A 72,089-nucleotide genomic window follows, 5' to 3' on the forward strand; every position below is an offset into this window, starting at 1 on the left:
AACATTAGCCGTTTTCCAATCTTCCGGCACCTCCCCGGAATCCAGCGACGTCTGGAAAATAACCACCAAGGCATCCACTATAACCTCCGCCGTTTCTTTCAGAACCCTCGGATGCATTCCATCCGGTCCTGGGGACTTGTCCACAATCAGCCCCCTCCAGTCTGTCGAGCACCACCTCTCTAGTAACAGTAATGTCATTAAGACCCTCCAGTCCTACCACCTTTCCATCGCTAACACCCGGCAAATTATTCACGTCCTCCTCCGTGAAGACAGACACAAAAAAGTTATTCAAGACCTCAGCCATATCCCCATCCCCTACCACTAGGTCCCCTTTCTCATCCTCTAAAGGACCAACGTTCACCCTAGCCAGCCTCTTCCTTTTTATATATTTATAAAAACTCTTGCTATCCTTTTTTATATTAAGTGCTAGCCCAGCTTCATAGCTTCTCCTACCCTCCTTTATCAACTTCTTTGTCAATCTTTGTTGACATTTAAACCTTTCCCAATCCTCTTCTCGCCCACTGCTCTTAGCTACTCTAAATTCCTCCGCTTTTATTTTAACACTTTCCTTCACCTCCTTCGTTATCCACGGCTTATTACCTCTCCTCCTACGGTCCTTTTTGACCATCGGAATAAATTTCTGCTGAGCACCAAGAAAGATCTCCTTAAAGATCCTCCACTGCTCCTCAGCAGACCTACCTTCCAACGCGCTCCCCCAGTCCACATTCGCCAATTCTTCTCTCATCCTACCATACTCCCCTCTATTCAAACAAAGGACGCGTGTCTGGGAACCCACTTTCTCCTCCTCCATCTGCACCAGAAACTCCACCATACAATGATCACTCTCTCCAAGAGGATCCTTCACCGCAAGGTCCCTAATTCTACCCGCCTCATTACATAGCACCAGATCCAAGATAGCTGGCTCCCTCGTCGGCTCCAACACACACTGTTCAAGGAAATTATCCCGGCAGCATTCCAAGAACTCCTCCTCGAGCCCACCTCGTCCAACATGGGTCGACCAATCAATATGCAGATTGAAATCCCCCATAACTACTGCCTTCCCATTCCTGCACGCCGCACTTATTTGCGCGTTAACAGCCCGCCCCACCTCCAGATCATTATTCGGGGGCCTATAGACGACACCCACCAGCGTCTTCCTCCCTTTGCTGTTCCTAATCTCCACCCACAACGATTCCACTTTCTGCTCTTTGGCTCCGATATCATCCCTTGCTACCACCTTGATACTATCCTTAATCAGCAGAGCTACGCCACCCCCTCTTTCCTCCTGCCTATCCTTCCTAAACACTTGATAGCCCTGTACATTCATCTCCCAGTCCCTGTCACCTTGCAGCCACGTCTCTGTAATGGCCACCAGATCGTATCCATTTGTGTCGATCTGCGCCACCAGCTCATCCACTTTATTCCGAATGCTTCGTGCATTCAGATAAAGCGCTTTCATCCCAGCCTTCACCTGGACCCTATTTGCCGTAACGCCACCAATTGGGACATCCTCGGCCTCTTCCCTTACCTGTACCCTATCCTTAACTTTAGACCTTGTAACATCACCTACCCTCACACCCTCCCCCCCCCCTAATTAGTTTAAAGCCCTGTCTACAGTCCTCTTTACTCGATTCGCCAGCACTCTGGTCCCAGCACGGTTCAGACCAACCCCATCCTGCCCGAACAAGTCCCACCTACCCCAATACTGGTGCCAATGCCCCATAAATTCGAACCCATTCCTCCCACACCAATCCCTGAGCCACCCATTCACTTCCTTTATCCTGTCAACCCTACGCCCGTCTGCACTCGGTTCAGGCAGTAGCCCAGAGACGACCACCTTGTCGGTTCTACTTTTTAATTCCATTCCCAGCTTCTCATACTCTCTCCCCAGATCCTCAGTCCGCACTTTGCCTACGTCGCCGGCACCCACATGTACTACAACGATCGGGTTCTCACCCTCCCACTCCAGGTTCCTCTGCAGCCCAGCTGCGACATCCTGTACCCGAGCACCAGGCAGACAACACACCCTTCTGTGCACTTTGTCATTGTGACAAAGGACAGTGTCAATACCCTTCACCCCACTATCCCCAATCACTACTACATTCCCTTTCCCCTTCTCTTTGCCTATGTCCTGCTGCATCACTGTACCGTGTGCAGTTTGCTCACCAACCTCACCCGCCTCGTCCTCTTCCAGAGTGGAAGCAAGAACATCAAACCTGTTATGCAGATTAAGAGGCTGAGGCCTCCGCTCCTCACGCCCCTTTCTCCTCCCAGCAGCCCCCTTTTGTCCCTGACCCTTAGATTTAGCCAGTCTAGGGGGGTTGGATGTCACTTGCACCCCATTGACAATGGCACCCTCTCTCCCCCTGATGAGCCTCAGTGTCTGTAGCTCAGATGCCAGCTCATCCACCTTGAGCTGGAGCTCCTCCAGCAACCTGCACTTACTGCAGACATGGTCACTGGTTAGGACCCTGGGGTCCACCAGTTCCCACATCATACAGAAACCACACATCACATGCCCCTCCATTATTCACTGTAATTTTTTATGGGGAAAAATTTTTTTCCTTGTTTCTTGCTGTTTTTTTTCCTTCTAGGAGGACGAGGGCACAATCACTTGGAAATTCCCCTCCAAGTCATTCACCATCGTGACTTGGAAACATGTCTCTATTCCTTCACTGTTGCTGGATCAAAACCCTGGAACTCTGTCCCTCACAGCATTATAGGTGTACCTACAGCTCTGGGACTGCTGAAGTTCAAGAAGGCAGCTCACTACCACTGTCTGAAGGGCAAATATAACTGCTTTCCCAACCAAATGAATCAGAAATAATATTATGTTTAATCTTGCTTATATTAATGCATATGGCATTAATGTATTGATTATCAAGGTGTCCTGAAGATTCATGCCACAACCAAACCGTCCTGGTGTAGTCAGAACCAAGCTTCCATTGTGCAGTCAGTGACAATGTTGCAAGCGCTAATCCAGCTGATAAACAGTAAAAGGTAATAAATGTAATTTCATTCATTCAATGTGATGCAACCATTTGAAAGCTTTACCAAAAACATGCACAAAAATTGGGAGATATGAATTTTGACTTTTCTTATTTTGAAAGGCAGTAAGCAACAATAAAATTGATGGCATGAGGTATTCTTTGTCATTTCCTGCAAAGAAATTAGACCATTTAGACTCTTTTACCAAATCTGATCGTATAGTAATCTTTAAATAGTTTCCAGGCTTGTGGTAAGTCCAGACTACATTCCACCCCACTTCCTGCTGATACTCTTTGCTCATTCGGCCTTTTGCCAATTCCTTCAATTTGTTTTCAGTCTTCCCGCCATTTCTCATCAACCTTGCCCCCCTCACCTTGAACCTCTGACTCCTTGTGTTCGTCACCTCTGACCTGGGGAAAAAGTTTCCCACTGTTCACCCTATCAATGCCCTTCACAATGTTATACACTTCTATTAGGTCTCCCCTCATCCTCTGTCTTTCCAGGGAGAACAACCCCAATTTACCCAATGTCTCCTCATAGCTAAGACCCTCCATATCAGGCAACATCCTGGTAAACCTTTTCTGTACTCTCTCCAAAGCCTCCATGTCCTTCTGATAGTGTGGTGACCAGAACTGGGCACCGTATTCCAAATGTGGCCTAACCAACATTCTACATAGCTGCAACATCATACGCCGACTTTTATACTCTATGCTCCGTCCTATTAAGGCAAGCATGCCATATGCCTTCTTCATCACCTTCTCCACCTGCATTGCCACCTTTAAGGATCTGTGGACCTGCACACCCAGGTCTCTCTGTGCGTCTATACTCCTGATGGTTCTGCCATTTATTGTATAGCTCCCCGCTACATTAGTTCTACCAAAATGCATCACTTTCCATTTATCTGGATTAAATTCCATCTGCCATTTCTCTGCCCAATTTTCCAGCCTATCTATATCCTGCTGTATTCTCTGACAATGTTCATTGCTTTCTGCAAGTCCAGCCATCTTTGTCATCTGCAAACTTACTGATCACACCAGTTACACCTTCTTCCAAATCATTCATATTTATCACAAATCGCAGTGGTCCCAGTACAGAGCCCTGCGGAACACCACTAGTCACAGACCTCTTGCCGGAAAAAGACTCTTCCACTGCTACCCTCTGTCTTCTATGGCCAAGCCAGTTCTCCACCCATCTAGCTAGCTCTCCTTTTATCCCATGAGATTTAACCTTTTGCACCAACCTGCCATGAGGAACTTTGTCAAACACTTCACTAAAATCCATATAGACGACATCCACGGCCCTTCCCTCGTCAATTGTTTTTGTCACCTCCTCAAAAAACTCAACCAAGTTTACAAAACCATGCTGTCTATTGCTAATGAGATTATTCCGTTCTAAATGTGCATACATCCTATCTCTAAGAATCCTCTCCAACAATTTCCTTAACACGGACGTCAAGCTCACCAGCCTATAATTACCCGAGTTATTCTTGCTACCCTTCTTAAATAACGGGACCACATTTGCAGTCCTCCAATCCTCTGGGACCTCACCTGTGTCCAGTGAAGAGACAAAGATTTCTATTAGAGGCCCAGGAATATCATCTCTTGTCTCCCTGAGCAGTCTAGGCTAGATGCCATCAGGCCCTGGGGATTTGTCTGTCTTAATATTCCCTAGAAAACCTAACACTTCCTCCCTTGTAATTGAGGTTTTCTCTAATGGGTCAACACATCCCTCTGAGACACTCCCAGTCAACATGTCCCTCTCCTTTGTGAATACTGATGCAAAGTATTCATTTAGGATCTCACCTACTTCCTTGGGCTCTAAGCATAATCCCCCTCCTTTTGTCCCTGAGAGGTCCGTTTTTTATCCCTGACAACTCTCTTGTTCTTAACGTATGAATAAAATGCCTTAGGATTCTCCTTAATCCTGTCTGCCAAGGACATTTCATGACTCCTTTTTGTCCTTCTAAGTCCCTGTTTGAGTTCTTTCCTACTTTCTCTGTAGAAATAATGAAATAAAAACAGAAAATGCTGGAAGTACTCAGCAGGTGAGGCAGCATCTGTGATGAGAGAAACTTTCAGAATAATCACCTTTCATCAAAACTTGGAAAAGTTAGAGGTGTAATAGGTTTTATAGAGTCACAGAGGTTTACAGCGTTGAGATAGGCCCTTTGGCCCAACTTGTCCATGCCGCCCAGTTTTTATCATGAAGCTCGTCCCAGTTGCCCACATTTGCCTCATATCCGTGTGTGGAACAAGGACAAAGGAAGGTCTGTTTGACATGAAATAGAAATGTAAATCATGACTACAATCTGTCATTGTAAATCCAGTGAGGGCCTACAGAATGCCATGTACTGTGTTGAAAGAAATTGAACTATTTTGTAAAACTTCACATTTGAACTATGTGATGTCACTTTACAAATTTTATGAATAAAGTATATTTTTTGAGAAAGAGTCTGGAGGCCCAGACCTGCAAAAGCCCTGAACTGTTGTCAGCTGATTTGCTGGCATCATGGTTAGTATTATTTGAGGTTGGCGAGGAATATCTGGAATGTTATGAACACACCTTTGGATTCTCTGCAAAATACAGTTTGTGATCCATTTATTTTGCTTGTCAATGATTATCTACAGAATAGAATCTACACTGAGTGTTGTGTTAAATCTGGCTCATACATCTGTCAAATTAGGCATTGTAAAAATTGGTGCCAAAATGATAAGCAAAAGGATAACACTGAACAATTCATGAGACAAATTCTGGCTTAGCCAATGATACGCCCATCACACGAAAGAATAAAAAAAACTTTTCTTGAGTTTGCTGCCTGAGCAGAACTGACCCACAGCACTGCAAGCTCCACCACAGATAGGGCAAGAGGCACATCCTGAGTCCACCTCAGCCGGAACATCAAACCCCATGCTGCTGGCACCAGTCTACGCCAGCCCTCCAGGCAATTAGTCCTCCCAAAGAATTAGAGTTGCCATAGTCAACATACACTTAAACATGCATGTTGTAGCTTAGAGCTAGGGATAACGATAGTAGAAGCTCCAATTTCTTTCCATCACGTAGCTCACCAGGAATCCCTCTTGCTTTTGCCACAAGCTTACAAGTTGGTACTCAACAAGTTTGACCACATTACGGACACACTTTCCAAGGTCCTGGAGTGGGACTTGAACCAGGAGATTCTGGACTAGACATAGAGATGTTACCCAATGCATGACAAGACCACACTGAGCAATCATAGAGGTTTAAACCCTTTAGCTAATTCAGAATTTAAGCAGAATAACAATTTCCAAAAAATCTATCACAGTCTTTTAAAATATCCGAGTAGCCAAGTTTTCGACAAATCTGAAGTTCAGTGGAGATCTGTTTTAGACCAGTTTGACAACTGTCTTGGCATTCAGTCAACATTAAATGGTTCTTTTTCAATGTTTGCCTGATACTACGAGCAGAGGTGCCATCACGAGCAGCCTGAACACAGTGGAGAGATTAGGATAAAGAGTTTTCTCTAAATATGGCCAAGTGATGTTGAAGATGATTTACTGGAAACGTGTCTGCATGGGTTTCCAGTGCCGTACTGGATGGATCAGTATCACCCATTGTAAACAGTAGCGCTGTGACATGTTGGTTAGAACTGCTGCCTCACACACACACAGGGATCTGGGTTCGATTCCTAGCTTGGGTCACTATATGGAATCTGTACATTTCCCCATGTCTGCATGGTTTTCCTCTGGTTTTCTCCCGCAGTCTGGAAGACATGCTGGTCAGATGCATTGGTTATGCTAAATTCTCCCTCGGTCTACCCAAGCAGGTGCCGGAGTGTGGCAACGAGGGGATTTTCATAGTAACTTTATTGCAGTGTTAATGTAAACCTATTTGTGACACTAATAAATAAACTTCAAACTTAAACGCGAGTTTATTGAAACACTTTTCTAGCGTTCCTATTTTGATAGATTTCTTCTTTGCTTCAGTGGTATCAATCAAACCAAAGAGAGAAACAAATTGACAAAATTAAACTGTTTGGTGCGTCTGGGCAAGGGCATGCCAACTATAAGAAGAAAGAAATCTCATCAGAAGCTGCCTCTGAATGTTTTTGCATGGTTATCTTACACTTCATGGTTAACACGCATCGTTATGGAAAATTTATCACTCCTGAGGGACCATAATGCTGTTGATTCTGCTATTTTACAAACATCATTATTACAGAAGGAAAATACTTTTTCCCACCTACTCTTGTGCTGAGATTTTTTTGAGCATCTCGATGACCACTTGAGAGATACACAAATTTGATTTTCATATCAAAATAAGCTTCGCATACCTCAGCAAGATCCATTTGCTAAGTTTATGTTTGGCAGCACCTAATTCACTGGGTCTTAAGATTGATCATTTTAACAATGCCCTGACAATCAGGAAGTACATGGCTGAAGTGGTATGAAAAGAGTAATCATCTCCATTAAGGTAACGTGTCAGTTTGGACTCAACAGGTAAATGGAGAGTGGTTCAGAGATTTCGAACACATTTTCCCTAGTTTCACCAAATCATATGAGTGGGTGAATTTTGTGAAGTATTTCATTGTTTCAAAAGACTGTTGCTGTGACATTACTGAAACATTCTGTTTGATCTGCTTTAGGCGCAGCAAGATAAGGAGGGCGGCAGATGCAGCAAAGGAAGGCAGTTAGATGAGAGTGAAAGAGGATGGAGAAAAGGTTTCACACCATGAGAATATTCAGGAATTGGATTTTCAACACAATCCTTCCCAAGGGGCTGTGTGTTGGGCAGCTGCTAAACCAGCTCGGGTGACAGTCCAAAGTGAAGCTGTGTCAGTTCTGCCCACAGATGTGGATTGTAGACATCCCCATATCAGCACAAACACTTATGTCTGCCTGGCATCCGTCCTTCTGCTCGCCTCTTATTTCAATATGCCAGATAGGAGGATTCATATTGGAAAACCAATTGATATTGGTAGTTGTGCTGGGAAGAATATAATTCACACAAATTGGTACAAAGGGAGGGGATTCCCTGCCCTTGTCAGACAGCTGGTGGGAATCCCGATGTCATACTGATTGGGATATCGGCCAAAAAGCGGGATTCCGTTCATTGCGGACGGCAACCTGATTATTATGCAAACATGCTCCTCTCTGTTAGAGGACTTCAAAGAGGTCACCTTAATTTCACTGTTGGAGAGGACACTCCTCCAAAGGTCGGCACTGAGCCCCAATGTATTAATACAGCTTTTACTTGAAGTTTCTTAGCCTTCCTAGCAAGCTGAAACCTTCAAAACCTTCTCTGTTCCAATGGAAACATTGATCTGCACCAATTTCATGCTGCAGTGCTTTGAAACAGGTTTCTATTGAGAGCTTATTGAATTTCTACTCAGCCTCCAGTCAGCTGTGTTCAGTTATATTTCCCTTCATGCTTAAATGTGTTTCAATTACCCTCATTGTTCCTAACTGGAATGCTTACAAAGACTTTAAGCTCGATTGACAGTTGTGTTTACTTCAAAGGGAGTAAGTAGCCCACAGAGAGGAAGTGAAACCATTTAATGCCTTTTAAGGGACCCCCAATGAAATTGACATCTGAGGGCTGGCTGAGGGAGCCTGTGGAGTCAGGGAGGGGGTCTGAGGGCAGGAGGGGGTCTAAGTGGCAGTATGTGGGGGGATGGTGGGTTGAGTAGTGGATCTGATGGGGAGAGGGGCTATTGGGTCTAGGGGAAGGGGGCTGAGTGGGGGTTCTGAATTAGGAGGGGCTGAGAGGGGTCAGGTCACTCTCATACCGGTGTGGGTGTGGGTTGAGGGGTGTGATGACTTGCTACTTGAGTAGTGGGGACGTGGATACCCCTCTTTGCTGAGGTGTTAGTGGTCCTCCCCTGGAATCTGGGTCCAGCATGCCACTCTCAAAATTTTCCATTTTCATTGGCAGCTGGGTCAGGACATGCCAGACTGGAGAATCCCAGCCAGTATAATGATTATTACCAAAGCCCACCTTGCTGCCTCCTGTGCCCTCTGGCCTGTGATGCCAGAGCAGGCATCCTCTGGAGAGCCTGGACCTGGAGGGGCCTCGCTGACCTACAGGTGTCACAGGAGAGGGCTGATGTCAGGAGGAGTGAGGGGGATGTTTGGAAGGGCTGGAGACTGCCAAAGTGTTCCTTGTCAGAGGCTCCGAGGTGGGCACCAGCACTTCCTCCTTCCTTGGAGTGTTCGATGGCCCCTGGTCACCCCATGGGATGGAGGGACAGTTGCAGTGGGTTCCAGAAGCTGCATTACCATCTGGTGATGCCAGTCCTGAAGGCCCGCCAGTGCCTGAGTTTTGCTGGCAATACCATCAGCCATGGTCTGGTGTGACTGGGCTAAGCTCTGGTACATCGTTGCAATGGGCCCTGCTGTCCTGTGTCTCAGCCATGGATACCTTAAGCTTTAAAGTTCATTGGTGTCTCAAGTAGATTACATTGATACTGCGATGAAGTTACTGTGAAAAGTGAAGTGTGAGCCAAGCCTTGGACATCATGATAACCAAGCCCTTCTCCCCAAAGGGGATAAGGACTTGTAGCTTGTGCATGCCCCCACCCATCTTCCCACACTCCCCCTTACTGTCTGCTAATATGTCGTATGGGGCAAGAAACTTCAATGAATACTTAAATCTGCCAATCTGGCTCCCACCTCACTGGGCAGAAACCAGATTACGTTCAGGTGTGGGAGATGGGAGAATCCCAAAGGGGGATCCCACTAGTGCTAGAAGCACTATTTACCTCCCCCACAATTCTCTGACCCCTCGTGGCCGCAGTGTAATCTGCACCAGGGAAAACACAGCTGGAAAATTGCCCCGTTATGAGTTTAGCCATTTTTGACTACTGCTGTCAACACAGGAGTTAATCCATCTAGTTTATATCAAGGTTACACAAGAGATAAGAACCTAAGAAATAGGATCAGGAGAAGACCATATAGTCTGCTGAGCCTGCTCTGCCTTTCAATATGGTCATGGTGATCGTCATCTTCAACTCTACTTTCTCACTTCCTCCCTGAGACACCAAAGATCTGCCTGTTAGTTTTGGATATATTCAATGTTGCTGCATCCACAACCCTCTGGAAGAATTCCAAAGGTTGTCCATATATACTGAGACTGCTGCCAACACAGCGGGCTGGGTTCTCACCTGTAGAATTTGCCATTTCTGCTGTTCAAAACTCACTGTTCTCATTGGCAGCTGGGGCAGGACATGCCAGACTGGAGAATCCCAGCCAGTATAATGATGGCCGGAATTCCCCCGGTCCCACTCATAAGAAATAGGAAATAGGAGCAGGAGTAGGCCATCTAGCCCTTCGAGCCTGCCCCGCCATTCAATAAGATCATGGCTGATCTGTCGTGGCTCAGTTCCACTTTCCCGCCCTCTCCCCATAACCCTTAATCCCCTCTCTTATCAAAAACCCATCAACCCGCTTCTTAAAAATATTTAGCGAGGCAGCCTCCACCACTTCAACGGGCAGAGAATTCCAGAGATTTACCACCCTTTGAGTGAAGAAGTTCCTCCTCAACTCCGTTCTAAACCGCCTCCCCTTTATCTTGAGGCTGTGCCCCCTAGTCCTACAGTCTTTTTTGAGCGGGAAGAGTCTCTCCACCTCTATCCTATCCATCCCATTCATCATCTTATACGTCTCAATGAGATCTCCCCTCAATCTTCTAAACTCTAACGAGTACAAGCCTAGTTTATTCAGCCTCTCCTCATAGCTCAACCCCCTCAACTCCGGTATGAGCCTAGTAAACCTCCTCTGCACTCCCTCCATGGCCAAAATATCTTTGCGCAGGTGCGGCGCCCAAAACTGCACACAGTACTCAAGCTGCGGCCTCACGAATGCCCTATACAGCTGCAGCAAGACCTCATCCTGCCACTGTAGTCAGTGAGGACAGAGAAGAAGGTGCACAGCCAAATCTTCAGTCATAGCAGGGAGACTGGAGAATCCGATGGGAATTCCAGCCCATATTTCCAATGTTACTGAATACTATTGAACTTTCAAAATGAGTAGAAAATGAAACTTTGAAAAACGCTTTGACATGAAGACTTATCAGTAGCAAACAAATCTAAAATTGCACAAATACTTCGTATAAGCTAATTTTTAACCAGATTAAATGACTATATTACAGGAGAAAGTCCGTTTGGAAATTTGAATAAATCAGGTTATGGAGAATCAGCCAATATCTATTAAAAAAGCATAATAAAAACATATTTATCTGGCGTTTGAATGACAACATTCAATGCTGCATTTACTCGACCATCGCTTGACTGTTCTGTCTGTAACAGCAATAGTTTTGGAAACACTTCTTTAGGAAGACCACCTTATGCTGTAAAATACAATGGCGACATATCCTAAACATTTCTGTGTGCTTACCTTGCAATTCCTGGTAAGATTGCTCATTTTTGTTCAGTTGAAATACTTAACTGTTTTTGCTTTCATTAATGCTTTAAATACTAAACATTGTACAAGTTTATATTAATTTTTCTTTCATATGCTTTGCAAGTGGGCTTAAAGTTAAGCTCCCTTGAAATACTTTCAATAGTTTATTGTTGGTTCTTTCACTTCTTAAATTCTTTCAGGGAATATTCTTGTTGGTGGCAATGCCTACCCTTATACCCATTACTAATTGTCTTTCAGAAGGTGGAGATGGGCTACCTTTTAGATCCAGTGCAATCCAAGTGGTATAGGCCCAATCAGAGTGCTATTTGGAAGCACGTTTCAGGATTTAGATCCAGAAACACTGAAGGAGTGGTGATGTAGTTCCAAGTTAGGATGATTCGTGGCTTGAGGCAACTTACTGCCCCCAAGCCTGCCCTTGCCCTTCTAGGTGATAGAGATCATGGAGGGGGGATTTTCCACGTACCTGTCGCACGTTTCTGGTCCACAGGGGGCACTTGCTGTTGGCCGGTGGGGGATCCTCTGGTCCTGCTGCTGTCAATGGGGTTTTTCCATTGATTCTGCTCCACATCTTTGGGAAATCCGTGGTGGGAGTGGGCCTTCAGTGGGACTGGAAGATCCTGCTGGCATGAACAGCCAGAAGATTTTGCCACATGCGATTGGAAGGAGCTATCGGAGGAGTGTTGAGGGTTCCTGTATTATTTCTTGTACTGCAGTGCCATTGTGTGCTGATAGCAAAGGGAGTAAATATTTAAGATATTGGATAGGCTGTCAATGAGGTGGGCGCATCGTCTTGGATGGTGTTAATTTCCTTGAGTATGTTTGGAGTTGTATTTATCTAGGCAAATGGAGAGTATTCCATCACATTCCTGCCTTGTGTCTTGTTAACGTGAACAGGCTTTGGGGATTCTGACAGTGAGTTACTGGCTGCATGATTCCTCAACTCTGACCTGTTCTTGTAGCCACAATATTTACATGCCTGATCCAGTTATGTTTCTGGCCAGTGGCAACCCCCAGAATGTTGATGGTAAAGGATGGTAATGGCCAGAATTCTCTGACCTCACCTGCGGCTGGGATTCTTTCCACTGCAGTGATGGAGATTTGGCTGAGTGCCTAATTCTCAGTTCTTGCTGGCAGTGCTGGCGGGGTGTCTGACATTGGAGAATTCTGGCCGGTGTCATTTAAGGTTAGAGGGAGATGATTAGATTCCCTATGTTGGTGATTGGCATGGCCTGGCACTCATGTGATATTAATGTTATTTGCCAGTTATAAGCCCAAGTCTGAATGTTGTCTGGGTCTTACTGCTGGAGGCACAGACTACTCCAGCATCTGAGGAGTCATGAATGGTATTGAACACTGTGCAACTGTCTGCAAACATCCCCATTCCTGACCACATGATAGAGGGAACATCATTCATAAAGCTGATGAAAATTGTTGGGCTGAAGACATCCGAGTCATCTGAATCCTTGGAATAATTCAAATGTTTGAATTAGTGTTTCAGCACTTGTGGGGGTGATTCTCCAGTCCCGTGCACTCATGCTTAGATTGTGCTGGGGCCGCATGGGGCTGGAGAATTACATGGGAGGGACCATGGCATATTCAGTGCTGGGGAGAACACCCTTTGGGGTCTGTTTGTGGAAGGACAGGGTTGCGTCCTCTTGGTGATGGTCTAGCTGCTGTATTAGTAATGCACTTGCCTTTGATCTAGAAACCTCCAGTTTCAAATGCCACCCCAGCACCTGATGATAACCAGGGAAGGAAACTATTAGGTTCTTAGTCAGCTTACAAATCAATTTAAATCAATTAATAATGAATCAATTCAATTCCATTTCTCCAATGGAAAGAGCGTGAAGATATGAATATAAACAAACAAGAATTGTTGATATGGGAGTAATGTAAAAGAAGCCACTGGAGAGCATTTAAACTAGTTTGGCAGAAGGGTAGGACCCAAAGCAGTAGAGGGAAGTTTGAAGACAGCACTGAAGTTAAAGAGAGCACATTAAGCAGTAAAGGCAGTGTCAGTAATCCTAGTACCAGACAGATCAGGCAAAAGCAAGACGGAGAGCAAAGGAAGTCCAGATTAAACTGCATTTATTTCAATGCAAGAGGTCTCACGGGCAAGGCAGATGAACTCAGGGCATGGATAGGTATGTGGGACTGGGATATTATAGCAATGACAGAACATGGCTAAGGGAGGGATAGGACTGGCAGCTCAATGTTCCAGGGGACGGATGCTATCGGAAAGATGGAACAGCAGATAAGAGAGGAGGGGGAGTTGCACTTTTGATTAGGGAAATCATCACGGCCGTATTGAGAGGGGATATATCTGAGGATTTGGCCACTGAGTCTATATGGGTAGAACTGAGAAATAAGAAGGGGGAAATCCATTTGATAAGGTTGTACTATTGGCCCCCAGATAGTCAGTGGGAAATTGAGGAGCATATATGTAAGAAGATTACAGATGACTCCAAGAAAAATAGGGTGGTAATAGTTGGAGATTTTAAATTTCCCTACATTGACTGGGACAGCCATAGTATTAGAGAATGGAATGGAGAGAAATTTGTTGCGTGTATTCTTGAGCAGTTTCTCATTCAGTATATGGATGGCCTGACTAGAGAGGGGGCAAAACTTGACCTCCTCTTGGGAAATAAGGAAGAGAAAGTGACAGAAGTGTTAGTGAGGGATCACTTTGGGACCAGTGACCATGATTCTATTAGTTTTAAGATAACTATGGAGAATGATAGAACAAAGAACAAAGAACAAAAACAGCCCGGGAAACAGGCCCTTCGGCCCAACGAGCCCGCGCAGCCATCTCAACACCACCAGTCCCCCTCTCCACCCACGACCCCTGTCAAATGTTTTATGGCCATCCAGATTGAGGGAAACTGATTTAGGGACAATTTATTACTGCCAATCAGCCTAACAGCACATCTTTGGGGTGTGGGAGGAAACCGGAGCGCCCGGAGAAAACCCATGCAAGCACGGGGAGAATGTGCAAACTCCCACAGACACTGGCCCAAATCCATGTGTCTGCACAGCAATCAGTGATAGTCACTGAGCTGTCGTCTTGCCCAGTATCTGGTCCAGTTTAGGCACACACTAACGACATGAAGCACTAGGCCAATCTCAAACAACCAAGAGCAGCCCCAGTACGACCCATCGCGTGTATGCCCCACGTTGGACACAAGGCGGACTGACTTAAAACCAGCCACCAGTAAAATTCTAAATTGGGGCGAGGCCAATTTTGATGGTATCTGGCACAAACTTTCAAAAGCTAATTGAGGGAGTCTGTGGGAAGGCAAAGGGACATCTGTGGGAAGGGAAAGGGAAAGCGAAGGTAAGTGGCAGGCTTTCAAAAGTCAGTTAACCAGGGATCAGGGTAAGCACATTCGTCTTAGAGTGAAGGGCAAGGCTGGTAGAAGTTGGGAACCCTGGATGACTCGAGATATGGAGGCCCTGGTCAAGAAGAAGAAAGAGGCACATGACATGGGATCAAGTGAATCCTTTGAAGAGTATAGGAGCTGTAGGAGAGAGAAATCAGGAGGTCAAAAATGGGACACAAGATTGTTTTGGCTGATAAGGCAAAGGAGAATTCAAAGAGCTTCTACAAATACATAAAGGACAAAAGAGTAAAAAGGGAGAGAGGAGAGCCTCTTAAGGATCAACAAGTCATCTATATCTAAATGGAAACAAAATTGGCTTCTTGTGGTGGTTGTAGAGAGTTGTTTTTCAAACTGGAGGCCTGTGACCAGAGGTGTGCCACAGGGATCAGTGCTGGGTCCACTGTTATTTGTCATTCATATTAATGATTTGGATGAGAATACAGGTGGCATGGGTAGTAAGTGTGCAGATGATACCAAGATTGGTGGCATAGTGGATAGTGAAGAAAATTATCTCCGATTGCAACAGGATCTTGATCAATTGGACCGGTGGGCTGATGAATGGCAGATGGAGTTTAATTTAGATAAATGCAAGGTGATGTATTTTGGTAGATTGAACCAGGACAGGACTTCATTAATGGTAGGGCACTGGGGAGAGTTACAGAACAAAGAGATCTAAGGGTGTATGTTCATAGCTCCTTGAAAGTGGAGTCACAGGTGGAGAGAGTGATGAAGAAGGCATTCAGCATACTTGGATTCATTGGTCAGAACATTGAATACAGGAGTTGGGATATCTTGTTGAAGTTGTACAAGACATTGGTAAGGTCACACTTGGAATACTGTGTACAGTTCAAGTCACCCTATTATTGATAGAATATTATTAAACTAGAAAGAGTGCAGAAAAGATTTACTAGGATGCTACCCGGACTTGATGGTTTGAGTTATAAGAAGAGTCTGGATGGATTGGGACTTCTTTCTCTGGAGCATAGGATGCTGAGGAGTGACCTTATAGAGATCTACAAAATCATGAGGGGCACAGATCAGCTTGATGGCCAATATCTTTTCCCAAAGGTAGGGGAGCTTAAAACGAGAGAGCATAGGTTTAAGCTGAGAGGAGAGATACAAAAGAGTCCAGAGGGGTAGTGTTTTCACTCAGAGGGTGGAATGTCTGGGACAAGTGCCAGAGGTAGTAGTAGAGGTGGGTACAATTTGTCTTCTAAAAACCAATTTCCCTGAACTATTTCTGTGCCAGGGAGTAAACACCTAATTTACATAATTTTTCATTATAACTTAACCTCTGGAGCCCTATTAACATTGCATCGAGTCCTTTCTTCCCTCCCTCCATTGACTTGTTTATCCTTTCAAGTTTCTGATTTCAGAACTAGCCTAGTCCAGCTATACAATCATGGCTTAATATAGCCCCTTTATATATCACTGACTTCTATTGAATAATTGACATCAAATTCGGACTTAATTGGAAGGTCTGTTAACTCACTGTGTTCAGACAGGCCACCTAAGATGACAATTTACAAAAGCATGCTGGGATAATTGGCCAAGTACAGAAACCAACAGGCTGCAGCTTAAAGGATCGAGAGAAAACAGGCTGCAGATCAGACAACCTAATACACAGGAGATAGGCCATCTCTAAAACAGGGAATACTCTTTGGTCAAACATACTTGTTTACCAGACAAAAGGAAGCCTTAACCCCTTATTTAGGAGGGAGGTATGTGACCTACGTGCCTCCACTATATTAAGCTTTCCTACCTTTGTATTTTAGCCCTGTAGTTATAGAGGTTAATATTTGATTAATCTTTTTTGATTATCCTTTGTACTTGACCACTACATGTTTGTGATCTGTGTCCTTAAATCTCTTTGGAACACCAATATTTCTGGCTTCTTTACCATTTAAAAATTTATTTATTCTTTTGTGGTCCAAAATGATGGTCTTGTACAAACCTCATTCAATCTAATTTGCCACTGTTTTAAATACTCAATATCACTTTATATTTTTACACTCTTGTCTACACTACTGATCATACCAACGTAAACTGGCTTTCTATCATACAGAAAATGCTGGAGAAACTCAGCATGTCTGAAAGCACCTGTGGAGAGAGAATAGAGCCAGTGTTTCAAGCCTAGATGACCCTTCGTCAGAGCTGAAGAAGCATTATCCAGACTTGAAACGTTGGCTCTATTCTCCCTCCACAGATGCTGCCAGACCTGCTGAGGTTTCTCCAGCATTTTCTGTTTTTGTTTCAGATTCCAGTTTCTGCAATATTTTGCCTTTGGCTTTCTATAATGTTAGTTAAGTCATTAATAAATACGCTGAGTAGTTGAGGCCTCGTGACACACTGCAGGTTACTCCCTTTCCATGCAAGAATTTGCAGCATTTCAGAGTCATTGTCTGTGTGTGAATTAACATCTACTGGTTTCCTTTTACAGATCTGGGTTACAGCAGCAACAGTTCAGACTGAGCCTGTCACCACTAATGCATCTGTTTACATGAACATGACTATAGAACATGTTGATATATTTAATACTGAGATATCTTCATCAACCCATCTATCAACATTTTCACAAAAGCCAGGGTACACAGCAATAAAGCAAAGATTAAAAGCAGAGAGGACTGATATCCATTCATTACCAGGTCATTCAAAGCAAACTGAATTTCAAACAAGAAGGGGTAAAGAGAATAAAGCTTTCCTCATAACTACAGCACCATCAGCACTGCAAGAAAACCAGAAAACAGCGATTAAACCTTTTGCACCAAACCTCCGAACAAATACGCAGGGAGAAAACCAGACATCAGTGAATACAATTTTCCCATCAATCAATGAAACAACTGGACAGAACAGAAACCAAACCTCACCTTCACTTAATGCTACAACATCAGCTCCTGCTACCAAAATGCAGAACAAGACCTCACCCAATACAGCAAAGCCTGTAACTTCCGGAGGCCTGACAGGTACAGAAAGAAATATAAGCAAGGAGTGAAATATGTATTCTAGGATATGCACTTACTTATTTCATCTGTTCTTTCTTCCTTTCCAACAGAGTGCCAGTTCTTGTGTTTTGCTGAATGTCTATTTGTAGAACAATCCGTACTTATGTTCTCTGATGTTTGGCCAAGTTTTAACTTAGTAAATGTGCACCTTTTTATTTCCTCTGCTGTTCATTTTAGTCCTTTTGAATCACTTAACATCCATTTCTTGTCAACTTTGTAGAACGTTTCAACCTTTAGTCAGTTAGTGCCAACTTAACCAACATTAACCCATCCTCTGAGAGCAGCACCCTCGAGAACTTTAACTGTGTATTCAGCAGTGTGTCTATTTCATTTCTAAAGGATGGGCTGATTCACATTGATTATTTTATTGTTATATTTGCTCTTGGAAAACACATCAGTAAGATTATCCACCCCACAATGATCCTGGTATTTCAGTGGATTCCAGATTGTTCTTTCACAAGCTGCACGTTATTCTCATCACCTCAAACCATACCAAATAATTGAATGGGAATTGCAGAATCTTTGGAGACCTGAAGAAGGCATTCAGCCCATCAAATGGAACTGGCTCCCTTATAGTCATAGAGGTATACAGCACAGAAAAAGGCTGTGCTAGTTCAAAACTAAACCACCTAACTGTTCTAATCCCATTTTCCAGCACTTGGCTCATAGCCTTTTGTGCCTTGGCATCACAAGTGCACATCTAAATAATTCCCTGAAAGAGCATTCTGCTTAGCCCCATTCCCGTGCCTTAACCTTGCACAATCTTTCTTTTCAGATAGCGCCCAGTTCCCTTTAGAATACTTCCATTGAAGCTTCCCTCCACCACCCTCTGAGTGAAAACAATGTTTTCTCAGATTACTTCTACTCCTTTTGCCAATTATTTTGAATCTGTGCCCTGTGTCCTCTTATTCTTGAAGCTGTCTTGAAAGGGAACAGTTTCTCACTGTTTGTCCATACCCCTCAGGATCTTGAATACCTCTAACAAGTCTGTTCCCAGCATTCTTTTCCCTAAGGAAAACAGACCCAACTCCTCCAATCTATCCTCATAGTTATAGTCCTTTATCCCTGGAATCATTCTTTTCCTGAGCCGACAGATAAGTGGAGCTGAGTCCACAAAAAGATCAACCATGAACTTATTGAATGGCAGAGCAGGCTCGAGGGGCCAGATGGCCTACTCCTGCTCCTTGTTCTTATGTTCATATAATCTTCTCTTTTCTGTCTCCAATGCCTTCACATCCATCCTCAAGTTGGGAACAAAGCAAGCAGCACAAGCCATTAATTTTGCCAGATTTTCCACTCAGATAACAAGGTAACACTCAACTGTTAAGCTGGTGGCTACCTGGAAGTGTTGGTTTACTTATAATTTTCTTTGCTCTTTAGTGACTTTTAAGGGACATCTGGAAAAATCCATGAATAGGATGGAAATAGAGGGATATGGTCCCTGGAAGGGTAGGGGGTTTTAGTTCAGTCGGGCAGCATGGTCGGTGCAGGTTTGGAAGGCTGAGGGGCCTGTTATTGTGCTGTAATTTTCTTTGTTTTTTGTATGCTTCCCAAAACTGGATGCAGTATTCCAGATGAGGCCTAACTAGTGTCTCATACAAGTTCAACATGACCTTCTTACTCTTGTACTCAGGGTCCCTATTAATAAAGCCTAAAATAAGATATGATATATTAACTGTTCTCTCAACATGCTCTACCATGTTTGAAAGAAGCCATTCCATTTGAAGCTTTGGTGAAGTCAAATGAGGATACCACTTTAAACTGACGAAAATTAAAGCTGCAACTATACAAGCAGGAACAGCAGAACTAAATCAGTGAGATTCTTATGTAGATTTCCACACAGCATGAAGCCACATACAGGCCATTCAGTGAAACCAATTCTGAACTGTTTATGCTCCACATACGCTTCCTCCCACTCAACATCATCTTCCTTTATCAGCATATCCTTCTCTTCCTTTCTCCCTCATGTACTCATCTAGTTTCTCTTAAATGCATCAATGTTATTCAACTGATCTACCCTATGTGGTAATCAATTCTATATTCCCATTGCTGTCTGGGTAAAGAAGTATTTCCTGAATAATTTACTGGATTTTTAGTGTCCATCTTATATTTAAGTCTTCAAGTTTTATACTCCTTACGTAAAACTATACTACTTTATCAAACCCCTTTATAATTTTAAAGGCCTCTGTTAGGTATTCCCTCAGCCTTCTCTTTTCTGGAGAAAATGCACTAGCCTGTTCAGTCTTTCCTTTCTGTTCAGACATCATCCAGTTCTCTGGTTTAATACCAAAAGAAGTCTCACTGCACAAGGTTAAAGTCCAACAGTTTATTTAGAATCACAAGCTTTCAGAGAACTGCTTCAGTCTCAGGTGAGTCTCAACTGATGAAGGAGCAGTGCTCTGAAAGCTCGTGATTCTGAATAAATTGTTGAACTTTAACCAGGGTCTTCTTACTGTGTCCATCCCAGTCCAAAGCTGGCATCCCCACTTCATAAGTTTAACACAACTAGCCACTTTCCAGTTCTATTCCTCTAGAAATTAAAACCAGTGCTTTGTTTGTGTTTTCACTCTGTAAGCTTGCTTTACCACTTTAAGTGATTGAAGGGTCTAAAGATTCAGAGACACCAATCAAATTTAGGCTGTTATTTGCCAAAGAGAATATTGCTTCTATGTTCATCATACCAAAATGTACGATTTTGTACTCACTGAAATTGAAATTAAATTGTCATTCTATAATGACAAACCCATTCTACAATGTGGGTACTTAATTAGTGATCTTTTGAAATCCACTTCATCTGCTCCAGTAAACCGATCTACTCTATCTGTTCTCTCTTAAAAGCATTCGATTGGTCAAGTATAATCTTCATTTTTGGAATCCATGCTGACTACTCTTTATTCATTTTTTTCTATAACTGCTTTGAAAGTTGCATGTGTTATAATGATATAAGTGCACCAATTGCTCATGAAGGATTATGCAATAAGTTTGTGGGTTCATTTATTAATTCGAGGCACATGTGAACAGATGGACAGAAGCAGATGGACAGAAAGCTTGAGGACATCAGAGCTGTGTGCATGTGCTCTGCTCCAGGCCAAAGTGAAACTGAAGCTGAATTACACAAAAGTGATTTCATGCTACTATCCCTTAATGGCATATTTATAACTTTGATTAAATCTATAATTATATTTTCTACCACTACTATTAATCTACCTAGGTTAAAGTTCCCTGGACTTGTTTTATTTCTCTTTTTAAATATAGGAATAAGATTAGCTGCCCTTCTGACTATATTTCTTTTTCTAATGAACTAACACCTCTGTTATCCTTTCTTTGGCATATTTGAAAGAATTGACCTGTTCACCATTGTTCAACATTTAGTTCCATTCTTATATGTACAAGAGGTTATTGCAGAAGGTCGGGGGACATGGAGTTGGGGGTAGGGTGTGAGCGTGGATAGAGGATTGGCTGTCAAACAGGAGGCAGAGAGTGGGGGTCAACGGGTGCTATTCGGATTGGCGGATGGTGACTAGTGGAGTGCCCCAGGGGTCGGTGCTGGGGCTTCAGCTATTTACCATTTATATAGATGATCTGGAGGAGGGAACCGAGTGTATGGTGTCGAAATTTGCTGATGACACCAAGATTGGGGGAACAGCAAATTGTGCGGAGGGTGTGGAGAGTCTGCAGAAGGATCTAGATAGGCTGGGCGAATGGGCCAGGAAATGGCAAATGGAAATTAATGTTGGCAAGTGTGAGGTGGTCCACTTTGGCAGGAATAATGGTAGGAAGGATTATTACTTACGTGGCGAAAAACTGCAGCAGGCGACGGTGCAGAGGGACCTCGGGGTCCTTGTGCATGAGTTGCAAAAACCCAGCTTGCAGGTGCAGCAGGTGGTCAGGAAGGCGAATGGGATGCTGGCCTTCATAGCGAGGGGGATTGAATATAAAAGTAGGGAGGTCTTGCTGCGGCTGTATAGGGCATTGGTGAGGCCGCAGCTGGAGTACTGTGTGCAGTTTTGGGCGCCGCACCTGCGCAAAGATATTTTGGCCTTAGAGGGAGTGCAGAGGAGGTTTACTAGGCTCATACCGGAGTTGAGGGGCTTGAGCTATGAGGAGAGGCTGAATAAACTAGGCTTGTACTTGTTAGAGTTTAGAAGAATGAGGGGAGATCTCATTGAGACATATAAGATGATGAATGGGATGGATAGGATAGAGGTGGAGAGACTCTTCCCGCTCAAAAAAGACAGTAGGACTAGGGGGCACAGCCTCAAGATAAAGGGGGGGCGGTTTAGAACGGAGTTGAAGAGGAACTTCTTCACTCAAAGGGTGGTGAATCTCTGGAATTCTCTGCCCGTTGAAGTGGTGGAGGCTGCCTCGCTAAATATTTTTAAGACGCGGGTAGATGGGTTTTTGATAAGCGAGGGGATTAAGGGTTATGGGGAGAAAGCGGGAAAGTGGAACTGAGTCACGACAGATCAGCCATGATCTTATTGAATGGCGGGGCAGGCTCGAAGGGCTGGATGGCCTACTCCTGCTCCTATTTCTTATGTTCTTATGTTATTCAATCATATCCAAAGGACCATTTGCAATGGTTTCTCTTTCTGCTCCCATACCGTTACTTCTGACACTTCCAACGATCTTTTCTTATTCATGGTGAGAAGATTCAAATAAGGAGCAAGGATGTATTGCTGCAATTATAGATGGCCACACCTGGAATATTGTGCAAAGATTTAGTCCCCTTATCTGAGGAAATATGTTCTTGAACTAGAGGGAGTGCAGAGAAGGTTTACCAGACTGATTCCTGGGATGGCAGGACTGATGTATGAGGAGAGATTGAGTTAGTTTGGGTTATGTTTGCTGGAATTGAGAAGAATGAGGGGGTGGGCGGGACTTCATTGAAAACAAAAAATTCCAACAGGACTAGACAGGCAAGTTGCCGGAAGCATGTTCCCAGTGGTGGGGGTGTCCAGAACCAATGACCACAGTCTGAGGATACATAGAAAATAGGAGCAGGTAATGGCATTGAAATACCTCCAGAAACATATGATGCAGATTCTACCTATGACAAGCCATAGCCTGCTAACACCAAAGCTTTGTCATCTCTTACAGCTCCCTTTTGTTTCATTATTTGTAGAACTCCACCTCCTTGCAGGCTCAGGATTTTCATCATGACTGTTCCTCTCATAGTCACATTCCTTTCACAATATTTTTGATTTTTCCATGGTATAACTGGCAAAGCCAACATGTATTTCTCAAGCATTTCATCTTTGAGAGGCTAATGGTGAGCTCCGTCCTATGTGGTGTAGGTACACCCACAGTACTGGCAGGGAGCCTGTTCCAGGATGTGTATCCGGTACCTTGGTCCACTGAGGGTGTTTTATTTGAATTTTCTGCAGCAGTTTGATACAACTGAGTGAATTGCAAGACCATTCAGAAGGCAATTAAGAGTTGGCCACCTTGCTGTGGGTCAGGGAGTCAGATGTAGGTGAGGTCAATAAGGATAATAGATTTCCAACCCTAACGGACATTAGTGAACTAGATGGGTTTTTAAAGTAGTTTAATGAGATTTTGCCAGCTGCCTTGGTGGCATTTGAACTCATGTCTCTGGAGCATTATTCTGACCCCCTTGGATTATTAATCCAGTAAAATTACCACCATCCAATATTCCTGTTACTGGTTATGCACAACTCCTTAGTTTACAAGTACAGAACACAATATTAAAGAACTTGCAATAAGGTGGATTTTACTTTTTCCCTGAATGACCGCATGTACCCCACAATGATAAGATCTGAGGATGCACTGACCCTTTTAATCAAATTTCTATACTACCAAATTCTTTATGGTTTGAGTTCTCACAGTGCTACTGAGTTAACATAGTAGTCACTCTTGAGAGGTCATTGAATCTTATCCTGAACTGCGATAGTTCTTGGATTTGTGGAGATTTCATGAAGTGTCTCTTCGGATGCCTGAGTCTCCCTCTCATGGGTCTTCCTGCTTTCATAGGGCTAGTTGTTGTTTCCTTTTGGCCAATAACATCCATAGATGATGGGAGAATCTGGAAGAACTTTGTGTTGCAGAACCTCCATGGCTGCTGATTCTTTGGAATTTCTTCATTGTGCCTAATGTTCTCAAAAATGGCATATCCCCTAGGAACAGTAAATTTATTAAGAGTTTATTATTGCTCCTAAACCATCTCGCTTACATAATTAGAACCACTGGTTGATGCTTTAGCTCCGGAGTCATAGAGTCATAGAGAGGTTTACAGCATGGAAACAGGCCCTTCGGTCAAACTTGTCCATGCTGCCCTTTTCTTTTAAACCCCTAAACTAATCCCAATTAACCGCATTTGGCCCATATCCCTCTATACCCATCATATCCATATAACTATCCAAATGCTTTTTAAAAGATAAAATTGTACACACCTCTATTACTACCCCGGCAGCTTGTTCCAGACACTCACCACCTTCTGTGTGAAAAAATTGCCTTTCTGGACACTTTTGTATCTCTCCTAATCTCACCTTAAACCTATGCCCTCTAGTTTAAGACTCCCTACATTTGGGAAAAGATATTGACTATCTACCTTAACTATGCCCCTCATTATTTTATTGACCTCTATAAGGTCACCCCTCAAGCTCCTATGCTTCAGAGAAAAAAGTCCCACTCTGTTCAACCTCTCCTTATAACTCAATCCATCAAGTCCCGGTAATATCCTAGTAAATCTTTTCTGCACTCTTTCTAGTTTAATAATATCCTTCCTATGGTAGGGCGACCAGAATTGCACACAGTATTCCAAGTGTGGCCTTGCCAATGTCTTGTACAACTTCAACAAAACGTCCCAACTCCTGTATTCAATGTTCTGACTGACGAAACCAAGCATGCCGAATGTCTTCCTCACCACTATGTCCACCTGTGACTCCACTTTCAAGGAGTTATGAACATGTACCCCTAGATTTCTTTGTTCTGTAACTCTCCCCAGTGCCCTACCATTAACTGAGTAAGTCCTGCCCTGGTTCAATCTACTAAAATGCATTACCTCACAATTGTCTAAATTAAACTCCATCTGCCATTCATCAGTCCACTGGCCCAATTGATCAAGATCCCGATGCAATGGAGATAACCTTCCTCACTGTCCACCATGCCACCAATCTTGATGTCATCTGCAAACATACTAACCATGGCCCCTGTATTTTCATCCAAATCATTAATAATAAATGACAAATAACAGTGGCCCAGCACTCATCCCTGAGGCACACCGCTGGTCACAGGCCTCCAGTTTGAAAAACAACTGTCTATAATCACCCTCTGGCTTCTGTCAAGAAGCCAATTTTGTATCCATTTAAATACTTCACTCTGGATCTCGTGAGATTTAACTTTATGCAACAACCTACCATGTGGTACCTTGCTAAAGTCCATGTAGACGACATTAACCTTCTTGGTTCCCCCTTCAAAAAACTCAATCAAACTTGTTAAGTTTTGTTAAAAAAATGCAAAATACTTAAATAAAAAATATGTAAATGGGGTACTAGAGAATTAGCCGACAGATCACTGGAAAGATTCCTAAGAGTAACTACGTCCTAGAGCTTCATTACGAAGCTTTCAGTTATAACTGAAGGAAGGCTAGGGGATTTCTACTGCAGACTTCATCATGATGCATTTCATATTGTATCTTGAACATTATCAAAGTGTATATCTCATTAGGGCATGATTGGACTTAAAGCACAATTTTGAAGATTGAGTTTATGAGATACTTAAAGAAGGTGTCTCACCATCAGGATCTCTTTAAACAGCAATTAAAACAAAGTGCCATTAGCTTTATAGATTGTCTCGTTTGCAGATGCTAGAGTAGTTGACAAGTGCTGGCAGGCATAGCCGTGCTCTAACATGTGTGTCAGGGCAAATCTGTGCCTGTGGATTTCAAAACTTGGCTGTTGTTTCAAGCTTCAGATCTTCTTGTACGTATTCCTTTGGGTACTGTTGCAGTGCTCGTCTCTCCCACAATTATTATCTTACATTTTATGCTTTGTCCAACATATAATTCATAACAGTATATCATAACTATCTTCCTTGTACTATCAGCTGGATATACATGCCATTCACTTGTCCCCATGTAAATCTCACATCAAAGGTAGATTGAGGAAATACTTGTTCGGTTGAGGCTCATATAAATCAGTATGCTGTTTATTTCATAGGCAGCAAGTGAACAATTATCATCTGATTCACTTAATTCAATTAGTAAAAACTGTCGTCACATAATAATGCAGAAACATAGAAACCATAGAAACCCCACGGTGCGGGAGACCATTCGGCGCATTGAGTCTCCACTGATCGCAATCCCACCCAGTCCCTATCCCTGTAGCCCCACTTATTTACCCTGCTAGTTTCCCTGACACTAAGGGGCAAGATGTGGAGATGCTGGCATTGGACTAGGGTGAGCACAATAAGAAGTCTCACCACACCAGGTTAAAGTCCAACAGGTCTACCCGGTAGCGCAAGCCCCCAGAGCACTGCTCCCCCAGCAGGCGAGCGGAGAGTTGGATGCACAAAAAGAGCATACATAGACATAAACTCAATTGCAAGTGCCAAGTTTCTCAAGCTTCCTGTTCTTGGCGTGCATGTAGATGGTGTTGTTCCGTTATCTCGTCTACTTGGCAGTGGTCTGCTAAATCCTAAGCGCAAGTTGAGAATATGGACTCTATCTTGCGATTGAGTCATGTGGCTAGTTGTAAGACTAGCCAAGTAAAACACCAAGATATTGCTGATATCTTGGTGACTGAAGGAAAATCCAGCCCTCTATATCTGAAATGAATTGAGTTCACTTCTTTAGTATTGCTGCTGAGATTCAACATAAGTAAGCTTTAGGTGCAACATGCATCATGACTGGACAGATCATCGGAAAATTGAATATTACAGAATGCTGCAATATACAATAGGAGGATATTACGCACAGTTGTCATTTGCTGCATGCTGCATCATTTTGTATTTTAGAAACGACTCACAATTGATGCACAGGAGAAGGATGAAGAAAAGGAAAGGAAAGTGGCAGTTTTTTAAGCAGCTACTGGAGGTCCTGCCTCATGCTGAAGCCAATCCAGGGAAAGCCACTCGAAGCTGCCAGTGGTGTGTGCAGCAATAAGAAACAGACTCCCAAACAAAATCTCCTTGCTCCCCTGTGAACTAATCCGACTATCACGTTCTTTTGATTATCTGTCAAGCTCTTAACAGAATTTCTCCTCTGCTCTTCTTTCCTACATACTTTTCCCCAGCCTGACCTGATTCAATGCACACACATTGATTCAATGTTAAACAGAATTTGATGACTATTTTGTTAGATTATCAATTCAGAAGAAGTGATTGGAGCGATATAGTGAATGCAGGCAGATGTAATGTATGTGAAATTGAAGGTGTTTGATAAGAATAAATCTTTTCTTCATCCCCTATGTTTATTAAAAGTTGCAAAAGTATTCATAAAGCTAATCAGTATCCAATTATCAGAGGCTTATCATAAAAATACTTTAAAAACATAGCCCAGCAATAGGAAGGAAACGCTCATCAAGTACGGTAACTTATTTAAAAACCATCAGTAGCTTCAGATAAAGTTGCTGAAGAAACCACATGCAAGTTTACAGACTATGAAATGGAGACAGAAATACCTAGGTGTTGATCCAGTAGCAAACTGAAGGGTAGTTTTTAATATCTTCCTTCCCTGCCACCCACCTCATCTCCACACCGACACCTGGGCAGGCGATGGCCTAGTGGTATTATCGGTAGGCTATTAATTCAGAAACTCAGTTTCTGTTCTGGGGAAGTGGGTTTGAATCTCGCCACAGCAGGTGGTGGAGTTTGAATTCAATAAAAAAAAATCTACTGTTGACCGTTGAAAACATTGTCAATTGTCAGAAAAATCCATCTGATTCACTGATTTCCTTTAGGGAAGGAAATCTGTCGTCCTAACCTGCTCTGGTCTACATGTGGCTTGAGCCACAGAAATGTGGTTGATTCTCAACTGCCCTCAGGCAACTAGGATGGATAATAAATGCTGGCCAGCCAACAATGCCCACGTCCCATGAATGAATAGAAACAAAAGTGGAGTGAAAGAGAAATTAAAATGGCAGAAGTGGAATGGCGGGCAACTACTCAGTTATTTATTATGCTCAGAAATCATTATATTTTTCCATGTTGTCTTCTAGAGGCTATATCAGCAGAAGCTCCTACAATAATGACAACTCCAATGCTGGCAACTCCAACATCAACAACTTCAAAGCCAACAATTATAAAGGCAACAACTACAAGTACAACAACTCCAACAACAACTCCAACTACAAGACCTCCATCTACAACTCCAACAACAAGAACTCCAACTACAAGAACTCCAACAACAACTCCAACTCCAATAACAACTCCGACTGCAACAACTCCGACTACATCAACTCCATTAAGAACTCTAACTACAACAACTTCAACCAGAACAACTCTAACTCCAACCCCAACTAAACCAACCCCAACTACACCAACCCCAACTACAACAACTCCTACAACAACCCCAACTAGAACAACTCCTATAACAACCCCAACTACAATGACCCCAACTACAGCAACCCCAACAACAACCCCAACAGCTCCAACTACAACCCCAACAACAACTCCCACTACAACCCCAACAACAACTCTGACTACAACTCTGACTATAACTCCGACAACAACAACTCCGACAACAACAACTCTGACAACAACAACTCTGACAAGAACCCCGACAACAACAACCCTGACAACAACAACCCCGACTACAACAACCCCGACTACAACAACCCCGACTACAACCCCAACAACAACTCCGACTACAACCCCAACAACAACTCCGACTACAACCCCAACAACAACTCCGAGTACAACAACTCCAACAACAACACCGACTGCAACCCCAACAACTCCGACAACAACAACTCCGACAACAACAACTCTGACAACAACAACTCCAACTACGACAATTCTGACACACACAACAACTCCGACAACAACTCCGAGTACACCCCCAACGGCAACAACTCCAACGACAACTCCGACTACAACAACCCCAACAGCAACAACTCCAACAACTCTGACTATGACCCCAACAACAACAACTCTGAAAACAACAACTCTGACAATAACAACAACAACTTTGACTACAACTCCGACTACACCAACTCCGACAACAACCCCAACAACAACAAATCCTACAACAAGTCCAACAACAACTCCGACGACAACAGCCCCGACAACGACAGCTCCGACAACGACAGCCCCAACAACAACAGCTCCGACAATGACTCCGACTACAACCCCGACAACAACAACTCTGACAACTACAACTCCGACTACAACTCCGACAACAACAAGTCCGACATCAACACCGACAACAACTCTGACAACTCCGACTACATCCCCGACTACATCTCCGACAACAACTCCGACCACAACCCAGACAACTCCGACTACAATCCCAACAACTCCGACAACAACAACCCCGACTACAACAACAATTCCGACTACAACAACAACTCTGACTACAACAACTCCAACAACAACTCCGACTACAACTCCGACTACAACTCCGACAACAACACCGACAACATCTCCGACTACAACAACTCCGACTACAACAACTCCGACTACAACAACTCCGACAACAACAACTCCGACAACAACAACAACTCTGAGTACAACCCCAACAACAACTCCGACGACAACTCCGACTACAACAACTCCGACAACAACAACTCCAACTACAGCCCCAACAACTCCGACTACAACCCCAACAACAACTCTGACAACAACCCCAAATACAACCCCAACAACCACAACTCCGACAACGTTATCTCCGACTACAACAACTCTGACAACAACAACCCCGACAACAACCACTCCGACTACAACCCCAACAACAACAACTCTGACTACAACCCCAACTACAACAACTCCGACTACAACAACCCCAACAACAACAACTCCGACAACAACCCCAACAACAACTCCGACAACAACTCCAACTACAACAACTCCGACTGCAACCCCAACGACAACAACACCGACTACAACCCCAACAACAACAACTCCGACAACAACTCCAACTACAACCCCAATAACAACTCTGACTACAACTCTGACCATAACTCCGACAACAACAACTCTGACAACAACAACTCTGACAAGAACCCCGACAACAACCCTGACAACAACAACCCCGACTACAACAACCCCGACTACAACAACCCCAAATACAACAACCCTGACTACAACAACCCCGACTACAACCCCAACAACTCCGACAACAACTCCGACTACAACCCCAACAACAACTCCGACTACAACCCCAACAACAACTCCGAGTACAACAACTCCAACAACAACACCGACTGCAACCCCAACAACTCTGACAACAACAACTCCGACAACAACAACTCCGACAACAACAACTGCGATGACAACAACTCTGACAACAACAACTCTGACAACAACAACTCCGACTACGACAATTCTGACACACACAACAACTCCGACAACAACTTCGAGTACACCCCCAACGGCAACAACTCCAACGACAACTCCGACTACAACAACCCCAACAGCAACAACTCCAACAACTCTGACTACGACCCCAACAACAACAACTCTGAAAACAACAACTCTGACAACAACAACAACAACTTTGACTACAACTCCGACTACACCAACTCCGACAACAACCCCAACAACATCAAATCCTACAACAAGTCCAACAACAACTCCGACGACAACAGCCCCGACAACAACAGCTCCGACAACGACAGCCCCGACAACGACAGCCCCGACAACGACAGCCCCGACAACGACAGCCCCGACAACGACAGCCCCGACAACGACAGCCCCGACAACGACAGCCCCGACAACGACAGCTCCGACAACGACAGCTCCGACAACGACAGCCCCGACAACAACAGCTCCGACAATGACTCTGACTACAACCCCGACAACAACAACTCCGACAACTACAACTCTGACTACAACTCCGACAACAACAAGTCCGACATCAACACCGACAACAACTCCGACTACATCTCCAACAACAACTCCGACCACAACCCAGACAACTCCGACTACAATCCCAACAACAACCACGACTACAACAACAATTCTGACTACAACAACAACTCTGACTACAACAACTCCAACAACAACTCCGACTACAACACCGACTACAACAACTCCGACTACAACAACTCTGACAACAACAACTCTGACAACAACAACTCCGACAACAACAACTCTGAGTACAACCCCAACAACAACTCCGACGACAACTCCGACTACAACAACTCCGACAACAACAACTCCAACTACAGCCCCAACAACTCCGACTACAACCCCAACAACAACTCTGACAACAACCCCAAATACAACCCCAACAACCACAACTCCGACAACGTTATCTCCGACTACAACAACTCCGACTACAACAACTCCGACAACAACAACCCCGACAACAACCACTCCGACTACAACCCCAACAACAACTCTGACTACAACCCCAACTACAACAACTCCGACTACAACAACCCCAACAACAACAACTCCGACAACAACCCCAACAACAACAACTCCGACAACTCCAACTACAACAACTCCGACTGCAACCCCAACGACAACAACTCCGACAACAACCCCAACAACAACCCCGACAACAACTCCGACAACAACTCCGACAACAACACTGACTACAACAACTCCGACTACAACAACTCCGACTACAACAACTCCGACTACAACAACTCCGACAACAACAACACCGGCAACAACAACTCTGAGTACGACCCCAACAACAACTCCGACGACAACTCCGACTACAACAACTCCGACAACAACAACTCCAACTACAGCCCCAACAACAACTCCGACTACAACCCCAACAACAACTCTGACAACAACCCCAAATACAACCCCAACAACCACAACTCCGACAACGTTATCTCCGACTACAACAACTCCGACTACAACAACTCCGACTACAACAACTCTGACTACAACAACCCCGACAACAACCACTCTGACTACAGCCCCAACAACAACTCCGACAACAACCCCAACAACAACTCCGACTACAATCACAACAACAACCCCGACAACAACAACCCCGACAACAACAACCCCAACAACAACCCCGACTACAACAACCCCGACTACAACAACCCCGACTACAACAACTCCAACTACAACCACTCCGACTATGACCACTCCGACTACGACCACTCCGACTACAGCCCCAACAACAACTCCGACAACAACCTCAACAACAACAACTCCGACAATAACTCCAACTACAATCACAACAACAACAACTCCGACAACAACAACTCCGACAACAACCCCAACAACAACTCCGACAACAACCCCAACAACAACTCCGACAACAACTCCAACTACAACAACTCCGACTGCAACCCCAACGACAACAACTCTGACTGCAACCCCAACAACAACTCCGACTACAACTCTGACTACAACCCCAATAACAACTCCGACTGCAACCCCAACAACAACTCCAACTACAACAACTCCGACTACAACTCCGACTACAACCCTGACTACAACAACTCCGACTACAACAACTCCGACTACAACAACTCCGACAACAACCCCAACAACAACTCCGACTACAACCCCAACAATAACAACTCCGACAACAACTCCGACTACAACCCCAACAACAACGACTCTGACAACAACCCCAACAACAACAACTCTGACAACAACCCCAACAACAACAACTCCAACAACAACCCCAACAACAACACCGACTACAACCCCAACAACAACAACTCCGATTACAACCCCAACAACAACTCCGACTACAACCCCAACAATAACAACTCCGATAATAATTCTGACTACAACCCCAACAACAACAACTCCGACAACAACCCCAACAACAACAACTCCGACAACAACCTCAACAACAACAACTCCGACTACAACAACTCCAACTACAACAACTCCGACAACAACTCCGACTACAACCCCAACAACAACAACTCCAACTACAACAACTCTGACAACCACTCCGACTACAACCCCAACAACAACAACTCCGACTACAACAACCCCAACAACAACCACTCTGACTACAGCCCCAACAACAACTCCGACAACAACCCGGACAATAACTCTGACAACAATCCCAACAACAACCCCGACAACAACAACTCCGACAACAACCCCAACAACAATAACCTCGACAACAACAACCCCGACTACAACAACCCCGACTACAACAACCCCGACTACAACAACCCCGGCTACAACAACCCCGGCTACAACAACCCCGGCTACAACAACCCCGACTACAACAACCCCGACTACAACAACTCCGCCTACAACAACTCCGACTACAACCACTCCGACCACAAGCACTCTGACTACAACCACTCCGACTACAGCCCCAACAACAACTCCGACAACAACCTCAACAACAACAACTCCGACGACAACTCCAACTACAATCACGACAACAACAACTCCGACAACAACCCCAACAACAGCAACTCCGACAACAACTCCAACTACAACAACTCCGTCTGCAACCCCAACGACAACAACTCCTACTGCAACCCCAATGACAACAACTCCTACTGCAACCCCAACAACAACTCCGACTACAACTCTGACTACAACCCCAACAACAACTCCGACTGCAACCCCAACAACAACTCCAACTACAACAACTCCGACTACAACTCTGACTCCAACCCCGACTACAACAACCCCGACTACAACAACCCCGACTACAACAACTCAGACTACAACAACTCCAACTACAACCCCAACAACAACTCTGACTATAACCCCAACAACAACAACTCCGACTACAACAACTCCGACTACAACAACTCCGACTACAACAACTCCGACTACAGCCCCAACAACAACTCCGACAACAACCCCAACAACAACTCCGACTACAATCACAACAACAACCCCGACAACAACTCTGACAACAACTCCGACAACAACAACCCCAACAACAACCCCGACTACAACAACCCCGACTACAACAACCCCGACTACAACAAACCTGAGTACAACAACTCCGACTACAACAACTCCGACTACGACCACTCCGACTACGACCACTCCGACTACGACCACTCCGACTACAGCCCCAACAACAACTCCGACAACAACCCCAACAACAACAACTCCGACAACAACTCCAACTACAATCACAACAACAACAACTCTGACAACAACAACTCCAACAACAACAACTCCGACAACAACAACTCCGACAACAACCCCAACAACAACAACTCCGACAACAACTCCAACTACAACAACTCCGACTGCAACCCCAACGACAACAACTCCGACTGCAACCCCAACAACAACTCCGACTACAACTCTGACTACAACCCCAACAACAACTCCGACTACAACCCCAACAACAACTCCAACTACAACAACCCCGACTACAACTCCGACTACAACTCCGACTACAACCCCGACTACAACAACTCCGACTACAACAACTCCGACAACAACCCCAACAACAACTCCGACTACAACCCCAACAATAACAACTCCGACAACAACTCCGACTACAACCCCAACAACAACGACTCTGACAACAACCCCAACAACGACAACTCTGACAACAACCCCAACAACAACAACTCCGACAACAACCCCAACAACAACACCGTCTACAACCCCAACAACAACAACTCCGATTACAACCCCAACAACAACTCCGACTACAACCCCAACAATAACAACTCCGATAACAATTCTGACTACAACCCCAACAACAACAACTCCGACAACAATCCCAACAACAACAACTCCGATTACAACCCCAACAACAACTCCGACTACAACCCCAACAATAACAACTCCGATAACAATTCTGACTACAACCCCAACAACAACAACTGCGACAACAACCTCAACAACAACAACTCCGACTACAACAACTCCAACTACAACAACTCCGACAACAACTCCGACTACAACCCCAACAACAACAACTCCAACTACAACAACTCTGACAACCACTCCGACTACAACCCCAACAACAACAACTCCGACTACAACAATCCCAACAACAACCACTCTGACTACAGCCCCAACAACAACTCCGACAACAATCCCAACAACAACCCCGACAACAACAACTCCGACAACAACCCCAACAACAACAACCTCGACAACAACAACCTTGACAACAACAACCCCGACTACAACAACCCCGACTACAACAACCCCGGCTACAACAACCCCGACTACAACAACCCCGACTACAACAACTCCGCCTACAACCACTCCGACCACAAGCACTCTGACTACAACCACTCCGACTACAGCCCCAACAACAACTCCGACAACAACCCCAACAACAACAACTCCGGCGACAACTCCAACTACAATCACAACAACAACAACTCCGACAACAACTCCGACAACAACCCCAACAACAACAACTCCGACAACAACCCCAACAACAGCAACTCCGACAACAACTCCAACTACAACAACTCTGTCTGCAACCCCAACGACAACAACTCCTACTGCAACCCCAATGACAACAACTCCTACTGCAACCCCAACAACAACTCCGACTACAACTCTGACTACAACCCCAACAACAACTCCGACTGCAACCCCAACAACAACTCCAACTACAACAACTCCGACTACAACTCTGACTACAACCCCGACTACGACAACCCCGACTACAACAACCCCGACTACAACAACCCCGACTACAACAACTCCGACTACAACAACTCTGACTACAACCCCAACAACAACTCTGACTATAACCCCAACAACAACAACTCCGACTACAACAACTCCGACTACAACAACTCCGACTACAACAACTCCGACTACAACCCCAACAACAACTCTGACTAAAACCCCAACTACAACAACTCCGACTACAACAACTCCGACTATCACAACTCCGACTACCACAACTCCGACTACCACAACTCCGACTACCACAACTCCGACTACAACAACTCCGACTACAACAACTCCGACTACAACCCCAACAACAACTCTGACTATAACCCCGACTACAACAACTCCGACTACAACAACTCCGACTACAACAACTCCGACTACAACAACTCCGACTACAACCCCAACAACAACTCCGACAACAACCCCAACAACAACTCCGACTACAACCCCAACAATAACAACTCCGACAACAATTCCGACAACAACCCCAACAACAACAACTCCGACAACAACCCCAACAACAACAACTCCAACTACAACAACTCCGACAACAACTCCGACTGCAACAACTCTGACTACAACCCCAACAACAACTCCGACAACAACCCCAACAACAACTCCGACTACAACCCCAACAATAACAACTCCGACAACAATTCCGACAACAACCCCAACAACAACTCCGACAACAACCCCAACAACAACAACTCCGACTACAACAACTCCGACAACAACTCCGACTACAACAACTCCGACTACAACAACTCCGACTACAACAACTCCGACTACAACAACTCCGACTACAACCCCAACAACAACTCCGACTACAACCCCAACAATAACAACTCCGACAACAACTCCGACTACAACCCCAATAACAACAACTCTGACAACAACCCCAACAACAACAACTCCATCAACAACCCCAACAACAACACCGACTACAACCCCAACAACAACTCCGACTACAACCCGAACAACAACTCTGACTATAACCTCAACAACAACAACTCCGACTACAACAACTCCGAGTATAACAACTCCGACTATAACAACTCCGACTACAACAACTCCGACTACAACAACTCCGACTACAACCCCAACAACAACTCTGACTATAACCCCAACAACAGCAACTCCGACTACAACAACTCCGACTACAACAACTCCGACTACAACCCCAACAACAACTCCGACTATAACCCCAACAACAACAACTCCGACTACAACAACTCCGACTACAACAACTCCGACTACAACAACTCCGACTACAACAACTCCGACTACAACAACTCCGACTACAACCCCAACAACAACTCCGACTACAACCCCAACAATAACAACTCTGACAACAACTCCGACTACAACCCCAATAACAACAACTCCGACAACAACCCCAACAACAACAACTCCGACTACAACCCCAACAATAACAACTCCGACAACAATTCCGACAACAACCCCAACAACAACAACTCCGACAACAACCCCAACAACAACAACTCCGACTACAACAACTCCGACAACAACTCCGACTACAACAACTCCGACTACAACAACTCCGACTACAACCCCAACAACAACTCTGACTATAACCCCAACAACAACAACTCCGACTACAATAACTCCGACTACAACAACTCCGACTACAACAACTCCGACTATAACCCCAACAACAACTCTGACTATAACCCCAACAACAACAACTCCGACTACAACAACTCCGACTACAACAACTCCGACTACAACCCCAACAACAACTCCGACAACAACCCCAACAACAACTCCGACTACAACCCCAACAATAACAACTCCGACAACAACTCCGACAACAACCCCAACAACAACAACTCCGACAACAACCCCAACAACAACAACTCCGACTACAACAACTCCGACAACAACTCCGACTACAACAACTCCGACTACAACCCCAACAACAACTCCGACTACAACCCCAATAACAACAACTCTGACAACAACCCCAACAACAACAACTCCAACAACAACCCCAACAACAACACCGACTACAACCCCAACAACAACAACTCCGACTACAACCCCAACAATAACAACTCCGACAACAATTCCGACTACAACCCCAACAACAACAACTCCGACAACAACCCCAACAACAACAACTCCGACAACAACCCCAACAACAACTCCGACTACAACCCCAACAACAACAACTCCGACTACAACAACTACGACAACAACTCCGACTACAACCCCAACAACAACAACTCCGACTACAACAACTCTGACAACAACTCCGACTATAACCCCAACAACAACAACCCCGACTACAACCCCAACAACAACAACTCTGACAACCACCCCAACAACTCCGACTACAACCCCAACAACAACAACTCCGACTACAACCCCAACAACAACAACTCCGACAACCACCCCAACAACTCCGACTACAACCCCAACAACAACAACTCCGACCACAACAACTCTGACAACAACTCCGACTACAACCCCAACAATAACAACTCCGACAACAACTCTGACTACAACCCCAACAACAACAACTCCGACAACAACCCCAACAACAACACTGACTACAACCCCAACAACAACTCCGACTACAACCCCAACAACAACTCCGACTACAACCCCAGCAACAACTCCGACTACAACCCCAACAATAACAACTCCGACAACAACTCCGACAACAACCCCAACAATAACAACTCCGACATCAACCCCAACAACAACACCGACTACAACCCCAACAATAACAACTCCGACAACAACTCTGACTACAACCCCAACAACAACAACTCCGACAACAACCCCAACAACAACACCGACTACAACCCCAACAACAAAAACTCCGACTACAACCCCAACAACAACTCCGACTACAACCCCAACAATAACAACTCTGACAACAACTCCGACAACAACCCCAACAATAACAACTCCGACAACAACCCCAACAACAACACCGACAACAACCCCAACAACAACACCGACTACAACCCCAACAACAAAAACTCCGACTACAACCCCAACAACAACTCCGACTACAACCCCAACAATAACAACTCTGACAACAACTCCGACAACAACCCCAACAATAACAACTCCGACAACAACCCCAACAACAACTCCGACAACAACCCCAACAACAGCAACTCCGACAACAACTCCAACTACAACAACTCTGTCTGCAACCCCAACGACAACAACTCCTACTGCAACCCCAATGACAACAACTCCTACTGCAACCCCAACAACAACTCCGACTACAACTCTGACTACAACCCCAACAACAACTCCGACTGCAACCCCAACAACAACTCCAACTACAACAACTCCGACTACAACTCTGACTACAACCCCGACTACGACAACCCCGACTACAACAACCCCGACTACAACAACCCCGACTACAACAACTCCGACTACAACAACTCTGACTACAACCCCAACAACAACTCTGACTATAACCCCAACAACAACAACTCCGACTACAACAACTCCGACTACAACAACTCCGACTACAACAACTCCGACTACAACCCCAACAACAACTCTGACTAAAACCCCAACTACAACAACTCCGACTACAACAACTCCGACTACCACAACTCCGACTACCACAACTCCGACTACCACAACTCCGACTACCACAACTCCGACTACAACAACTCCGACTACAACAACTCCGACTACAACCCCAACAACAACTCTGACTATAACCCCGACTACAACAACTCCGACTACAACAACTCCGACTACAACAACTCCGACTACAACCCCAACAACAACTCCGACAACAACCCCAACAACAACTCCGACTACAACCCCAACAATAACAACTCCGACAACAATTCCGACAACAACCCCAACAACAACAACTCCGACAACAACCCCAACAACAACAACTCCAACTACAACAACTCCGACAACAACTCCGACTGCAACAACTCTGACTACAACCCCAACAACAACTCCGACAACAACCCCAACAACAACTCCGACTACAACCCCAACAATAACAACTCCGACAACAATTCCGACAACAACCCCAACAACAACTCCGACAACAACCCCAACAACAACAACTCCGACTACAACAACTCCGACAACAACTCCGACTACAACAACTCCGACTACAACAACTCCGACTACAACAACTCCGACTACAACAACTCCGACTACAACCCCAACAACAACTCCGACTACAACCCCAACAATAACAACTCCGACAACAACTCCGACTACAACCCCAATAACAACAACTCTGACAACAACCCCAACAACAACAACTCCATCAACAACCCCAACAACAACACCGACTACAACCCCAACAACAACTCCGACTACAACCCGAACAACAACTCTGACTATAACCTCAACAACAACAACTCCGACTACAACAACTCCGACTACAACAACTCCGACTACAACAACTCCGACTACAACAACTCCGACTACAACAACTCCGACTACAACAACTCCGAGTATAACAACTCCGACTACAACAACTCCGACTATAACAACTCCGACTACAACAACTCCGACTACAACAACTCCGACTACAACCCCAACAACAACTCTGACTATAACCCCAACAACAGCAACTCCGACTACAACAACTCCGACTACAACAACTCCGACTACAACCCCAACAACAACTCCGACTATAACCCCAACAACAACAACTCCGACTACAACAACTCCGACTACAACAACTCCGACTACAACAACTCCGACTACAACAACTCCGACTACAACCCCAACAACAACTCCGACTACAACCCCAACAATAACAACTCTGACAACAACTCCGACTACAACCCCAATAACAACAACTCCGACAACAACCCCAACAACAACAACTCCGACTACAACCCCAACAATAACAACTCCGACAACAATTCCGACAACAACTCCAACAACAACAACTCCGACAACAACCCCAACAACAACAACTCCGACTACAACAACTCCGACAACAACTCCGACTACAACAACTCCGACTACAACAACTCCGACTACAACCCCAACAACAACTCTGACTATAACCCCAACAACAACAACTCCGACTACAATAACTCCGACTACAACAACTCCGACTACAACAACTCCGACTATAACCCCAACAACAACTCTGACTATAACCCCAACAACAACAACTCCGACTACAACAACTCCGACTACAACAACTCCGACTACAACCCCAACAACAACTCCGACAACAACCCCAACAACAACTCCGACTACAACCCCAACAATAACAACTCCGACAACAACTCCGACAACAACCCCAACAACAACAACTCCGACAACAACCCCAACAACAACAACTCCGACTACAACAACTCCGACAACAACTCCGACTACAACAACTCCGACTACAACCCCAACAACAACTCCGACTACAACCCCAATAACAACAACTCTGACAACAACCCCAACAACAACAACTCCAACAACAACCCCAACAACAACACCGACTACAACCCCAACAACAACAACTCCGACTACAACCCCAACAATAACAACTCCGACAACAATTCCGACTACAACCCCAACAACAACAACTCCGACAACAACCCCAACAACAACAACTCCGACAACAACCCCAACAACAACTCCGACTACAACCCCAACAACAACAACTCCGACTACAACAACTCCGACAACAACTCCGACTACAACCCCAACAACAACAACTCCGACTACAACAACTCTGACAACAACTCCGACTATAACCCCAACAACAACAACCCCGACTACAACCCCAACAACAACAACTCTGACAACCACCCCAACAACTCTGACTACAACCCCAACAACAACAACTCCGACTACAACCCCAACAACAACAACTCCGACAACCACCCCAACAACTCCGACTACAACCCCAACAACAACAACTCCGACCACAACAACTCTGACAACAACTCCGACTACAACCCCAACAATAACAACTCCGACAACAACTCTGACTACAACCCCAACAACAACAACTCCGACAACAACCCCAACAACAACACTGACTACAACCCCAACAACAACTCCGACTACAACCCCAACAACAACTCCGACTACAACCCCAGCAACAACTCCGACTACAACCCCAACAATAACAACTCCGACAACAACTCCGACAACAACCCCAACAATAACAACTCCGACATCAACCCCAACAACAACACCGACTACAACCCCAACAATAACAACTCCGACAACAACTCTGACTACAACCCCAACAACAACAACTCCGACAACAACCCCAACAACAACACCGACTACAACCCCAACAACAAAAACTCCGACTACAACCCCAACAACAACTCCGACTACAACCCCAACAATAACAACTCTGACAACAACTCCGACAACAACCCCAACAATAACAACTCCGACAACAACCCCAACAACAACACCGACAACAACCCCAACAACAACACCGACTACAACCCCAACAACAACAACTCCGACTACAACAACTCTGACTACAACCCCAACAACAACAACTCCGACTACAACAACTCTGACAACAACTCTGACAACAACAACCCCGACTACAACAACCCCGACTACAACAACCCCGACTACAACAACTCCGACTACAACAGCTCTGAATACAACAACCCCAACAATAACAACTCCGACTACAACTCCAACAACAACAACTCCAACTATAACTTCGACTACAACCCCAACAACAACAACCCCGACTCCAACAACCCCGACTCCAACAACTCTGACTACAACCCTAACAACAACAACTCTGACTACAACCCCAACATCAACAACTCCGACAACAACAACTCCGACTACAACTCCAACAACAACAATCCCCACAACAACAACTCCAACTACAACAAGTCCAACTACAACTCCGACCACAACCCCAACAACAACAACTCTGGCTACAACAACTCCGACTACAACAATCCCAATAACAACAACTCCAACAATAACCCCAACAACAACAACACCGACTACAACTCCGAATACAACAACCCCAACAACAACAACTCTGACAACCACGATTCCGACTACAAGTCCGTCTACAACCCCAGCAACAACAGTTCCGACTACAACAACTCCGACTACAACAACTCCGACTACAACCCCAACAACAACTCCAACTCCAACAACAACTCTAACTACAATAATTCCAACAACAACCCCAACTACAACAACTCCGACAACAACCCCAACAACAACCGCAACTACAACAACTCCAACTACAACATCTAAAATTAATCCATGTGACTCGAATCCATGCAGAAATAATGGGACTTGCATGAAGACAAACAATGATTTTGTTTGCATTTGCCAATCAAATTGGACAGGAAAAGACTGTAGTGAAGGTAAGTGTTAGAATCAATGGCTAGGATTCTCCCAAATAAAATCTAAATTCTCAATATGCATGAAGATGGTCGTAAGTCCTGTTGTTTCTTTTTAGCATACTTATCAGAGTGAATCACTGACACTTTGTGCATCGCAAAATGCCTCAGTGAAATTCACTCTAGAAAGTATAGAGTGGGGCCGGTTTCCATGTGAGATAGTGACGGCATAGAGCTGATCGAGCCACTGCACATACGCTGATATGTCAGAGTGGAGATTGGCGTGTGCGCAGTGGTTCCTCCATTGCTGGCCTCCTGATCACTGGTTATCCTGACCAACCCTCCACCCAATCGGAGGCCTCCCCAACTTTCTGTGTTCCTACCACTATGTTCCTACTTCCCCAGCCAGCCCTAAACTCTCCAAACCCCTCACCCCAGAGAGTTCTGACCATCACCCCCGCCCCACCCATCCACTGACCCTGATAACCAGCCCCGATATCTCCACCTGTGACCAGCCCCTATTTTCACCCGACAGTGCTTGCCCCCTCCCACCGATGACCAGCCCTGACCCCTTCCCCCGGCAGCCCCGACACCCTCCAGCCTAATGACCTGGCTCAATTGCCCTCAATCCCGCCTTTCACTCTGGCCCTTTTACAGAGAGTTCCCTCCCCCTTGGCCTTGCCCCCTTGGCACTGCCTGCTGCCCAATGGGCAGAGCCAAGGGGCCCTGTGGGCTGTGCCAGTTTTTCATGGGCAGTGCTAGAATGCTAGGCTGGCACTGCCCAAGGGGCATCCTCCTTACTCCGACCTCCCTGGGAGTCTCAATGGCCTCTGTTCCCTCCAGCAGGGTCAGGTGCCTGTTCCTCGTTAGTGGGGAGCAATCATAAACACCACTGGAGGGAACCATTCCTGGCGGGGGGGTGGTGGGTGGAGATGCTAGTGGGCCAGGAGAATACCCCTAATCATATTGAAATAAAAATTTCAATATGATAATCAGCTTTGTGCCGATTTCAGACACAATGGCCTCTGTTCCCTCCACTAGGCCATTGCCTCCCCTCTAGGATATTATAGTCTAAAATTTCATTGTTACTCTCCTAGGATTTGATCATTTTATTTATAGCATTAAATGAAAGAGAGATTGGGACCAGAGTGAGGGAAGTATTGTACTTGGGACAAGACAGATAAATGCTTCCTGCCATTGGCTGTTATGAGATTGGCTATCTAGAACTTCCTTGCTGTCCCCTCTGCTGGGAGCTTCACTCGTGCCCTGTGTAACACAGACACCCACTACACACAGGATCAGAAGTGAATGTTACCAGTATTCACTTTGCCAAGTTTTCACCAGATGATGCATCTTTGGAGTTTTGGACCCATCCTCTTTTATTTCACGATGTGAAATTGCTGGTGTAAGTAGTCTCATTACCCCAGGTTAAAATCCAACAGGTTTATTTGGTAGCATGAGCTTTTGGAGCATTGCCCCTTCTCACTCACCTGATGAAGGGTGAGTGAGAAGGAGCAGCCTGGTGTTGTGAGACTTTTACTTCACTGACTAAGATCTCAGCTAAATGTATACACTGTAAAGCATAAAAAAATCCATTCACATTTACTTTTTAGATTCCCATTTCAACAGTGCCCACTTGGTATTGATGGGTATCTGTTGCTCATGGCAACATATCACAGAATGAATATGTATCTTCAGCAGAAGGCAGCAAAGGTGATGAGAATAAAATCTACCTAATTTTCATCCAGCACAATAGAGGATATAAGTCAGAAATTACTAACATCTTACTGAGGAATTATTTTCTCTCCCCAGGTGCCGTCTGCAACCAATCTAATCATAAACTTAAAAATAATGAGAGTGTGACATTTAACAAAATTGTTTTGGGGTCAATTGGATTTTCAAGGGAAAATTGTGCGGAAGGCACTTCAAATGGTATGTAAATTGAATTAATTACCATTTATCCTTCAAGGCATTTATTACTTTCTTCTATACTGTGTACAATTATCTATTTACTTGATCACTGTATAACTTGCTATTATAGCCCCCATTTTATGTGGACAGTCCTTGGGCAGAATTTTCCTAGACAATTTCTAAGTATCATGGTGAGAAAAAAGGAGTCCTCCACGTCAGTCTCTCAGGCACAGTCCACATCACAATATTTTGGCAGTCGGTGCAATGGAAGAGCCTTCATGCAAATCACGTCATTATGGAGGCTCAAGATGCGTGATTTGCCCAGAATGGCCACAGCTCTGTGTCGTTAACAAAGGGGATCTGCATTTAAACACTTACGATATATCCACTGTCAGTCACGCCAGGAAGATGGCACCGTGTAAACCAGCCCTGCGCCCACAGGGGGAGAACTGTGTTGGCTGCTTGGCGTTGTGGGGGAGAGGAGGGCCATCTTCATTCCCCGAGATGGCCGATGATCCAGGAGTTGGGCTGGGTAGGTGACCTGGGAAGCGATAGCAGCAGCTGTGAGTGCCCACGCACTGACATAAGGAATCCGAGTCCAGTGCAGAAAGAAATTTAGCAACCTTACAAGGATGGGTGTCCATCCTATCCAGGCAACAGTCCCATCATGCCATCCATCACCTCTGGGTATGTTTACTTCGATCCACTCCCTGACACTCTGTGGCTTTCCAGCACCTGCCTCCAACCCCACTGGCATCCACCCCCCCCAACCCTGTCAAAACCCGTGTCTGTCGAGGCACGGTGTCGATGCACACTACCCAATTACCCCTCTCCCCAACATCCCCTGACACCCTGCGCCCTTCCAGCCTTTCAATTCCCCTTTGATCCCCACAGGAGAAGATGGGCCGTAATAGGAGGAAGCGGGAGAAAACCAGTGTTAGGGTCCCTAAGCTGTGTCTCCTGACTCCTTTTGAGAAGTATGCCATGCGGCTACCAAGGTAGTCCGAGGATAGAGCCATGACTGATAGCCAGGTTGGCTTGCACCACAGAACTGGGGATCCACAAAACCTTTGTTCGTATGACTTGACACAAGTAAGTTACAATCTGCCCAGATAATTGTCTCTCCTGTGCACTGAACCTTCTTTTGCAGTAAATGTCCCGAGTGAGGCCAAGCCTTCAGGGGTTGGCACCTCCCCACCCATTCCCATCCCTCCCCCACCCCTGTGCTATGACTCTTGTTGATACCACTGGTAAAATCTTCAAGGAAAGCACCTACCAGTCAACACAGGCATCACATGCAGCATCCACTGGCACAGATACAATCACCATGCCAGGGCACATGGCCGTGCATGTGCATCAGGTGGAGGCGGGAACCTCCGAGGAGCCAGGCAGGTGGAAGACCCAATGGCTCCAAATGGGAGAACCTCATGATGATGAGAGCCTCTCTTACTGTCCTTCCCTTGTCAATGCCTGTCCTCCGTCCCCTCGTTCCTCCTCGGCCTCATTCTCCACATCCCTCCTGGACCCCATCCTCCTCCTCCTCGGCCCAGTCCGTATCTTCCTCCTCCTCTTCCTCCATTTTGTCTCCCCACTGCTGCGCCTCGTTGTGGTGTGCACAGCAGATCCCGATGATGCGGGAGACTCTCAGGGGGCAGTTCTGGAGGGCACACCCGGAACGGTCCAGGCAGCGGAACCACATCTTCAGGAACCCGCTTCACCGGGTACAGCGTGGGCCTCATTGTAGTGGGTATCTGCACGGGTCTTGAACCTCCGCATTGGCATCATCAGCCATGACTCAGCAGATAGCCTAGTCACCCATGAGTCATTCAGCAGCATAGGTTGGTCCTCAAAGAGCTTGGGGATGCCTGAACTCTGCTTTTGTGCGTGCTGTCTGGCTGCCATGCTCATACATGCTTGATGTTAGCCACGTGGTCACAGACATCTGCTGTACAGAGAATGGAACCCCCTTCAATCAATAAAGGGCACCCTATGATTGTACGGGCCGTGCAGGGCAATGTGAGTGCCATCGACAGCACTCTGCACATGGGGCATCCTGGCGATGGCAGCGAAGCCTGTAGCCCGGACATGCTATTGGACCTGACCCACGTCAAAGTAAATGTAGTTGCCTCATGAACACACGTGTGCTGAGGACTGGGAAGTACTGCGGCAGTTACCCACTCTGAGCGCCTCACTCTCTCCCAGCAACCCATGTCCCCATGACTCTTGATGCTGGTGATCTGACAGCGTTCCCAGTGCCATGCACAATTTCACTGGGCTGCTACATCCTCGCCATGGCAGCCATGGAGACTGTAAGGGTGGCTGCATAGAGAGTCCCTTTGGGAAACCTTGAAGCATAGACCTGTGTGTGCACATCGGCATGTCTGGTGCATTGGCTGGCCGTCCAGACAGAAGGTGGAGGAGCACCCTCGTGACTTTCATATGATGGGTTGCCATTGTAGGGAGCAAAGAACAAAGAAACAAAGAACAAAGAAGAATACAGCACAGGAACAGGCCTTTCGGCCCTCCAAGCCTGCACCAATCATGTATTCCTAACTAGACCATCCGTTTGTATCCCTCTATTCCCAGTCTGTTCATATGGCTATCTACATAGAACATAGAACATAGAATATAGAACACTACAGCACAAACAGGCCCTTCAGCCCAATACTTGCGCTGATCACATCCATACCTACTAGGCCATAGAACTATCTGTAACTCCCAATCCCATTAAATCCCATGTACTTTTAAAAGACCCCAGCGAGTTCACCTCTACCACCACCGACGGCAGCCGATTCCACTCACTCACCACCCTCTGAGTGAAAAACTTACCCCTAACATCTCCTCTGTACTTGCTTCCCAGCACCTTAAACCTGTGTCCTCTCGTAGCGACCTTTTCAGCCCTGGGAAATAGCCTCCGAGAATCCACCCTATCTATTCCTCTCAACATTTCATAAACCTCTATCAGGTCGCCTCTCAACCTTCGTCTCTCCAGGGAGAAGAGACCTAACTCCCTCAACCTATCTTCATAAGGCATGCCTCCCAATCCAGGCAACATTCCTTGTAAATCTCCTCTGCACCCTCTCAATACCTTCCACATCCTTCCTGTAGTGAGGTGACCAGAACTGCACACGGTACTCCAAGTGGGGTCTGACAAGGGTCTTATAAAGTTGCAGCATTACCTTCCGACTCCTAAACTCAATCCCTTGATTAATGAAGGCCAGTACACCATACGCCTTCTTGACAACATCCTCCACTTGCGAGGCCGATTTAAGAGTCCTGTGGACCCGGACCCCAAGATCCTTCTGTTCTTCAACACTGCTAAGACTCCTACCCTTGATATTGTACTTCTTCATCCCATTGGTCCTGCCAAAATGGACCACTACACATTTATCTGCATGGAATTCCATCTGCCACTTCTCCGCCTAGTCTTGCATCCTATCTATGTCACGCTGCAACTTCTGACATCCCTCCAGACTATCCACAAGACCACCAACCTTCGTATCGTCGGTGAACTTACTAACCCATCCCTCCACTTCCACATCCAGGTCATTTATGAAAATGACAAACAGCAAGGGTCCTAGAACAGATCCCTGGGACACTCCACTGGTGACTGACCTCCATGCAGAAAAAGATCCATCCACAACCACTCTCTGCCTTCTGCAGGCAAGCCAGTTCTGGATCCACAAGGCCAAAGCCCCTTGGATCCCATGCCCTCTCACCTTCTCAAGAAGTCTTGCATGGGGGACCCTATTAAATGACTTGCGGAAGTCCATGTAAACCACATCCACCGCTCTTCCTTCGTCAATGTGTTCAGTCACATTTTCAAAGAACTCAACTAGGCTTGTGAGGCACGACCTGCCCTTGACAAAGCTGTGCTGACGATTTCTGATCATTCTAAACTTCTCTAAATGCTCATAAGTCTTGTCCCTCAGAATCCTCTCCATCAGCTTACCAACCACTGAGGTCAGACTCACCGGTTGGTAATTTCCCGGGCTATTCCTGTTCCCTTTCTTGAAAATAGGAACCACATCCGCAATCCTCCAATCCTCCGAAACCTCTCCTCTCTCCATCGACGATGCAAAGATCATCGCCAGGGGCTCTGCAATCACTTCCCTCACCTCCCACAGTAACCTGGGGTACATCCCATCTGGTCCCGGCAAGTTATCTATCTTGATAGAATTTAAAAGTTCCAACACATCCTCTTTCTTACTGTCCACATACTCAATCATTTTAGTCCACCGCAAACCTGTAGTACAACCTCCCAGATCACTTTCCACCGTGAATACCGAGGGAAAGTACTCATTAAGCACCTCTGCCATTTCTTCTGGTTCCACACAGACTTTTTCCCCTTCACCTTTTATAGGTCCTATCCCTTCACTTCTCAGCCTTTTACTCTTCACATATTTGTAGAACGCCTTGGGATTCTCCTTAATCTTACCCACCAAGGCCTTCTCATGACCCCTTCTGGCTCTCCTAATTTCCTTTTTAAGCTCCTTTCTACAAGCCTTATACTCCTCTAGATCCTTAACATCTCCTAGCTCTCTGAACCTTTCGTACGCCTTTCTTTTCTTCCTGATGAAGTTAATCACAAGTTTGTGTACCACGGTTCCCGCGACCTACCAAAACCTCCCTGTCTCATTGGAACGTTGTCATGCAGAGCTCCAGACAAACATTCCTTGAAAATCCGCCACCTTCCTTCAGTACTTTTCCCCAACATCACCTCCTTCCAGTTTACTCATCCAATTTTCTGCCTGATGTCTTCATATTTCCCCTTACTCCAGATAAACACCTTCCTAGCCTGCCTGATCCTATCTCTTTCCAATGCTAACGTGAAGGAGATAGAATTATGATCGCTATCCCCGAGATGCTCTCCCACCGAGAGATCCCACACCTGTCCTGGTTCATTAGCCAGCACCAGGTCAAGTACAGCCTCTCCTCTCGTAGGCTTATCCACGTACTGTGTCAGGAAACCCTCCTGAACACACCTAACAAACTCCTCCCCATCCAAACCCCTTACCCTTGGGATATTCCAGTTGATGTTTGGGAAATTGAAGTCTCCCATCACGACAACTCTGTTATTACTACATCTCCCTAGGATCTGTTTCCCTAACTGCACCTCAACTTCCCTGTCACTATTGGGCGGCCTATAGAAAACACCCAGCAAAGTTATTGACCCTTTGCTGTTCCTAACTTCCACCCACAGAGACTCTGTGGACAGTCCCTGCACGGCATCCACCTTCTCTACAGCCATGACACTGTCCCTGATCAACAGTGCCACTCCACCACCTCTTTTGTTTCCCTCCCTGTCCTTCCTGAAACATCTGAATCCCGGCACCTGAAGTACTCAGTCCTGTCCCTGAGACATCCAAGTCTCCGTAATGGCCCCCACATCACATTCCCAAGCAGCAATCCACGCCCTAAGCTTATCCACTTTATTCACTACACTCCTGGCGTTAAAATAGACACACCTCAGACCCTCGGTCTGGGCGCTTCCCTTCTCCATCACCCGTCTAACCTCCCTCTCATACTGTCTACAGTCCTTCTCTACTTGGGAGCTAACCTCCTCGCTCTGTCACCTCATCTCAATTCCCTCCCCCCAACCTTTCTAGTTTAAAGTCCCCCCAGTAGCCCTAGCCAACTTTCCCGCCAAGATATTGGTCCCCCTGGGATTCAAGTGCCACCTGTCTTTATTGTACAGGTCACACCTTCCCCTAAAGAGGTCCCAATGATCCAGGAACCGGAATCCCTGCCCCCTGCTCCAGTCCCTCAGTCACGCATTCACCCTCCACCTCATTCCATTCCTGCTCTCACTCTCCCGCCTATCTAGATAAGTCTTAAATGATCCTAGCGGGTCTGCCTCAACCACCTTGCTTGGTAGTGCATTCCACCCACCACCCTCTTTGTAAAATACGTCCCCTGCATCTCTGTATTGGACCTTGCTCCCCTTACCTTGAACTTGTGATCCCTCATGTTTGTCATTTCTGACCTGGGAAAAAGCTTCCAACTGTCCACCCTATCCGTGCCCTTCACAATGTTATAAACTTCTAATAGGTCACCCCTCAACCTCCGTCTTTCCAGGGAGAACAACCCTATTTACTCAATCTCACCTCATAGCTAAGACCCTCCATACCAGGCAAAATTCTGGTAAACCTTTTTTGCACTCTCTCCAAAGCCTCCATGTCCGTCTGGTAGTGTGGCAACCAGAACTCGACACAGTATTCCAAATGTGGCCTAACCATTGTTCTATATAAGTCCAACATCAATTGCCAACTTTCATACGCTATGCCCCGTCCAATAAAGGCAGGCATGCCATATGCCGCCTTCACTACCTTTTCCACCTGTCTGTCCAGTGTGAGGAGTTGTGCTGACACCTGCCAAGCTCCCTTGACTGTTAGTGAAGCCTGGGCTGGAATGTCAGCAATAAACCACAGAGGCTGTCCAGCAGACAGATGGCAGGGTAACCAGTGTGACTTGAGTAGGGTTGGGACTCCACTTGGGTTATTTGTTGGCCAGGGGGAATGCATGTAACAGGAGCTCCAAACCCGAGCACCCTCAGATGGCATGAGCCCCCTGAAATCTCTCCACCCGTGCAAACCCCCAACCACATTCTGCAGCATGGCAGCAGCTGCCACCTTCCCCTGCAGGTTGGTGCTCAGCGACACTCACCTCCTCACTCACCATCACTACTGCTGTGCCTGAATCACACTTTTAAAGAGCAGTACAAACAGTGACATCCTGCCAGAGAGGTGGGAAGCCTCTGGGAGATTGGGCGATTACACTTTGAACTTGCTAATAATATTGAAATCCAGTCAGTCTCATGCTAATAAGCTTTGTGCCCTTTCTGAGCATGAAGGATTTAGCACCATTAAAGAGGGGCAGGGGCAATAGCAAGCCATTTTGGATTTTTAGCTTTACACACTATTTCCCCAGCTTGCCAAACACATCAGGGCACGATGAAGTGGTAAAATTGCATCCAGATTTAGCACTCCTTTTATCCTTGCTTCTGAATGAAAACTGATCTCTGTTCACTGATTCTCACCCATTTTTAACTGGGTCTGATAATCAGATCCCTGCTTCCTGATGTAGCTGAGAATTCCTGATCTCTGATGCTGGCAAGCATTATTGCCTCACGGTGCCAGGGACCTGGGTTCCATTCCGGCATTGGTTGACTGTCTGTGTGGAGTTTTCACGTTCTCACTGTGTCTGTGTGGGTTTCCTTCGGCTGCTCCGGTTTCCTCCTACAGTCCAAATATGTGTAGGTTAGGGATTAGTGGGATAAATGTGTGGGCTTGTGGAGATAAAGCAGGAGGTGGGCCTGGGTGGGATGCTCTGCTGGAGAGCTGGCGCAGACTCCATGTAATGGTGGATGCCATTCAAATGCCAAATGCCATCCTTCTGCAGTGAGACCACTTTGTGAGATCTGTAGTTTCTGCTGGCAACACTGAGTTTTAATTAAGTGAGGGTGAAGGGAAAATCAGATGATCAAATTTAATAAAAATCTGCAGGTAACCCACAACTTCAAAGAATACCATGTCATAATTGCTTTATTATTTGCTGCCTTTCAAAATAAGGAAAAGTCAAAAGCATGTTTCCCGATTTTTGTGAATGTTTTTGCCACCAATTTCAAGTGGTCGTACCACATCTTATAGACACAATTACATTTATTACCTTTTGTTGTTTATCAGCTGGTTCACCACTTGCATCACGATATTGTTTGTACAACGGAAGCTTGAATCTGACTACGCCAAATGAACTTGAATGTGATATGAATCTGACTGGTGTCCTGGTAAGTCAAGGCATGAGCAATAAATTAATATAAACAAGATTAAACCTAACGGGCAGAATTTTCCCCCAGAAATTTCTAAGTGTCATAACGGCGAGGAAACAGGAATGTTCCGCGCCAGTCTCTCGGATGAGCTACACATTGCAATCTTTCGACACTCAGTGGAAGAGTCTCCATGCAAATCACACAGTTCTGGAGGCTCCAGGTGTATGACTCGCCCAAAGTGGCCACAGCTGTGCATCGTCAACAAGGGGGAGCTGCATTTAAACACAAACGATGCAGTCAGTCAGTCACACCAGGAAGGTGGCACCGTGTAGAGTAGTTCCATGATTTATGGAGGAACAGTTGGCGAGGAGAGGAGGGCCAGACTGATAATTGGTTAGCAGGTTGTCGCTGAGTAAGTGCTGCTTGATAGCACTGACAGTGATACCTTTCATCATTTTGGTAACAGTTAAAAGTAGAATAGATTGATGGGACAGAAATTAACTGGATTGGATTTGTGCTGCTTTTTGTGAATAGCACATATCTGGGCAATTTTGCCAGGTAAATGCCAGTGTTGTGGTTATCCTGGAACAACTTGGCTAGGGGTGTCGCTAGTTCCTGAGCACAAGCCTCCAGTGCTATAGTTGGAACGTATCGGGGCTCATATCCTCTGCTGTGCCCAGTGTCTTCAGCTGTTTTTTGAAATTTTGTAGAGTGATTGAATTGCCTGAAGTCTGGTGTCTGTGGTGGGGGGGGGATCAGGTTTGATCATCTACTTGACACTTCAGGTCGAAGGTCATTGCAAATGCTTCAGCCTTGTCTCTTGGTCTCCAGCATCATTCAGGATGTTCATAGAGTCGGTGGTTAGTTGTTTAATTTTCCACTGAATGTGACAGATGAAGGACTCATCATGTTTTTAAACTTTGCTTTCATCATATCTCAGTTCTGATGCAAATTGCCTCCTGAAACGTTAACATCTTTATTTCTATTTGCTGGTAAACCAACTGTTAGTTTCTAGAATGTTATGATTTTTTTCTACTTTCTGTTATTTTTATACAGAAAAGCTTGACCAACAATTCCCTAGGTAAAGCAGAAGCTGCAAGTCAAGTTGTGATTCTGACAAGTCGTCCACAAGAGTTAACTGTCGGAAATGTTAACTCAACCACAGAAATTCTCACAGAAATAATGACCAATCCAGAGGAGTTAGAAGAAGAGGTCAGTTGTATGTAGTTAAAATGTAAAAAGGTCTTTTGTTTGTTTGCCACATCAAGATAATCCTGACTATTGACTGTCAACATGATCTTTCAAGTTTGAGGCCACCATTCTATTTCTCCCTGTAATTTTAAAGTTAAAGTTTATTTATTAGTCACAAGGAAGGTTTACATTAACACTGCAATGAAGTTATTGTGTAATTCCCCTAGTTGCCGCACTCCAGCCCCTGTTTGGGTCAATGCACCTAACCAGCACATCTTTCTTAACTATCTGGCCAAAAATGTTTTCTGATAATTAAAACCCAGCCTCCTTGTGAAATAATTATTCAGAGGCTGCTGTCCCTTCACCAGGTTCCCTTTATTTGTGAATATATCTCCATGCCTAAGAGTGTTTCAGATATAAAGTTGGGACCTGGAGTGCAGGTAGGCCTGAGACTCATTATATAGTAAGAAACCTCACAGTGCCAGGTGAAGGTGTTGTGAGACTTCTTGCTGTGTTTACCCCAGTCCAACGCTGGCATCTCCACATCACGGCTATTCATTATATACGCAGGTGAGATGTCCTGGTTGTGCAGGCAATCATTCCATCAGTCAGGGAGCTCATAATCCAAGAGGCCCATCTGATGGGCCTCATTGAGGCCATTAAACCTTGGGCACGACTTTATTAGCTTGCTGCATCCATTGATCAGCATGGCGAACTGGGAAGATGGTGCGAGAGGCCAATAATCTGATTCACCCCTGGTGCAAATGGGATATCTATCTTCTCGGCCCCATTTTACTGGCGAGAACAGCTTTGCTTCCTTTCTGGGTACAAAGTTCATTTACACAGGATTGCCTGCATTTAAATGTACTTACCAAGTTTGGCACGGCTGCTTCCCCCGCGCCCCCCACCCCCCCCCAACTCCGGGTGCTTCCCACCTCGTCAATGAGACGTCAAGCCTGCGAGAATCACTACCTCTCTGCAGTGTTGGGGATTAGATGCCATGGCCATGCTGGAGGATTGGAAGTCATTGAAGCCCCTGGGTGGTCAGGGGTGAAGCTGAGTCGTGCTTGTCGGGTGCTGCTCACTTGGCAGTGCCCAACTGGTACCCTGGGCATGCCTGACTGGCACCCTGGAAGTTTTCAGATTGGCACCATATGTGCGTCAGGACAGTGCCAAGTGGGTAGGGCTTGAGTAGGGGTAGGGCCTTAGTGGGGGCGTGGGACTATGATGGGGAGCGTTGTAACATAATGACGGGGGCTGTGCAAGGAGGGTGATGTTGCAAGGGAGGGCTCTGCAAGTGGGGTCATGCAAAGTTGGGTCGTGGAGGGGATTGTGATGAGGGGCATGTTGGAGATCCATCAGGAGACTCATTGGGAGGCTCCTCATGCCGGCGACCTGTGTTGATGTGGTGGGGGGGATGGCTGTGTGACAATACTGCCGATGATGGCAGGGGGAGGTCAGCTGTTTGTGTGGAGGGGGTGGGGGGTGTGTTCCGGTTAACTGACAGATCTACGTGCCTTGTACAATGGCGCAAGGGTGCTCCAAAGCTGGCTTTCATGGCTTATTTAACATCTGCCCCCCACCCCCACTCCCCCGCTATCACTATGCGGGGGATCTTACTGGCTTGACCCAGGTTCGCAGCTGGTTTTTCGCCTCTCACGATTTTACCAGCCCTGTTTTAGATTTAGATTTCCACTATCTGTAGTGCATTCTTCTCTCACAGTGTTAGTATGAAATGGAGGGTTCTGCCAGATACATTTGTATTTGTAATTTTTGTGATTTTTTTTTTCCACAGACTGTCAATAATGCAATACAGACATTCTGTAATATGCTCAAAACGAAAGATGAAATTGTTAACCAATTACAGGCAAAACTGTTAAGGTAACCTTTACAGAATCTAGTCTTATGAGTTTCACCTGTGTTTCTTGAAAATCCACAATCCAATTCTTAAGTAGTTCTTTGAAAGCTGAGCTAAAATATTAAAATTGCAGATGTTTTAATAATGTAAGCTTCACAATCAAACTAGCTTAATTGTAATCTGGCTAGCCACAGACACTGCGACAAGTTGGTGCACACTGACACACGTGGGAGACTATAACTCAGGGACACAGCTTCAAAATAAGAGATCACCTATACGGGCCAGAGATAAGGAGAATTTTTTTTCTCTCAGAATGTCGTTAGTCTGTGGAATTCTCTTCTCCAGAAAACAGTGAAGGTTGAGACACTGAATTTATTCAAGGCAAAGTTAGATTGATTCTTGATAGGGCGGCACAGTAGCACAGTGGTTAGCACTACTGCTTCACAGCTCCAGAGACCTGGGTTCAGTTCCTGGCATTGGTCATTGTCTGTGTGGAGTTTGCACATTCTCCTCGTGTCTGCATGGGTTTCCTCCCACAGTCCAAAGATATGTGGGCTAGATTGATTGGCCATGCTAAAATTGCCCCTTAGTGTCCTGGGATGCGTAGGTTAGAGGGATTAGCGGGTAAATATGTAGGGATACGGGGGTAGGGCCTGGGTGGGGTTGTGGTCAGTGCAGACTCGATGGGCCGAATGGCCTCTTTCTGTACTGTAGGGTTTCTATGATTCTATGACAAGGGAGTCAAGGGTTATGCAGGGCAGACAGGACAGGGGAGTTGAGGCAACAGACAGATCAGTCACATCTTATTGAATGTCAGTATTGGCGTGACAGCCGATGCCTGCTCCTTTGTCCTGTGTTCTCTCTCTAGTCCCAGACAGCTACAAAGAAAAGCTGATTGCTTTGATTATGCAGCTTTAATCAGAGATTCTATTATATCAAATCCATGATATGTATTTGCTTGGTGTATCTTATTAAATCACATCAGTAAGTATTCTACCAGCTGTGGTAAAGTTGACAAACATTCCTTCACAATATATGTTGAATCTACCAAGGACTTGCATATCTCATCTCATGCCAGTTCAAGCCCCGGTCCAAGATATGTACGTATCAATTTAGGTTAACACTTCAGTACAGTAATGTGGGGTTACTTTTAGATGAGGCTTTAAATAATGGGATCCTTTCACTATCTTATTATGACTGCCCCTATGGACTAAAGAACATAAGAAATAGGAGCAGGAGTAAGCCATCTAGCCCTTCGAGCCTGCCCCGCCATTCAATAAGATCATGGCTGATCTGTCGTGGCTCAGTTCCACATTCCCGCCCTCTCCCCATAATCCTTAATCCCCTCTCTTATCAAAAACCCATCAACCCGCGTCTTAAAAATATTTAACGAGGCAGCCTCCACCACTTCAGCGGGCAGAGAATTCCAGAGATTCACCACCCTTTGAGTGAAGAAGTTCCTCCTCAACTCTGTTCTAAACCGCCCCCTCTTTATCTTGAGGCTGTGCCCCCTAGTCCTACTATCCTTTCTGAGCGGGAAGAGTCTCTCCACCTCTATCCTATCCATCCCATTCATCATCTTATACGTCTCAATGAGATCTCCCCTCATTCTTCTAAACTCTAACGAGTACAAGCCTAGTTTATTCAGCCTCTCTTCATAGCTCAACCCCCTAAACTCCAGCATCAGCCTAGTAAACCTCCTCTGCACTCCCTCCAAGGCCAAAATATCCTTGCGTAAGTACGGCGCCCAAAACTGCACACAGTACTCCAGCTGCGGCCTCACCAATGCCCTATACAGCCGCAGCAAGACCTCCCTACTTTTATATTCAATCCCCCTCGCTATGACGGCCAGCATCCCATTAGCCTTCCTGACCACCTGCTGCACCTGCAAGCTGGGTTTTTGCGACTCATGCACAAGGACCCCGAGGTCCCTCTGCACCGTCGCCTGCTGCAGTTTTTCGCCATGTAAGTAATAATCCTTCCTACCATTATTCCTACCAAAGTGGACCACCTCGCACTTGCCAACATTAAATTCCATTTGCCATTTCCTGGCCCATTCGCCCAGCCTATCTAGATCCTTCTGTAGACTCTCCACACCCTCCGCACAATTTGCCATTCCACCAATCTTGGTGTCATCAGCAAATTTCGGCACCATACACTCGGTTCCCTCCTCCAGATCATCTATATAAATGGTAAATAGCTGAGGGCCCAGCATCAACCCCTGGGGCACTCCACTAATCACCATCCGCCAATCCGAATAGCACCCATTGACCCCCACTCTCTGCCTCCTAAAGGTGCATAAAGAATCAGGAAATAGCCTTGATAACTTGAACACTGGGTGCTCTTTATTGAAGTTGTGCACTGATTCCCAGAGAGGTCTAAGACTGCCCAACAGGGTCCTACAATAGGCAGAACTAATTATCCAGAGTCACCTGACCACACTGGTAAAGGAGCAGTCTGAACCCCAACATATTACATATAGATTGCATGGGATCAGTTGAAGAGGAGCAGGGTGTTCCTCCTGGTTTCCCAGTCAACATTTATCCCTCATTCAACTCCTCTAAAGCTGATAATTTATGTCAACATTGTTTGTCGAACCTTGTGTACTTACTGTAGCACAAACTGACAGTGACTACAATTTAAAATTGACTGTTAGGTGCTTTGGAACACCCTATGGATATAAAAGTTGGTGTCTAAATAGAAGCTCTTACTTATTTTTATATTGACGTGTACCTCAGCATACGTGACCAAGATTTTAATCTTGGTGTAAATGCCTTTAGCCACATTGCAATCTTACTTACAGCGTGAAGTTACATAGAAACTCAGGACCGTGTTTCCTAAAACTCATAGTCCAAAAATGTGGTGAACAATTATTATAGTCATTGCACTTAATGTGAAAAGTAATTTTATTTTGATAAATTGCTTTACCATTTCAGCTTGACTGTACACCTTGAAAACATGACAAATTTTCATAGCCTGGATCAAGTGTGTCCACAAGTGGCAGTGAAATCAAATGTATCCAATTCTCCTAATCATCACAACGGCTTGGGATTAGTTTCATACCAAAGTAAGATTTTATAATAATAAATCACACAATAATCATAATCAAGTGATATGAATTACACATGATTTAGTAATACATTGCCATACTTTGAGAGTTTTAACCACAGATCATCGCTGTGGACCAGCTCATGTAAATAAATCGTGTATTTTCTTTGTGGTGATGCAGTTAACAAATCCAATGAACAGTAATCACAATGGAATGCATCAACTAGATTGAAATTCTAGTGTGGACCCTGAAATAGAACAACACTGCCAATTCTAACCTCACATATTGATAAAATATCCAGAAACAATTCTTATATCCATGTTTGATACATCATTTGTATACGCATCCATGAACTCTATTTAATAGAGTGTTATGATGACTTAAACTGGAGAGAAATGATTTCTATTGAATTGATAATGAAAAGATATAAGTTTAAATCATAACCAAGTGAGCAAAGAGAGAGCTTCAGAAAAATCTTCAAAGGGCAACAGCAGGGAATAGTCTACTAGAAACAAAAATGCATAAAGTTTTTAAAAGGAAGGAGGCTTAATATTTGAAAATTAATTTTTTAAACTTGTTTCCAAAATGCGCTAGATGGAGAACTGTTTCAGAGAGCTGGCATAGATGCAGTGGGCTGAATGGTATCCTATAAAATTGCAACACCAGCCTGTCTACTTCACCAGTGCTAATGCAGCAGAACTCAATCCCTCTTCATCTTAGCGAATTCTGTTTGAAATCCCATTGCAGATGTCATTTACAAGATAGAAGAAGGTGTAACATACTTCTGAATGTGTGCCAGCCATACACAAAACATTGTATTAAACTAAGTGGCAGAGCAGGCTCAAGCTTCTGTAATATTCTGATCTGTGGAAGGATGGCCGCGAAGAATATCTCCCCTTCTGTCCTTCTGCTCCCAGTGGCTCATGCTGGCATCTTTTGAAAGCTGGAATCAAGGACCTTCCTCCAAAATATTTTTGGCATCTTTTAGCAGGCATCAGAGGGAATCATGCTCCATGGACATGAATTTTGTTGAGACATGGGGATCACAAGGAATGGAAGTCTTAAAGCCACAGGGGATTCTCCAGTCCTGTCCACGGAATGTCTATGATCACTTCTCTCAGGATGATAGTACAATGATAAAACAGAGAATTATTGGATTTCACTTAGCTCCCACTCAGAATTTCAGGACCTTTAATTTCTTCCCTATAGTTTTTAGATGTAAGCAACCATGGATTTATATGACTTCCATTACAGTTTAGTTATCAGAGAAATACTGGTAACGCAGTGTGCTTTCACTTTGAAAAATAACGACACAATAATTATTTTGTCTTTGCATGTCATCCAGTAAAGTAGGTGTTCCTCAAAAATTCAAGGTTCCCCCAACTGCCTTGGGTTTGCCTAATTAATGCTAACTTACGAAGACAATAATATTTAAACACATGCATGTTTCCTTAATAAGATACCTATGGATTTGTGTTTTGAATATGAATAACCAGTCTGATTAATCCAGTTAGTAGAGCACAGAATTTTCTTCCACAGGCAGTAAATCCAATTGCCTGCAAACATTTCAGTCAATCAACAAAACCTGTAAAGAATTAAGCACTCATTAATAAATGTGCTCGCAGATCTTTTCTTGATTTCTGGAAACACAATAATTTATATAAGCCTGCAAACTATAGCATATTTATTTTAGTTCTGCAGAAATACAAACTCTAAAAATGGTTTGTGTGGGACATCTGTCTACCAGGATTATATGAAATGGAATAGTCAAGCTCACCTCTTGAGCCCATTCCACCTCTGTTATTCAATAAGATCATAGGTGACCTTATGACTGAACTATGGGGTGATCTTACTAAAAAAAAATTATTTAAATGATTATTTTTCCATTATACCTCCATAGATAATGTCACCGACTTGGAGAGAAATGCAATTAAATCTATTTCCACGGTAAACGATTTCAACGTTGAAAAATTAGAGGCATTCATCTTCATACCTAACAATTCTTTCAGTAAGGATTTTTCTTTTCAAATAGTTTTAGTTTCTGTGTTTGAAAATATAAGACTTGCAACCTGAATTAATTGTAATAAGTGGAAGTGTTTTCATTTGATAACGGAAACTATGGTTAGTGGACTGCTGAAATTGTTTGCCATGCATGTTGTGAATGTATAATTCATGGTAAATGTGTTTTTGAAGACTATAATTTGTTTTAGGAATTGGGATTTTGACTGTGGAGAATGGGGTCATCTGGTTGGGAAACTGATGAGCAACCCTGAGGTGAAAGCAACAAAAATAAGTTTGGAATTTAAAAGATTGGGTTGCTCATCTTTAAAATGTTGACTTAAGGGGTCACAGCTAGAAAGATAATATTACAAATCGCAGGATAATTGGTCTGAGCTTTTTAATGGTGCCAGTAAGTCTGGGAAGCTTTGTTGTGTCTTTATTAGAAATATGAGTTATTTTAGTAAATTACCAGAATTAAGAAATTATTTTGGCATTAAAAGGTTGTAAAAGCCATTTACCTCTTCAGATTAAAGGAAAAAAATAAAGTTAGGGATAATTAACCTCAAGGCCTATGTGAGGAAATTCACTGGCGGAGGAAGCTCCGCATAAATCTTCCACCTCAATGGTGGAGAAGTCCAGCACATCAGTGCAAAAGGTTGAAGCATTCTCAACAAACTTCAGCCAGAAGTGCCAAGTGGATAGTCCATCCTCAGCCAATTTGAATTGCACCATGTGATGTCAAGAAATGGCTGAAGGTACTAGTTATTGCATTTCAATGAGCCCTGACAATGTTCCAGCCATAATACTGAAGACTTGTGCTCTAGAAATTACTGCATCCCATGCCAAGTTATACAACTATAGCACTGGCATCTACACAGCAATGAAGAAAATTGGCCAAGCATGCCCTGTACAAAGGAGCAGGTCAAATCCAACCCGGTCAAATACTGCCGCATCAGTCTCCTCTCAATCATAAGTAAAGTGATGGAAGGGGTCATCAATAGTACTATCAAGCAGGACTTGCTTAGCAATAACCTGCTCGTTGTCACTCAGTTTGGGTTCTGCCAGGGTCACTGAAGCTCCCAACATCATTACAGCCTTGGTTTAAACATGGACGAAAGAGCTGAATTCCAGAGGAGATGTGAGAGTGACTGCCCTTGACATCAAGGTCACATTTGTCCAAAGATGTACATGTTAGTTTATTTGGCTATGCCCAATTTCCCCTTAGAGTCAGGAAGATTAGCAGGCAAAATACATGGGGTTACGGGGATATGACCTTGGTGGGATTGTTGTTGGCAGGTCAATGCAGGCTCAATGGGCCAAATGGCCTTGTTCTGCTTTGTAGGAATTCGATCATTCTATAATTCTATGACTGCGTATGGTATCAGGATCCTTAGCATGACTGAAGGGAAGCAGGCAGAAATGATTCCACTGGTTGTTTTGGTATTGGAGGTCAATCATCTCAGCTCTAGGACATCATTGCAGGAGTTCCTCAGGATAGTGGCCGAGGCCCAGTCATCTTCAGCTGCTTCATCAATGACCTTCCTTCCATCAATTCAGTCAGAAATTGGGCTGTCCGCTGATGATTGCTCAATGTTCAGCACCATTTGCGACTCCTAAGACACTAAAGCAGACCATTTAAAATATAGCGTGACCCGGATACTATCCAGGCTTGGGCTGACAAGTGGTAAGTAATATTTGTGCTTCACAAGTAGCAGGCAATGACTATCTCCAACAAGAGAGAATTTAACTATCACCCCTTGACATTCAATATCATTACCATTACTGAATCTCCCACTATCAACATCCTGGGTTTATGATTGACCAGAAACTGAACTACATTAGCCATTTAAAAACTGTGGCTACAAGGGTGGTCAGAAGCTAGCAATCTTGCAGCAAATAACTCACCTCCAGACCTTGTAAAGACTGTCCCCCATCTACAAGGCATTTGGAGTGTAATGGGATACTCTTCGCTTGCCTGGATGAGTTCAGCTTCAACAACACCTGAGAAGATCAACACTATTTAGGACAAAACTGCCCATTTGATTGGCACCCTAATAACAAACATTCAATTCCTCTATGGTGTGTACCATTGACAAGATGCACTGCAGGAACTCATCTTCCAAACCTTTGACCACCACCATCTAGAAAGACAAAGGCAGCAGACACGTGCGAACACCAGCAGAAAGTTCCCCTCCAAGCCTCTCCTTCGGAAATATTGCACAATTTCTTCATTATTGTTAGGCCAAAATCCCGGAACTCCTTTACGAACAGGGCTGCGACTATACCTACAGCTGTAGCAGCTCGTTACCATCTTCTCAAGGGAAATTAAGGATGGATGATAAATGCTGGCCTAAGTCATTTATGGCATGTGACGTAATGGTAACTACTAGGATATTGATATCAACAGATACAACAATGGCAATGCCATTGCATGTCAATGTCCTGATTTAAAAAAAAATCTGCCATGGTGGGATTAGAAGCCAGGTCATCAGAGCGTTACCCTAGATCTCTGAGGATTTCCAGTCTAGCAACAATACTACTACACCACTACAGTCCTGAGGTTGAGTGGCCCTTATTTAAAATTCCTTCTTGGATCTGAAGAAAGTAATTGATTTACAGTCCTTTATCATTTGCAGAATGCTTCTAAGCTTGCTGTTACTCTCTGAACAAAATTTCTTTCTGGTCTGCCCTTACTTCAAGGATTGGAGAGGCCATGTCTCCAGTTCTTTAGCTAAGTAAGATCACCTGCTGATATGATCTTGTCTTTTTAGCTGTTAATCTCTTAAGTCAACATGACCCCAACATTTTAAGTGTAATAAACTCCAAGGTTGTTTTAAACACATTTATTCCATTTTCTACAGTTAACTTTAATATCTAAAGCTAAAAGTTATGTCCTAAAACACTGCAAACATGATTGAGATATTTGCAAAAACAGTAGTACATCATATATAAAAACTGATATGATTTGAGTTGTACATCTTCGGCAGTATTATATTTTGGAAGGGGGACCAGAATTAGCAACATTCTGCCTTTTATGATTAATGTAAAGAATGGTCTCTTGAATCCTAATTATTAATCATTATTTCTCAATTCATTTATAACTTTCTGTTTAATTCTTATCCTTAATTAAGATGCTGATACTCGCTTCGGATTCGTGCTGTATAAAGACACTTTATTGTTTCCAACCCCTAAAAAGAAAGCCAGTATTATGCTGAAAACTTCAGTAATAAGTGGCACTGTGAGTGAACACACTGGTACCCTCCCGAACCCAGTAACAATAAAATTAAAGAAAACGGTAAGATCATTATTAGCTTATAATGAAATTATATATGTATATAAAAAGAAAGTGTTGGACTTTTAATAGTGCAATTTGTCTTTCATCTAACTTAGAAAATTATTTTATGAATAGAAGTGGATGTGAACTAGAGACTTCAAACAGATTGTTCATTGCTTGGGCAATCTTATATCAAGGGAGAAAAACTTTAATTTATAAAGTATTTGATCTGTGCACAGCAAGCTCCCACAAATAGCAGTGTGATAATGAGGTGATATTAATTGAGGGATAAATATTGGTCGGCTCACTCTGGATAACTCCCCTAATCATCTTTAAAATTGTACCATGGGATCTTTCACATCTACCTGAGAGGACAAACTCATCCTCAGTTTAATGTTTTTGTTTACCCAGAAGATAGTATCTGCAACCATGTGGCCCCACTCTGTATTGCACCGGAATGTCAGCCCAGACATTTATACTCAATTCTCTGGAATGGGACTTGACTCAGAGTTAATCTTGTGCTCTCGCTGGTGATGGGCTTAGAGGTAGGAGTGGAATTTACAGAGGAGGCGGAGTGGTACACCTGAAACCATTGCCCTTCTACTGCTGCCAAATTGCGTTTAGAGTGGACAGGTCCATCGTGAGCCACCCATCTCGCTGCCTAATGAGGCCACTTAGCCACCATATAAGGGTCTCATCCCATTGCCATTGGTATTAGCTCTTTGGGGAGGGGGGGTGATGGGGAGCTGTTGTCTTGTGATGTGCATAATGGGTATAACTGTGCAGTCAGCTTGTCACCTCCAGGGGAACCATCCTATGCTCTGTTTTAATACACAAAATTGCCAAAGAACTTGTGTTTCAAGTGTTAATTTAGGTGAGTCACCTCTGTCACCTGTCACCTTTGAGTTAGGCCTTGGGTTCAAATCCTGTGCCAGATTAAATAGTAGTAGCTATTGAGTGGGTGCTGCAGTTCCAGGATCACCATTCTTCAGATGAGATTTTAAACTGAGGCCCCTATCTGCCCGTCCAGGTGGATGTAAAAAATTCCTGATGTCCTGACCAGTCTTCAACAAAACTTCAACATCAAAACAGTTCAAATGACCGTTCATTTCATTGTTCATTGTGTAATCTTGCTGGCTCAAGTTGGTTGTTGTGTTTGCCTGAAAAATAACCATACCTGAAGTTCAAAAATAACTCCTAGGTTGTGAGCCACTCTAGAATAGTTACTAATTGTGAACAGAACAATAGAAAAACAAATTCTGTCTTGTCCATTATAAAAAATAAGTTGATTGCTATTTTCACCAAATACTTGCCCCTGGTAATGTTTGGCATTTATTTTCTCACAATATACCCTGTATTTCGTTGCATCCTTTTGCAGCCATTTGTGAATGTTCTTAAATGTAGCCATACCAGAATAAATAGTTTTCATTTTCAGGAATCATGTTGACTGATGCCCCTGTGTTGACCTCCATGTTTACTCAAGTTCCATCCAATGTAATCTGGACTATAATGCTGTGTGAATTTTCATGAGACATTCTTATGCTGTGGACCATATAGCTCTCAGCCAACCCCTCACTGACTTGGTATTGTTTGACAACCGTAGCCTGTGACCACCATTTCCTCCAGTCCGTGTTTTCCCCCTTTAGCTTTTTACAACATACCTTGGCAAGCTGACCCTTCTGCATTTGTAGCACTCCTTCTTCACAAATGGACAATTCTATGCCCAATGTTGGTCTAAGAACCAATAATGGGACATTTTAGAACACTCGCTGTTACTCACAACTGCCTTTTGCTTAATCAGCATCAAGTTGTTTACTTCAACAGATGTTTGGCAGTTCTTAACTCTGACTTCTCTCAAGTCACATTACACCATGTCCATGAACAATGTTCTTTGAGAAATTATATTTAAAGTTAATTTTGGCAATATTAGCAACTTACTATAAATGCATTCTCTTTAAACTACACACACATACATCCTGCAATGCTCTTGAAATTCTCCAATGTTACAATGAATGATAACTTTCTCAGGGGCACAATAAAGTCTTCAGTTTCCTCATTGGAAAACTGATTCCTGGTCGTAAACCAGTTGTGTTCTGCAATGTTCAATATTTTGGGATTGTAGTGTTACTCAAGGTTACATAAAATATCAGAAAGCAGCCTTTCTTTGGCTTTACTAAGACGAGTACATTTTTAAGAATTTCATCCAGCTCTGGGCTGCCGTCAGCCAGAACTATCATCCTTTTCCTTTCCTCCACTGTCTGACTAACAGCCAGATTATCAGGAACTATGAGCTTATTGTTAACAATGAGAAACACTCTAGCTGCTCCTTGTGTGATCTGAAGGGCTCTTGGACGTGACTGCATTCTCCCCATTGCCCAATAATACCTGTTAGTGCAGTTATCTTTGAAGGTCAGTACACCGACACGCACAAGCAGTTTTTTGCTATGCTCACACAGCAATTGTTGATCATTTTTGAACAAGACAGATAGGATCTTATTGGATACCCTGTTTGTTAATCCAAACTTGGAACGCTTCTCAGTGACACAATTTCCTTTCTCAATTTTGACATTACTCCCTCAGCTGAAATGAATGAAATAGAAAAAATAAAAAGTGTTTGTACCCTAATGGAGACTGCAGATTGAATTCCAGTTGTTTTAATTTCAGGACCTGAATTCTGGATTTTATTTCAATAAATATGAATGTGCCTATTGGAATTACACTGCAAAAGAATGGCAGACTGATGGATGTGAGAATGACAGTGACAATGGAACACATTTTACATGTCATTGTTCTCATCTGACAAGCTTTGCAGTTCTCATGGTGAGAAATAATTCACTTCATTTTTATTTTCTTAGAGCTAAGTAATAACAATAATAGTGTGCTAAGGTAGGGCCTTCATAAATGTCATGCCGGTACCATGTTGCACACGTTCATGCTCATGAAAGATTACAGGTAGACAAATATAATCGTTTTTGTATTATACAAAGAACAAAGAAAATTACAGCACAGGAACAGGCCCTTTGGCCCTCCAAGCCTGCACCGACTATCCGGCCCGACTAAACTAAAACCCCCTACCCTTCCAGGGACCATATCCCTCTAGTCCCATCCTAATCATGTATGTGTCAAGACACCCCTTAAAAGTCACTATTGTATCTACGTCCACCACTTCCCCCAATAGCGAGGCACCCACCACTGTCTGTGTAAAAAAAAACCTGCCTTGTACATTTCCTTTAAACATTGCCCCTTGCACCTTAAACCTATGCCCCTTGGTAGTTGACTCTTCCACCCAAGGAAAAAGCTTCTGACTATCCACTTTGTCCATGCCCCTCATAATCTTGTAGACTTCTATCAGGTCGCGCCCTCAACCTTTATTGTTCCCGTGAGAACAAACCAAACTTCTCCATCCTCTCCTCTTAACTAATGCCCCCCATACCAGGCAACATCTTAGTAAATCTTTTCAATACCCTCTCCATTTATGTCAAGGACTGACCAGGGGACAAACTTCCATTGTTCTTAGGTCCCATTTACCTGTGTTTTCATTTTTTGAGCTGTATCTGTTCTTGCCTTGTACATGGATCAGAAGGCTAGAACCACACACAATGATTCCCATACTTCCCTGTATTAATGTTGTATGTAAGTACTCTGTGTATTTGCTATTCTGTGAAAATCATTTAAGTTCACTCTTCTATGAACATGCCTTTAGTGCTGTTCCTGTGGTAGCTGTTTTTTTTATCAGCTGTAGACGTTAAAGTTGGTACAACAGGGATGGGCTTGAATATGGAGGAGGCTGTGTGTTGGTAGGGATGGCGGTGCCCAGTGCTGCTTTTTGATGGTTGGGACAGAGAAGTTGCTTTCCACAAACTGTGGGAGATTGTAGGGGCAATTGGTGAAATGGCAGCCAATTGTGAACAATACGTTTGCTGCGGATTGAGATTTTTCGGTGACGGGTTTTCTCCTCAACATTACTTTGAGTTTAATCAGCAGCATAATGTGTCGTATACAGCTCCTAAAGAGCCGGGAGTTGGTAGTATAATTGCTTCTTTATCCATCTCTCAATACTTGATGTTAACCATTCCAATTCCTACGTAACCAAATCACGCAGTCTTTTTATTATTTTTACTATTTTTTAATTGGTTCTCATTTGTCACAGTGTGGGTGTGTCCCAAGTTTTTAGGTCAGTTGGTTAGTAGAACATTTCCGTTACTCTGTTTCAAATTTAATACATTAGTTCTTATGGCATGGTGGCACAGTGGTTAGCACTGCTGCCTCACAGCACCAGGGACCCGGGTTCAAATCCCGGCTTGGATCACTGTTGATGTGGAGCCTGCATGTTTTCCCCATGTCTGTGCGGGTTTCCTCCTGCTTCCTCCAGTTTCCTCCCACAGTCTAGAAATGTGCGGGTTGGGTGGATTGGCCATGCCAAATTGCCCCTTAGTGTCGGGGGATTAGCTAGGGTAAATGCACGGGGTTATGGGGATGGGCCTGGTGGGATTGTGGTCAGTGCCGATTGTTGGGCCGAATGGCCTCCTTCTGCACTGTAGGATTCTATGATTCCCACAATGGCATTGTTTGAAATTAGAGTTTGAATGATGGAAGTCACACTAAGCAGAATATATACTGCCTGTCTGTGCAGCTGTTACAATAACTGGCAACAAACTCGAAAGTTGACAGAAAAGAAATTGAGGTGGGATTTTTCCAGTGAATCTGCGGCCACTGCCGAAAATGAAAACCTATCCCATCATATAAAACCAGTTATTTCACATTCCTCAGCAAACTTTCCTCTGGTGGCCAACAAGCCTTTATAGCTATCGTTCTGGATTATCAGACCATCACAGTTTAATTGCTTCTCTGGGGAAACCAGGGAACAAATGTCCTATTACTTTTGGTTAACATGCTAAACCATATTTATTTTAATTTATTCATGGGACTTGGGTGCTGCTGGTTGACCAACATTTATTGCCCATCCCTAGTTGCCACTGGAGGCCAGTTAAGAATCAACCATGTTGCTTTATCTCTGGAGTCACATGAAGGCCAGACCAGGTAAAGACAGCAGATTTCCTTCCCTAAAGGACATCAGTGAACCAGATGGGCTTTTCCCCAAAATTGACAGTGGTTTCATGGTCATCAGTAGATTCCTAATTCTAGATATTGTTTTTATTGAATTCAAATTCCACCATCTGCTGTGGCAGGATTTGAACCCAAGTCCCCAGAACATTAGCTGAGTTTGAGGATTAATACCACTAAGCCATTGCCTCCCCCATTAATGTGGCAGGATGGTACAGCGGTCAGCACTGCTGCTTCATAGCATTAGCGACCCGGGTTCAGTTCCGGGCTTGGGTGACTGTCTGTGTGGAGTCTGCACGTCCTCCCCATGTCTGCATGGATTTCTTCCGGGTGCTCTGGTTTCCTCCAACAGTCCAAAGATGTGCAGGTTAGGTGGATTGGCCTTGTTAAATAGACCCTTAATATCCAAAGATGTATAGGTTAGGGGAATTAGCAGCTAATATGCAGGGTTATGGGGATGGGGCCTGGTTAAAGATACTCCGTTGGTGAGCCGGTGCAGACCTGATGGGCCGAATAGTCTGTTTCTGCACTGTTGGGATTCTATGGTCCCATGTGCTGGTAGCTGCCTTAATTAACTTACGAGTTTAAACCGTGATCATAAAATGTAGCAACATTCTTTCTTTGTCTGTAAATAAATATTGTTTCTATATAAGTTAGAGTATATTTCATGTTGTGCTGAAGGAATAATGAGTACAAAAACATTTAAACAAACTAGTAAAATCTAATCCGTCTTAGTTATTATTACTTTGACTTTTGTGATATTTAATAATAAACTGTTAGCTTGGAGATGAGAGCTAATTTTATTTAATTTTACTTCCAGACTGTTAACAGTCAGACTTTACAAGGTTTAGATATCATTTCATACATCGGGTGTGCATTATCCATCCTGGGACTCCTGGCAACAATTATTGTACCAATGTTCATGAGGTAAGGAACTTTAAATATTTTATTATTATTCACGGGAATTATGAAGTTCCTTCAATAGAGACATTTGTGATACAATATATAAACAGTATAATCATTGTTGTGGTCAGTTTTGACGTCACCATGTCCATTGGGTTGTGGGAGGGGGGGAAGTTGATAGAAGCATGAAGCATTTTCACACTTATAAACTCCACTAACAAGCTGCTCACTTGCTGATTTGGGCTAATTTTGGTAGCTCCTTCACAGAATCCAGTCAGGAAAGCTAACTAAAATCAAACAAAGACGAAAGAGCCAACTTTCCTTTTGCCTTGTGACAGAATTATTTAGGTGCAGCATGCCTGAAATGCATTCTGGCTGATGTTACCCAAACTCAGCTCCATTTCCGACCGGATACACCACCAGGGCAGGACGGCCTCTTTGTCCCTGCAAGCAGAGGCTGAAACCCCCTCGGGTGTTTCCCTGCTCCGCTGTTTGAACATAGCAGCCAGAGAGATTTTAGATCAAAGGATTACTGCCAACTGCTGCAATGAATAGTTGTTTGTTTCTCACCTCTTTGTATTCTGTGATCTGAAAGTAAGTGGGAGCATGGTCTGAGCCTCTTCTGACTGGCACCTCATGATGGGTAGCCATAAGATGTAAGAGGAGGAAAATGAGGGAGGATCAGCTATGAACTGTTTTGCTTCACTTGTATGGCACAACTGCACTCTGCCCTATCCTCCCTCCGGGGCAACAGTAAAGGGTCCAAGTATCCAGATAATAGAGAAAGATGAGATTAAACTGATTCGAGCTTTTCATCAAACTCAATGTGAAATCAGACAAATCAGAAAAAATGCCAAGCAGAACAATTTCTTATTATCCTAACAACTTGAGCATTGTCTAATTCTCTTCATTTTAAATCAAGGGACTATCGTAAAAGTGTGAATGGAAAACTTCAAATAAATCTATCGGCTGCCCTTCTGGGGGTATACATCACCTTTCTAGCTGGGGCAATAAATCCTACCTGGGCAGAAGCTCAAGCTGCTAAGACAAACAAGGAGGCATCATATGAAAATCCCTACTGCACAGCATCAACGTGGTTTTTACATTTTTTCCTTCTGGCTTCCTTTGCGTGGATGTGCGTGCAGGGAATTGCATTGTATAGTTCGTATAGGCGTATTATTCAGCAGATGGAGTCAAGCTATTTTGCTCCAGTGTCAATGGGTCTGGCATGGGGTAAGTAACTGATGCACCAGATTAACATTAATTATATATAAAAGCTAATAATGAACATTCAAGTATAATCCAAATTAAGATTTCAAGAATGTAAATATGCAGCAATGGAATCTGGTTTAAGGTTGACTGAAGAGTCGCATCCTTGAGTTTTTCCATCTTTGGCATTTGGATTGAGGGCTCAGGCAAATACTTAAAATGAACAGATGGAAAATCTCAGGACAAAATCTTAGCAAAAAATGGCAGCTTTGTTTCTGGCAAGAAAACCGGTGTGTTCCTGTCCAGAGAAACCAGTCAGTTTTGTCTCCAGGTTCTACCTCATCTAGCAAAATGGAATAACTCCTCAGAGGCTGGTATCCGTTTACCAGATTCCCTTTATTTACAAACTCAATTCCACTCCTAAATGTGCTTCAAGTACAGAATCAGAATCTGGAGACTCAGTAGCCCTAACACTCCTGAATGTTTATACAAGTGAGATTCCCTGATTGGACTGCCAATCATTACCTCAATCAGGGAGCTCATACTCCAAGAGGCCAACCTCATGGGCCTCATTGCGATCATGCACAAAAAAATCAAGGGGCCATGATTCAAACTGTCATACGGGGGTGTGTGATCGCGATGAGGCCCATGAGATTGGCCTTTTCGAGTATGAGCTCCCCGATTGAGGTAATGGAGAGAAACACACTGGTTTTTCTTGCCAGAAACAAAGCTGCCATTTTTTTTTTTTGCTAAGATTTTGCTCTGTGATTTTCCATCTATTCATTTTAAGTATTAACCTGAGCCCTCAATCCAAATGCCAAAGATGGAAAAACTCAAGGATGCAACTCTTCAGTCACTCAGCTGCACAGAGATCGGGGTGCCATCTTTAAATGGTGCTCCAATCAGAACTGCAACAAACCTCCCTCTTCCCCATCATGGAGGCCTCAGGGGTTCCCCTGCCCACCCCCAGTGAGAGTCGGCATTCACTTCTCCCCTGTGATCATGTGCCCCTTCGCAAC

General features: G+C 44.5%; 1 protein-coding gene across 1 annotated transcript; it reads left to right on the plus strand.

Moving 5' to 3' along the window:
- Positions 1–29,059: 29,059 nt before the first annotated feature.
- LOC145341245 (uncharacterized) lies at positions 29,060–39,846 on the plus strand (the record flags this gene model as incomplete). Its single annotated transcript, XM_080186171.1, has 11 exons — positions 29,060–29,395; positions 29,609–29,800; positions 30,124–31,105; positions 32,036–32,197; positions 32,426–32,798; positions 32,898–33,176; positions 33,309–33,505; positions 33,956–35,413; positions 35,795–36,358; positions 36,656–38,651; positions 39,342–39,846. Coding segments are annotated over exons 1-11 (7,044 nt in total), but the record flags the coding sequence as incomplete, so codon positions are not given.
- Positions 39,847–72,089: the final 32,243 nt, after the last annotated feature.

Source organism: Carcharhinus amblyrhynchos, chromosome 3 (assembly GCF_965287045.1).
Source record: "Carcharhinus amblyrhynchos chromosome 3, sCarAmb.v2.hapA, whole genome shotgun sequence".
Lineage (NCBI taxonomy): Eukaryota > Metazoa > Chordata > Chondrichthyes > Carcharhiniformes > Carcharhinidae > Carcharhinus > Carcharhinus amblyrhynchos.